Source organism: Trachinotus anak, unplaced genomic scaffold (genome assembly GCF_046630095.1).
Source record: "Trachinotus anak isolate AG129_WGS33_773 ecotype Australia unplaced genomic scaffold, CSIRO_AGI_Tana_v1 ptg000001l, whole genome shotgun sequence".
NCBI classification, from domain to species: Eukaryota; Metazoa; Chordata; class Actinopteri; order Carangiformes; family Carangidae; genus Trachinotus; species Trachinotus anak.
This window is the reverse complement of record NW_027273852.1, coordinates 2,785,051-2,845,998: the sequence shown is the minus strand read 5'-3', so window position 1 is coordinate 2,845,998 and position 60,948 is coordinate 2,785,051. Positions and strand designations below refer to the sequence as shown.

General features: G+C 42.1%; 4 protein-coding genes across 6 annotated transcripts; 3 read left to right on the top strand and 1 right to left on the bottom strand.

Moving 5' to 3' along the window:
- Positions 1 to 2,664: 2,664 nt before the first annotated feature.
- LOC139629892 (motor neuron and pancreas homeobox protein 1-like) lies at positions 2,665 to 6,510 on the top strand. The gene is made up of 3 exons (XM_071492881.1): positions 2,665 to 3,468; positions 4,511 to 4,671; positions 5,222 to 6,510. Exons 1-3 carry the CDS (start codon positions 3,000 to 3,002, stop codon positions 5,558 to 5,560), a joined length of 969 nt encoding a protein of 322 aa, XP_071348982.1. The 5' UTR covers positions 2,665 to 2,999; the 3' UTR covers positions 5,561 to 6,510.
- A 247-nt stretch (positions 6,511 to 6,757) lies between these two features.
- Positions 6,758 to 19,970, top strand: cfap65 (cilia and flagella associated protein 65). Of its 3 annotated transcripts, none has more exons than XM_071492579.1 (35): positions 6,758 to 6,912; positions 7,182 to 7,264; positions 7,900 to 8,087; positions 8,244 to 8,346; positions 8,597 to 8,763; positions 8,848 to 9,056; positions 9,980 to 10,113; positions 10,197 to 10,422; positions 10,584 to 10,852; positions 10,944 to 11,138; positions 11,272 to 11,504; positions 11,621 to 11,780; positions 12,015 to 12,137; positions 12,372 to 12,623; positions 12,715 to 12,854; positions 13,000 to 13,084; positions 13,192 to 13,338; positions 13,506 to 13,671; positions 13,893 to 14,021; positions 14,136 to 14,349; positions 14,473 to 14,601; positions 14,840 to 14,930; positions 15,056 to 15,141; positions 15,347 to 15,413; positions 15,635 to 15,745; positions 16,035 to 16,226; positions 16,556 to 16,714; positions 16,939 to 17,082; positions 17,342 to 17,458; positions 17,598 to 17,732; positions 17,812 to 17,862; positions 18,026 to 18,246; positions 18,366 to 18,497; positions 18,705 to 19,097; positions 19,235 to 19,970. In XM_071492579.1, exons 2-35 carry the CDS (start codon positions 7,184 to 7,186, stop codon positions 19,296 to 19,298), a joined length of 5,313 nt encoding a protein of 1,770 aa, XP_071348680.1. In that variant the 5' UTR covers positions 6,758 to 6,912; positions 7,182 to 7,183; the 3' UTR covers positions 19,299 to 19,970. The 3 variants fall into 3 exon arrangements, with proteins under 3 accessions (XP_071348680.1, XP_071348758.1, XP_071348603.1); XM_071492657.1 differs by having other exon boundaries at positions 6,775 to 7,086; positions 19,241 to 19,970; XM_071492502.1 differs by having other exon boundaries at positions 6,775 to 7,086.
- LOC139629841 (FAST kinase domain-containing protein 3, mitochondrial-like) lies at positions 19,959 to 25,147 on the bottom strand. The gene is made up of 11 exons (XM_071492751.1): positions 25,037 to 25,147; positions 24,693 to 24,748; positions 23,838 to 24,662; positions 23,401 to 23,551; positions 23,118 to 23,305; positions 22,571 to 22,739; positions 22,328 to 22,413; positions 22,036 to 22,207; positions 21,475 to 21,544; positions 21,237 to 21,351; positions 19,959 to 20,920 (listed from the first exon to the last, which is right to left on the bottom strand). The coding sequence occupies exons 1-11, from the start codon at positions 25,125 to 25,127 to the stop codon at positions 20,822 to 20,824; spliced, it is 2,022 nt and encodes a 673-aa protein (XP_071348852.1). The 5' UTR covers positions 25,128 to 25,147; the 3' UTR covers positions 19,959 to 20,821.
- Positions 25,148 to 35,151: 10,004 nt separating this feature from the next.
- wnt6b (wingless-type MMTV integration site family, member 6b) lies at positions 35,152 to 57,280 on the top strand. The gene is made up of 4 exons (XM_071492415.1): positions 35,152 to 35,891; positions 45,769 to 45,989; positions 52,652 to 52,956; positions 54,183 to 57,280. Exons 1-4 carry the CDS (start codon positions 35,812 to 35,814, stop codon positions 54,642 to 54,644), a joined length of 1,068 nt encoding a protein of 355 aa, XP_071348516.1. The 5' UTR covers positions 35,152 to 35,811; the 3' UTR covers positions 54,645 to 57,280.
- The last annotated feature ends 3,668 nt before the right edge of the window (positions 57,281 to 60,948 follow it).

Sequence of the window (60,948 nt, the reverse complement as noted above, 5' to 3'; positions counted from 1 at the left end):
CTTAAAGATAGCCATTTTACAGAGGTTCTAAAGTGATATTTTTGGCAAAATAATGAGCCTAAATAGTCACAAAATGAAGACAGCACAGTCTTTCTGTCTGTCACACAGTTTACTGGTGAGGGAAGTGAGAGTTTCTCACCTGGGTGGGTGAGATTTAGTCTCATGTATTAATCTAGAAACATACTTTTCTGACGCTGAAGGCTGTGACTCCTGACCTGCTGAAGACAGAGGCCTTAGTCTTCAAATGTCATTGATCAACAGTGTCTTGATGTTTTCATCCGACAAGACAGAGATAGTTCAACCTCATCCTTGCACCAAAGTATATTACAGTACAAAGTATCAAGTTAAGACTGCTATCTGTTTGTGAATAGATAAATGCTGTGTATGGCATATATGAACACAAAGACTCTTTTGTTAAGGGTTGTTAGTCTGGCAATCTGACCATAAATCATAATTACATTATAACACCAAACACAATATCTCTCAGTGGTGTGAAATTTCAGACGCGGTGTGCTTTGTCTTTATCTACAGGACCTTATCTCGAATGATGTGATATTTGTGCACAGATACAGTATCATTGTCAAGACCTATTATAAAAACTTTATTAAACAGTGTGATATATCGTTTCTCTCCCTTATCTAAAGGAGAACAGATCACAGCGTATTAATTATTTAACAGGCGTCATTTACAACCATTTTTTTTTTTTTTTTTTTACTATGACCTGTCTGATGAGGGTAATGGGAAACAGTGTCCTAATCGCCAACAAATACAGCATTTATTTTGTCATAAATAATGCCCTGTACAACTTAATAACCTTTGATCCGTAATTGAATCACTTCCTCCTGCTAAAAGACTAACAGAAAACAGATAAAAATGCTGTGCTATATGTGTGTAGAACTTGATTTGTGGATTTTATAGCTCAAACATGTCTTTCAACATACAATCAAACAACACAGCAAAAAAATACTGTGCTGTTTTCTGCACAAGTTTAGTTTGCAGTGCATTCCTTCCGTTTCTAAATAGTTCATTTATCACATTGTGCACATTTCATATTATCATAGATCTAAACAATTTGTCAGCAAAAGCATGACAACATTAAAAGAAGCCGTGAAGCATCCAGAGCACGGCTTTCTTCTAAAAGTATGGGTCATTGTGAGTCATAGTAATGATCGATGATGTAACTTGTAAATTAGTAACCTGCGTCTCCTGTGAGATGACTTCAAACAAAGACCAACAAAGCCTCTTACATTTGTGGGCGTATGGTGGTGAATGTGGAATGACACATTATCAGCATTTGTTTCAGTTCCTAAATTCATTAGACCAAGTCCTGTCTACAACTGCAGCTCATGCTACAACAACTGTGTCGTAACAGGAACAAATTACTGTTCTATGAGCTGGAGACCGTTAATGACTTAAAAAGAAACCTACTGTCTGAAACCCCTCATATCATGATACTCAGATAATCATTTACCTAGATGATCACACACACATGCCTACACACCGACATGAACCCATAAGTCGTTTCGTTTATATGTTGGGTAGTTCAGCAGGTGTTGGTCTGTTTGTCTTTGAAGTGAGAGCGGTTTGTTTTCCCAGGCCTGACTGTCTCTTATCAGTCCTGTATAAACCGGCAGGAAATCACCAAACTGTGGTAGACGCCTACGTAAGCACAGTTCGCAGGCTTTAAGTGAAACTGAGGAGATCCACCTGACACATTTATGTTCTCTACCTGAACTCAACCATACAGGCTCCTCCAGTGAATGGTGCCATCCCTGCACGCCGGACGGTTCTCGTCTGCGGTTCCCTGATGGTGGAACCAACTAGCCAACTGAATGCTAGCAGAGCAGAGGTGTCCATCTCTATCTTCAAGTATCACTTGACGACTCTTCTCTTCTGAAAGCATCTCCTCTCCTAACACCTCTAATATGTCAAACCAGCACTTACTGAGCACTTTTGGTGTTGTCCCTCAATTGCAAGTCTTTAGATAATAGTGTCTGCCACATCAGTGAATGCAATGTAATGTTGTGAGCTATATACCCATCTCTGACTAGTAAGAAAACTTGATTGTTGATACACTCCTACAGGGTTTTGTGTCACCCAGTCACACTTTGTCTGTGTGGCTCTGGTCTGCGAGGAGAGAAAATGAGTTTGCTTTCTGCCAGTTTACAGCTCCTTTATCTGCTCCATGATGTGGTGATGACCGATAATCATAGCAGCAGCCGCTGATAAGAAGTGTTGGGTTTCTGTCAGCCTTAGCAGGCAATAAAATCTAATGAAGATTTAGTTGTAAAATGATGAATTTTATCATTGTCTCTACAGTGACACGAAGGTAATTTACCCAATATAGTTATAAAGTGATACAATGTGTGAGTGCAGGACAGTGTGAGAAAGCTACACCTTAAACACACCTGAGACCAACTGATAAAGAGGTAACAGACAGAACAGAAAGAAAGACATAAAAAGAAAGAACCACACATTGTCCATAAAGCAATGAAACTTCAGCAGCTGTTGTCTATATTTTGAATCTCATGTAGGATTGTAACAGGAGTACAATGCTCATTTAAATATTTGTTGTTTAAAAATGATATTATTGTAGCATTTGGTTGGTAGTGCATGAATGTCTAGCCTACAAGTGACCCTTTAGAGGAGAAGAGTGCACCCTGCCCCTGCGCTGCGGGGCTCTGGCCAATCACAGCGGAGCAGACTCTGTGGCTGCACTGAGTGCGGGTGGTTTCTCAGCGCGCTGGAGGAGTGTGTGAAGTGTTTTTTATGCGCATGGCATGAGTGGAGTGGGTCAGAAAGACAACATCTCTTCAGGGAAGAGGAGTGACAATAGAGCAGTTTCTGCAAACTTTCAAAGCCTAGGCTGCGCAGCGTGCTCAGGGATTAGACAGCAGTTTAAAGTAGGAGTTGACCTCTCACATTGAGTCTATATTGAAGACAAGGTCAGTTTGACGTTGATTAAAACCAGCTGCTCTCTGGAGACACTTCTGAACAGAATGACTGCCGCCATGGAGAAATCCAAAAACTTTCGCATCGATGCGCTGCTGGCACAGGACGCGGAGCAGAGGACGGACCGGGATGGTGTGTCCCCCGGGTTATATTACAGCAGGAGCCCCGGCGACAGTCCGGTGTCAAACAGCGGCTCTGAGACGCCCTCCCCTCATCCAAACCCAGCAACCTCCTCTCCAGCCCCGCCAGGAGTCCTTCCCAAACCCCAGCTCCTCAACTTATCCCAGTCAGAACTCACTGCTCTACACCATGGGGGTCTCATCCGAATGTACCCGGGCTCGATGTACCCTCTCGGGGCCCTTGGAGGCCATCACCCCGCCTTTATATACCCCGGTTTTACGCAGCTGGTCCAGCCATACCCGGAGCAGCTTAAGGGGGCCACCATGACCGGGACTCTGCCCCTGGAGCCTTGGATCAGAGCCGGGTTGATGTTACCGAGATTTGGAGAATATGGAGGTGAGAAACTTTCCCCCATGTAATAATAAACTTTGTGGATCAAGGATTATACAGCCTTGTTGAAATGACACGAATCTTTTAAAGGTCATTGCCTGTTCATTTGTAGGTTATGCATCTATTTCAAATATAAAATTAAATGTAATTAATTAATATAACTCATGTAGCTTCCACAGCTAATAGTACATATCAACATAATGTAGGCTACTTTGTTTATTTTTGCTGAAGCCATTTTTCATCCAATTTAACAAAAGCGATTCAAAAAATAGGCTACATGTTTATTCTTATTGGCAAATTTACACAAAAGTCTTGTAGGTGTAAAGATGTAGAAGCCACAGACCTGATGAAAATCAAATACATTTGTTTCCCTTTAATTTAAATGTTTTCTTTAAATTATGACAAGGGTGACACGTTTTTGTCTAGTTTTTGTGTAAAGGCCACCAGCCAGTTCATGTTTTAGGGTCTCCTAACACCTGTGTGTTGATCTTGGTTTTGACATTGAGATGCTGTCGCTTACTGACAATTGATCTCATAAAAACAAGGCGCAACATTTACGGTAAAGGTAACACCTGAAATAGACCCTCTGCTTAATCAATTGATAACATTTACAGTGTTTTCATTAAGGTAATGGACCTCTGTGATGGTTTATTACCCCTCCAAAGCAATATCCTCTCACCACCACCACCTCAAATCAGGGCAATAAATGTTAACAAACAGAGAGACAGCAAGATACAGACAGGAAGACAGACAGGCAGCTGGCCTGTGCATCCAAACTATGAACTGGAAAGCAAACTGGAAGATTGTGGGATTTTCATTTGAATATTGATTTGAAAATTATCTGTCAAATGATTCTTTCTTTCTTTCTTTCACTCATAGGGTGCTGTACACAGCCTTATAGGTCCACTATACTGAACTGGGCATTGTGTTCTCATAGAAAAACATGAAATAAATGATCAAATGTAGACAATGCACAGACAAACGCACAGAATAACCCCTCTCTCTGCTGCTCTTTCTCTCTGCCTCTCTCTATTCGTGCTCCTCTCAGCTCCAGCCCAGGCAGGTTTGCTGGGGAAGTGTCGGAGGCCCAGGACAGCTTTCACCAGTCAGCAGCTGCTGGAATTAGAAAACCAGTTCAAGCTCAGCAAGTACCTGTCCAGGCCTAAACGCTTTGAGGTGGCCACTTCACTCATGCTAACCGAGACTCAGGTGAGTGGGCAATCACCTGCCAAGGATTAAAAAGAAAAACATTGTTTTTCGTCCATCTCAATATATTAGTTGTTATTTTTTAAAACACCACGTCTTTTCTTTCCAGCTAAGACTCCATCAGTTGGCACCTCTATAAAGGCTTGTTGTCTCTCTCTTAAAATTAATATTAGAGGGAACAACTAGCAATGCAAACATGGTAACATTAAATTATTCACCAGATGACTGTTTTATTACAATACACAGTTAGCTTCCTCTTCAGCCATTTTCCTTAAAAAGGCAGTTGAAAAAACAATATTTTATCATGTATATGGGCACAAGGTTAAAGTGATGAAACTGTCTACATGTTTTATATGATTCTGGTGAAACAACTGTTTGCGGTAATAGACCTAAAGTAGTTGGTATCTACAATGAGTATCTGCTCATTTTATTCTCCATTAACAAAAGTGCCCTCCGAGGGTATATTTAAGTTTCCTGACCACTATTCTCATTCAGGACAGGGTAACGGTGTCCTCCTTTTTTGACATTTTTCTCTGCGGTTTTCTTTCACCAGGTAAAGATTTGGTTCCAGAACAGACGTATGAAGTGGAAGAGAAGTCGCAAAGCTAAGGAACAAGCAGCCCTGACTTCCCCACTAACCGATACAGAAAGAAATGGGATGGACATGCAAAGTGCCAAGCCTATGGGTGACTCACACAGCTCAAGCCTAGAGGATGAAGAGGAGCTAGAAGGAGAGGATGAAGATGAAAAAGAGGAGGCACTGAGGGCAGGTTCTTTAGGCTCTATAGGCATCGTGAAGCATGCTGTAGGAGGAACAGGGAACTACAGCTTTTATTTAGAGGAGGAGCTGGAGGAGGGAGGCCCAAGAACGAGAAGCGGGGTTTTTCCATAGTTTCAAAATTCAGCATGCTTTATGTCTTTTTATGTTTATTACTCTTGAGAAGACAACACACAAGTGCCATATCTGTATTCAGAGCTGCAAAAATAGCAAAAAGGGATGCTGACATCTGCACATTGGGCTGGATATGAAAACAGATTACACTAAACCAGGATGATGCCATCTTTGTGTAGCCTAACTGGACGTCATGATGGTAATAATTTAAAGGCCAGCAATCTATCTGAGTTGTAACTTCATAATTAACAAATAATTCTGTTTATAAAGGGAATTTTTTGCGCATGAATTACTTGTGTTTGAAACAGTACAAACAGATTGAAATTGCAATAAACTAACTAATAATCCTTTAATATTTGAAAGCAGGTGGGGTGTTGTGGGGGGGTGGGCGAGGGCTATAGCACTTTCATGGTAGGTGGTGGATGAAAAGACAGAAAATTTCACTCAGAGATGTTGTAAGGACTGTCAGTGTTACATTCTTATCTGTGCTTCTCAGTCTGTTACAAATATTAGACAAATATTCAACTAATATAGGAAACTTTTAATTTTTGAGAAGACATGGAATTACATTCACCCAACTAAAGTTATGGGGCATTATAATGGTGTGACAAGAAAAATGCTACTCAGGTTATTGTAGTTTTTTGACTATATGGTCATAAATTTTTTGTTTTATAATATTCAGCTCTTTTTTTTTTGTATTATCTTTGTAAAACTGCATGTGATATTTAGTTAAAGCCACACAAAAATAAATGGCTGCATGTACTGTTTAGTATTCAAAGTTTACTGTTGATATGGCCATTTCCCTGTATTTTGTAATCTATTCTCAGGTTAAGCATGGTGTTGTCAATATAATTTAAAATCATAGAATTTAATATATTTCACCCCAGGTGCAACACTGGCTGTTTTCTGGAGGGGACTGTTTAGAAAATAAAAATGAATTCATGAGTGTGTGTTGTCTCAAAAAAACTGTGAAGGTGAGTGACAGTGTGTCAATTTACAATTAAATTGATAGTTAAGTTTTGGTTGTCACTTGCTGTTTTGTCGGGAGACTTTTGGAGTAGTAGTAGTAGAGTGAAATATTTGTACATGCTGTTTAGCTTTGGCAATAACTCACATTATAGCAGGCTACACAATACGACTTCTCTAGTTTTCACACGCTACCAGTTCGCGAATTACAAATGTCCCTTCTTGGCTGCTGTATTTACTATAGCGACACAAACAATTGCTTGTTGCCGTGGAAACGCGCTGGACAACCAACTTCTGCGACCTCGTCTTGTGACTGCTGCTTACTGACATGGGATAAATAGCGGGAACCTAGTTGGCAAGCTTTATTATTTGACGTTTGAAAGAAGGTAAGGACTCAGTTAAGGTAAGGTTAGCCGCTGGCCGTTATTAGTTTGACAGTAATTAGTCTGTTTAGCTGTCAGCTTCCTGTTAGCCGGAACAGCTATGGTCAAAACACTCCCTCAGCTTGGTCTTAGATGCAGCTAACCACCAACGCCATCTGTTTTGAGTGATTGTAACAGGTGTGTAAATTGTGCAAATTTACAAAACCTCAGCAAAACCATTGTTCCATATTTTGTGTTTTGTAGATGTATAAATGCCTCATCTCTTTTCCCAGTCATGTTAGCTCAGGTTCGAGGTCCCCAACCTATGGGTTCAGGAGCACCATGGCAGCCCCCCACCGCTGGAGAGGAGATCAAAGTAATTATTAACTAGAAAGGACTTGGCATCATTAATAACCTAATGGCCCACTTGGAAGAGATATTTATAAACGTTTTACTGAATCTCTGTGTTAAATTTAATCAGTTTACATCCATCCTGAATGAGCAACGGTCCATGAGTCACAGCTGTCTATTATTTATCATTAAGCTGTCACCAACCTTTCTCTCCATTTATGTCTTCCTATGAGAAAGACAAATAGGTGCACTACTATTATAGAGACAATTTTAGAGAGAATGGACCATACAAGTCTGTAATACAATTGATCACTGTTAATATTTGTCTTTTTATGTCCCTACAGTGTCTAAACTGCACTGTAATAAAACAGACCTTATCTGTTCATTTGTGCATCAGTTGTTCTAACGTAATGGCACATATGCACAAAAAATTAATGTATGAGTGATCTCATCCATTCTTACTGGTCAGTCCCACAGTATAATGTTTACACAAAACCTCCAATTCAGAATAACAGAGCTCAGTGCCTGTAAAGAATGTGGTCTTTTTTTGAAATAGCTATTGGTATGTGGCTGTTCCAGCTAAAGGTTCAATTAATTGTTCTTAAAGTCATTTATCTGTCTTTTTCCAAAACTCATCTTCTGCATTGCCCCACCTGACAGGATCCAGGGAATCACCACAGGCAACAGGGAGGGGAGCACCAACGACATGCATCTAGCAAAAACAGCTGCTTCTTAGGGTTGGAAACGAGGCCAGAGGTGGTCTGGGAGGACTGGGACCTTGGAAAAGAGTTCACCAAATCATTAGTGTTAAAGAACATTCATAACAAACTGCAGAAGCTACACTTGAGGTCTTTCAAACTTACAAAGATTCACCTGTTGATACATATATAAGCCTTTCACAAACGAAGATGTTAAATGTTATTATTTACTGCCAAGCTATGGTATAGACCAGAAATTTTATGTAGATTCACAGGCTAACATTTTCCCCCTTTGTCCCCTCACAGGCCTCCAGTGTCCAAGTTTTTCACCACCATAATTCCCCAGATAATTGTTCTCAGCCCAGGAACTTCGTTCTCCATCCCAATCACCTTTAGACCACTACAGAGGGTAACACATACTAAACTTAACAGCACTTAATCTTACATATACTCTGAAAGTGATTTGCTGCAGGGCTTTTAAATGTGAGGAAACCTATTTTGCATTCTTAAATTCCAGACCTCATAAATAGGACTAACCTTAATTATTGCTGACAAATAAGTGTTTAGTATCACCATCAGGGATGCTACATGATCCATCTTGCCTGTTTCCTGTCTTTTCTCTGTGTATTGGTTTGTGTCTATCTGACTGCATGGGACAGTGTGAGTATGAGGACACCATTGAGTTTCAAGGTAAAGAGGGCAGCTTCCAAGTACGACTCCATGCCATCATTCCCTGTCATGCCCTGGAGGTGCCGGACTCTGTGTTACTGCCAATCTGTGCTGTTCAACACTCCTCACATACTACTTTCCGGCTCAAAAATGCAAGGTACATCACTCTTGCTCATCAATCCTTCTCCCCCACTCTTCTTTTTCTGTCTTACCCTCTTTCCTCATACTCTTCTTCCCACAGTAAACTCCAGACATGCTTCCAGTGGGTGTGTGCAGTGCCATTCCAGCTGAGCCCTGAGCAAGGCCTGTTGAGGCCCAGCGAGGAGTGTCACATCACGGTGGTCTTCCGGCCTCAAGAGGCGATGGTGTACCAGCAACAGGCCTACTGCAGGTTTGGAGAAGAAGGAGAGATGGCAGAGAGCTGCTGCACTGTTCTGCTGCAGGCACTAGGTACTACCAGCAGCTGAGACAGGACAAGATGACTTTAATAGATCCAGAGATTTTGGCTACAGTGTATGTGGTTAAATGGATTTAAAAGGTTACCAATTAAACTTACCAGCTTTGAAAACAGAGGCAGGTGTGTAAATCATTAACACAGATCGTATGACAACTACCTAAACAATTACTATTGGGAACACAAGTGATGCAAATGTAAATGGATATACTTTGTCCATGACCAAAATCTATGAATAAAACAATAATGCAACTTGCTCTCAAATTGTTGGGCTACTTCCACTCTACGTACGTTTCGTTTCAAAACACATCTATTTTGCTACGTTTTCGTCTCCCGTCCACACTACTGGGAGCCCCGAAAAAACAGAGCATTTTGGATTTGGCCTTGTTGTTGTCTGGACGGGCAAAAACGGACACCTTCGGAAACGAGTCACACCCGGTCGCTCCCTGATTGGGTCTTATCAGCCTTGTCTACCAGTTCTGAATGCAACGTGAGTTACGAATTACAAGTATTACTGACCCATTGTCTCTGCTAGCAGCTGTTGTGCAGTTAAATTCTGCATGTTAACGCTACAGCTGCCTTTGCTCTACTCGTTTGTAGTATTTTCTGCAACTAATCAGCTGAGTACAACTCAGAGTAGACAATCTGCTTCCTGTTTACACCGGCTCGCGTATGCCCGCTGTACCTGAATGGTTGAGTATGTATGCGTTTTCAGGTATTTGTAAGGACGCAGAAAGATTTAAGGCCCTGATTTTACCCAACTGTTTTCTGGTTCTGAATGTGTATAAATATGCAAATTTGAGTAAAGATACATATTCCATATTTGTTTTATTTGTAGCTACATCTTGATATGCTGACAATGTGGCTATGTAACATGGAATGAACCACATGCCTCTTGTCTTGTCTCTTTTTTTTTTAGCCAAATACCCATGTCTTCTGCTGAGAAATCCAGCTAAGGAGGAAAATGAAAAGGAGGGTCCAGCGCTACACTTTGGTCCTGTGGCAGTTGGCAAAAGTTTGCAGAAACATTTTGATATCGTCAACCCTTCTCCTGTGAGTAATACACAGAGATGCACCGATACGTGTGTACACTCTCAATGACCTTCCCTCTCAGTTTCTTTTACTCTCTCCTTCAGGTAACCGCATCTTTCTCTTTGCCACAACTGTCCGGTGGGGTGCCTTTGTTTGGGTCAGAGTTCAGCTGTGATGTCACCAGGGGTAAGGTGGTGCCTGGTGGATCATTTCGAGTTACAGTCACCTATTCTCCTGTTCTGGTGGATACTGTTTCTGTTGAGTACTTATCTCTAAAATGCAGAGGGGCAGTTAACGAAACGGTACTTAAACTCACTGGAAGCTGTATAGGTAAGTGACCCACAGAAAAGCACATGCATACAAAACCTAAAAAATGTACCACACAAACATATTCTTCAGCATTTCAAAAAATAAAACAGGAAGGCTATCTTTAACTAAGAATATAGAATTAGATAAACAGGTATAGAAAATAACTATTTTTTTGTTACTAGGTCCCAAAGCTTCCTTGTCATCCTCTGTGGTGGACTTTGGCTGCGTTACGGAAGGAGAAGCAGTCATACAGACAGTGGAGCTGGTTAATTCTTCTCCTGTTGAGACCATCTACCAATGGGATCTTGACTTTAATGTGCACAGTGTGTTCACTATCCAGCCAGCAAGTGGCACTGTACGCCCACATAGCCATACCACCCTGAAGGCAGTCTACAGACCCACACGGCCCATTGCACACCACAGGAGGGTGGCATGCCTCATACTGCACAGGGTAGGAGCCAATACACTGATGTATGCAAACTTACAACACAGACTCAAAACTAATTAAAACTATCTACCTCTCTACTTAATCTCCCTTGTAGGACCCTCTGTTCCTTGACCTGATTGGTACCTGTCACTCAGAGCTCCAGCAACCAGCCATACTGAAACCTGAACACTTAGTTTTGTACAAGCTTCACTGGTACCGCAGACAGGACCCACCAGACACTCTCAGTGCCATGCAGCAAGATCAGAATATACACTTGGATCAGCAGCTGCTGCACTCTGCCTTGGTGGAGGTAAATTGCCACAGAGAGATGTACAGATTTGTCTATTTTAAATATCTTGAAGGAACAGATATCACTAGGAGAGGGTTCAATACAGGTTTAGTATTTTCTCTGACCCAGACTCTTTCTCTGTGTCATTTTCTAGCAGTCAAATCATAGAGTGGACAGTGCTACTGTTGTGCCGAGAACTCCCATGGAGGAATATTTCCAGATTTGCTTGGGGTGCATGGATCCCCTCTTTTCCAGTTCTTCATCCTCTTCACATGTATCTGTGGTGCCAAATGAGCTGCTGTTTAATCACAAAATGCCCTCCTCCTTGTCTTCTTCATCCACTTCCTCATCTGTCTCCATCATCAACCACACTAGAGGGAAACTCAGGTACCACTGCCTGCCTTGGATTGTGGCTTCTCACTGTAGCATTACCAGCATACATTTTTCTTCTCTATGAAGTGGATTATGTGTTTTTGTTTCTGTTGCATGTGATTCTCTTCCAGCCTGGTTTGGACTGTTGCTCAAGACTCTCCGTTTACTGTCTCTCCCTCATCATGTGACCTGGCTCCACTGAAGTCCACCTCATTCAGAGTGACCTATGACCCCAAAGAGCACAACACTTTGCACGGAGCACAACTTGAGTGCTTTGCATACTATAAAATGGTATTGTAGGATTTTCCCCCTTCTACAGTAAGAAGTCCATCACAATAAGCAATGGCACTTGTCTTTTTTGAGTTCCTATGTCAAAAGTGTGTTCTTTAAAGTTTCTCTAATTTCCCTCTTAGTTTTCTGCCCCTTGTGAGTTCTGAAACAGCTCTGAAATCCAAAAAGGAGTTTTTATGCAACACATTTTGCTTATGTCCTACCCTCCTTGCCCCCCCTCCCTGGATGCTGCAGGATCACATTGGTGAGCGACTGCTGTGTCCACCCTGGTGTGTGACGGTCAGAGTTATTGGCCACTCCTTTCAGCCTGGCAAAGAGCACTTCATCCCGTGCTGCTCTCTGAAGCCCCCTCAAGTGGTGAGATACAAGCACGAGAAAGCACACATTCTCTCTTTCTGTCTATTTTTCTAAGTTAGTTTGTACTTAATCTCCAGTTTTTCCATTTCCACCATAATGAGCAAAAAATTAAGATGGTATTAAAGCTGATATTGACATTTTCTAATTAATACCTTTGTATGAAATCAGTATAAAGGCCATTGTATCACTTAAGACAAAGATACTATGGTAACTATAATATCTTGTCCTTTATAGGTGTTTCCAGCCCTGAGTGCTCTGTCCTATCAGACAGTGCTCCTCGAGAATGGTGGAGACTTGCCTCTTACTTTCTGTCTGGACCACAGCTCAAACCCTGCCCTGACAGAATCAGTGTCTGTAATTCCTAACTGTGGTCTGATCCAGCCTGGACATCACCAAATCCTCACCCTCAGAGCAACTCCCACAGAAGACAGTCCTAAGCAGGGGTTCAGCTTACAGCTGCAGCTCAATGCAACTAAACACACAAAGGTACTGTGTACACTGAGACTCATACTGTGATAGAGAGTCACACTGTTCTTACAGGTTTTTCTGTCTGTGTATCTCTGTCCGTCTACTTTAGCAACTGACAGTTGTGAGTGTGGTGGAAAAGCCATGTGTGTCTCTGGAAGGAGATGGCAGTTTATATTTCCAGCCAACAGCTCTGGGTTCAAAGACACAACGCTCCTACCACATCAGGAATGTCAGCTGTTTACCTCTACGGTTGGTTGGCTGAGTTGTTATCCTAGTGTTGTTATTGTAGTCCTGTATTTCTGACATTTTTCACTGTATTGTTTGTTGTCTGGACTTATCCCAGCATCATTAAACGTGTCTACAGCTGGATCTCTGTGATTGTCCTTCATGATAGGTTCCAATGGAGCATTCCGGAGCCAGACCAGGACCTTATCTTTGTTGAACCAGATGCTGGTGAACTGCATCCCAATGAGAGCTCAGTGAGAGATTGAAAGAATCACACATACACTGCATTTATGGAGAAAATACTTTACAACTTATTTTAAAAAATGTACTGAGCAATTAACTTTATTAATTTTTATTACAGGTTCAGACATGGTCCTTCACTCCGCTGGCAGAAAAAACATACACACTCAAACCTACTCTCACCTTCTGGCCAGTCCAGACTGATGGATGTCAAAAGTCACACCTCACCCTTAAAGTGGTGGGAATAGGCTCCAAAGGCTTCATAGAGGTAGTACTGTCATTGTGTTTGTGTGATTCTATGTGTGTGTATGTAATGTAATTGCATGCCAATTTTCTAGAAAATTCAAATGACTTTTGTACTCACTTTTGGAATAAATGAATTCATCTTGAAGTGAACCGAGTCAATAAGTGTGTGCATGTTTGTTTCCTCCCCAGGCAGAAAAAGCAGTCCTGGATTTAGAGGAGACTCTAGTTGGAAGTTACCGGTCAATTGAAATTCCTCTGGTGAACAACAGCCCCTGTTCTGTGTCTTTTCATCTCTCTGTACAGCAGATACTCCTGGATGAGGAACTTCTTTATGACCCTGAGACTGAGCCAAGTGGTATACTTTTTTGTTTTATGTATGCATGGATGTAATATTCATCAGTTCTCTCTGAAAGAGTTTTTGATTTTACCGAGTACCTCTGTTAGCAAGAGAAGCTAGGATCATTGTAGAGCCTGTCTTTCATGTAGGTGTAAAAAAAGACTTGACCACTACTAAGACAAATATAGTTAAACCGGTGTTGTACACTAAATACAGTATGTCCTGCTTGGCCCTTTTAGCTCTACAGCTTGACTGTGAGAGGGGAACCATTACCTCACACTCCACAATGCTGCTCCAATCTACTGTCAGACCATACAGACGAGCCCAGTACTTGTGGAAAATCAGCTATCAGACACTGAATACTAGTGGTAGATATAAAACACACAAATAAACCCTACAAACCTGAATATATTCTACATTTGTTTTCCATAATTCCTAATACTTACTGTTGCCACCCTTTCTGTATCCGTCTCCCTCCCCAGGGTTTGTGTCATCTTCTCCTCAGGCAGTGTGTGAAGTGCGAGCTAAGGGTGTGTTCCCCACCCTACAGGTGACTGATGTGTGCAGTGGTGGCAGTGTGGCTGGACTCAGCAAGGTGCATCTATGGAAACTTTTGTCATTGGACAGACTCAACAAGCACCTGCTGTCCAACCCTTCTTCTGCAGAACTCACCTATGAAACCCCCACTAGGCACAGGTTAGAATATAGAACCAGTTAAACAATCAAGACTTCAGTCTTTAAGTAGAAAAGGCATCTTGTATTGAGAATATTGTCAGGCCATAGTGTATGCATGACTTCGTCTTCTCTTCTTATTCCTAGTCTGCGCAGTTGTCCTTCCATCTTCACCAAAACCATTTTGGATTTCAACTTTAGTGCTGCTCCCTTGAACTCAGACCCCTCAACTTTTGTGCTGATGTTTCACAACCCTGGTCCCATCCCTGTTGATTGGTAAGCAAAAAGAGAATACTGTCGTCCAAAATATAAGATTCTTTCTATATTTGTCAAAAATAGCTTAATTTATGTATATTGTGCTGTATAACAGACCAGATTACCATATACAGTGCATAACTTCACAAGTTTTGCTCTGAAGTACAGTTTTCTAGAGCCAAATTTAATAAACTTTGTACTAATCTTTGGTCCACTGACTGGGTGAGCTACAAATTTTTTGTTTGCTCTTCAATATTAGGTCATTCTTGTTTCCAGAGGACCAACAGATAGAGTTGGAGTACTGGGCAGAGACGGGAGAGTTCAGCAGCACTGAGCTGTACCAGATGAAGGTCAGGCATGCTTATCTAAAAACATAAAGAAAGTTTATGAATATTCAATATTACTATGTGATTAAAATTCACTGGGATTTCAGAGTACAAAGATACAGACACAAATCACTTCATCTCATTGACAGGTTCAAGACAACCAACTGTTCAGCATATCTCCTCGTGCTGGAACTTTGCACCCAGGCCAGCAGAGGGCAGTACACTTCAGCTACAGGTCGGCACAAAACACAGCTCAGACTGATGTTCAAGTCGCAGAATTTGGTGATATTGTCTACCGCAGTTAAGCTTGACTGTATTTATTAAATTATCATGACTCTGACAATGATTAAAATTAGTCTTTTTTAGCAGAATGGAGCTCTCCTAGGCATCAGATAACTAATCATGTGATCCGAAAATAATCCAAATTTCTTCCTCCACAGCCATGACTTTGCTGGGACAGATCGGTTTCCTGTTGTGTTCAAACTCTCCTACGGCAGAGAGATCCTGGTGAGGCACAGCTCCAGATGAATGTACATAAGACTTATATTATTATTTGCTAAAATTAACAGTTATGTCTCTTCTGTTTCACAATTGGTATTGCTGTTCCTTTTATCTGCTGTAGAGCTCATGGAAAGTAGTGACTTAGTGTATAACAAAGAAAGGTGAACTTTCATAGCTGTTGGATTTCCCATTAACTTCTTGTCCTTGTGATGTATTTCTGTGCACAGCTTTACTTCCAGGGGTTGACAGTGGAGCGTGACAGACCATATCTCCACTTTGCCTCCGATCGACATGTCTTCACCTCTGTAACTATCGGGGACTGCAGTCCTCCAAGACAGGTGTGTTTTTAATTTCTGATATATTAGGCCTATTTCTGTGGCCTGTCAACTGTGAGCTATAAAAATTAATATTTTATTTCATAATTTAAATCATATTCAGTTGAACACCTTCCATGGGTTTCTCTCTACTTACTTACAGCTCAATACATTTGTTTTGGTAGTCTAATGCTTGTTAGACTGAAGTGTGTTCCCCTCTCTCTCCAAACCATTAACACTTAGCTTACGCTAAGCTTCTGTTAAAGTCTAGAGCAAGTGACTCTGCATTTGTATATCTTTGTTTGTGCTGCAGTTGTATGAACTACACAATGCTGGTGCAGTGCCAGTCCATTATGAAGTGGACAGAGCTGTGTTGTCACAGCTTCAGATGGACAACTTTAACCATCCAGTGCTCTGCTGCCTCAGTCCAGAAGGAGAAGTCCCTCCCGGGAAGACGGCCATGCTGGAATGGATCTTTTCTCCAGTGGAGGCTAAGATGTACCATGTATGGATTGAGCCATACTGTGTCTTCTACTGTCTTCTTACCACTGTCCCTTCAGAACCTTATTACTGTGCAGCTGGTTTGTCCAGGTTTTACTGTAGGCCATGTTTCACCAAGTGTTTTCTTTTAGCATTGTGGTAATTAAGCATTCATTCATTTAGAAATCAAGTTGAAACAGAAACTCATGAATACTCACTATACACAGATAAACAATTTACATTAATTTATGTCTTCAGAATGATGCCACATACCATAGCATTTGTCCCATTAACTACTAAGCACACACTGTCACTGCATGTTCAGTCTCTGTTTCTGATTTTGTGTATCACTAGATGGATATTCCTATCCACGTCCAGGATGGGGACTCAACACTGGTGACATTTGAGGGATGTGGGTATGATGCTCCAACTCTGGGCTCCTCAAATCCATTTAACTGCAGTGATACTAAGGCACCTGTACCCTGTGTCCAGAGGGTGCCATTCCCAGGACAGGTGAGAGCAGCTATGAACAGAGTTAAATACAAAACACCCACTCTCCTAACAATTTTTAGTTGTTGAACTTCAGCAGATCATTCAAATCACGTTTTAATTTAAATCTGAAGTCAGTCAGATTCTACCGAATATCACCAGTCTGTTCCTTGTAAGTTGTCTTGCCATTGTGCCTGTTATTATTTGAGGCTGTTTGCATTCATCTCAATGTGTGCGTTTGTGTGTAGGTGGTATTTCTGTCCGAGGACAGTGTCTCTCTAGGTGATATCCCAGTGTGCTCACAGTCTTCGAGAATCCTTTTCCTCACCAATGTGTCTCACACAGACACTGTCCACTACACATGGGACCTGCCCCAGCTGAGCAACCTGCAGGTACAGGGAGGGTTCATGAAGCCTGTCCATAATCTTTTATATGTATGTGTAAATTAGACCATTTTGAGGAAGAAACAAGCAGTGCCTCCCTCATTGTCACAGAAAGTCACAGACATGAATCATATATCAATGATTTGATCTTTTCATCCTTTTTTTCTTTGGTAGCTAGAAAAGTGTGCAGCGTGACTTATCTATCCAGAATTTGAGGTAAAGCTTAACATAACATGCTGATGAGGTTTGAGTGTGCATTTTATGTCAGGTGGTGCAGATCTGTCCAGAGCAAGGCAGTCTGTGTCCAGGGGAGAGTGGTCTTTGTGTCCTTACCTTCACTTCTACTGACTACCCCGCCATTTATCATCTGGATCTCATCTGTCAGGTACCACAGCAGTACTGGTGTTTTGTTTTCATTTGAGCCTGGTGAATTGAAGTCCAGTATTCAGCGATCTTTTAGCCCTGCTTGGGATAGTATAGTTCTCTATGATAACTATTGCATTCTCTCTTTCTTTTTTATTCAGGTTATTCAGGAAGCGGCACTGACTCGGTATCATGATGCTTTGCATCGCTGGGAGCAAGAGAGAGAGAGACAGCAAGATGAATTCACTATCACGGACAAGACCCTTTCAGAAATCCAACAAGATCTTTTAGATCAGGTCCTTCCTCAAATTGTCATATTTTTGAAAAATGATGTAACATTCTTCTTCACCATATTCACACTTCGTCTTGTTACAGGAACCTGGAGCAGCTCCAGTAAGAAAAGGGCCACCACTCAGGAAATATAAGGTGGTTTTTATTTGCTGCAATTATAGGCCCTGTCTGGTGTATGAATATTATAATAATCAAATTTGTTTATAAAAACGCAGAAAAAAAAGTGAAACTTTGAGAGTTTATACATCTCATCTTCATTTGAACTGCACTTCTATGTCTCATTTTCTCTCCCCTCCAGACTCTTCCTCCTATCCGTGCCAGTAGTAGCTGTAAAACGGTGGGCTCTATATGTACTAAACTAACAAAAGCTGAGCGGCGGGCACGGCGAGAAACAGTAAAAGTACAGAGGCAGCCTGAACCACCCCAACCTGCTCTGTTTCATCTGGAGGTTACAGCACACTCCCACGGGCTTCTGGAGTACCTGACACACTTTCCTGACCAGTTCAATAAGTTTTATAGGTAGAGCCCTGTCCAGTACACACTTATCACTGAGGAAAATCCTGAATTTATAAATACAAAACTTTACATAAGAGTGTTATTATGAATGTTAATAAATGGTGTTTTCATTTCTTCCTCAGGTGCCTCAAGTCAGTCACGTTTCAGAAGCCTGAAACCACGTCTTCAAGCACATCCCTCTCTGTCCATCTACCACCACCAACACACGGCCCTGAGAAAGACGTTCTCACGCACATACTCGACTCTCTGCTATGGTAACACTTAAACACCCAGATACATAACGACAACACTCACATGCAGACATCCACCCTGACATATTCACTTAAATAAGCTTGGTTGTTTGATATTAGATGAAATTTTTCATCAGTTCAACAGTGACTGGATTTACAGTTAGGTTAGGTTCATTGTGGCAAGAAATGATGTATGTGTGTGTGTTTGTTATCTTCCTCCTCCTTTTCCAGGAACATACTTGATGATTCAGCCTTCGTCCAGTCTCTGATTACTTTGGCCTCCAAGCCCATCACCTACCAGCCAACAGAAACGTGTCCCTCTCACTGCCCCCCTGTCTGTCCCACATCGTCTTCCCTCCCTGAACCTCAGCCTCAGGTTCTTTTGAGTGGGGCAAAAGCTGAACTGAATGAAGAGCACAACACAGTGGACAGGGAGGGGACGGCAGGATGTCTGGGAAACACACCCCAAACACAGAACACGCTGCACACTGAATGTGTGCCTGATGACATGAGTGAAGCTGTTTTGCTGAACACCCTACAGAACCTGATGATGGAAGCTGTCAGTGGAGAGCTTGTCCTTACAGCGCACCCACGCACTGTTATCTTGCCACCTGTTTCTACCAGGTGAGGACTGACACATTGTATACACACATACAGACACTTACAGTAACTCTGGTAGTGTTACTTCCTTCCTATTTTTGTTGTGTGAATCAGAAATCAAATATTATACAGAATGATTGACATGTTGTGTATTTCATCAGGACCAGGAGGAAGCCCAGAGCCATGGCTGAGGAGAAATACAAAAAGGATACAGTGTGGACTTAATTTAAAGCCTCGCCATCCACCCAACATCTCCCTCCATTGTTTTCACTGAAATCAGTGGACTTCCTCTCCAATTCAGGTTGCTCTGACTCATGGCTGTAGCTCTTCTTGTGCCATCCATCATTTTCTTCCATTTATACAGCTTTATTCATGTGTCTTTCCCTCTTAGCTCCATGTCTCTGCACTTGCTATGCTTCATCTTACTTTCTTGTGCTGAAAAGTCTGCTGACTTCTCACAGACTCCTCCATAATTATTTCATAAATGAGGTTGCAGTTGTATTAAGTCATTACCAAAGGTTTGAGCATTGAAGTGATTCTAACTCTGACACTTTTCTATTAGCATCTACAATCGTCATCATCTGATCTGATCATCTGATCGTTTTTTTTTTTGTACGTGTGGCATTCTGCATGACTGTCGAAAACTGACAGGATAAAGAATTTTGTTTGGCTGAGGATTCAATAGAACATCACCATATTTAAATGTGTCTTTGTATGACTTCATTCACCAGCAGTGCTGCAAACAACTACTTTCAGACCCTGTAGCCCTCAAGCAATGTGGCTAATGGTATAATAATAGGGGAAACTTTTCATACTCTGTTAAATGTAAATCCATTCAATATTTTTTCACTCTTTGAAATGAATTATTGCACAACCAGTCCAGAAGATGATATGAGGCAATTTATGGTTTATCTTCAAATAAAAGCATATTCCATGTCACACACCTGTACATCTCATGCACATTTACTTTTGAATTTGAACATCTTGTCAAGTAAATTGGGTCACACTAGTTTTTTCTACTCCTAAGAAAATCAGGTGCAAACAGTACAACAAGGCCAAGGACAAAGGCTGAAGCAACAACACAATATTTACATAACTTGTATTCAAGTTAACATAAATAGTCACTATAATGTCCATTTAACAGCATAATAAATTAACAGGAAATAGGTATAGGCCAGAGCTATTTTTCAAAAGTTTGCTTCCTGAAATCAGTGTTAATTATAGCCATAGAAATAAAGCAACATTAAGGTAATAAGGTGCAAATACAAGATGTGTAGTCAGTCTTATGGTCAGGGATGTAGTATTCCAGCTCTTTATGTTTATGTCTTTAGCAGCTGGATTGTGATTTTAGTCATGTTCCTTTTTCCTAATCTTAAAGGAACATTTCATATATCCAGTCTCTCCTTTCACTTCATAGACAACTATCAGATGCCTTGTTGCTAAAAAAATATCCTTGTGAAACTATTTGTTAATATTTTTTACTTTGATGGCTCAAAACAAGGCAGGTTGTTTCATAAAATGACAATAAAACTAAAAGGCCCAAAAAAAGTAGTATCCTCTCTTTAGAATATGTGTGAGCTGAAGATGAATAGCACAGTTCACCGTTTCATGCTCTTCTTCATAGTTTTCCATCCAGTTCATTGTGAGGATGGTTGATTTGTACAGTAACATATGGATCAACCATTAAAAGTCTTTTTCTTTGAGGAACCTCTGGTCGAACTTGAACTGAACTTGTGAGGTGACTGAGATCAGTGTTGGAACTTGAAGATGGTGGGAAAGATCTTGTTGTGAAGATACTGGACCTGTTCCTTTTGAGTTCTCAGCTTCTCAAATTCAAAGTAAGGGATCTGTAAGAGAAGAGAGAGGTAGAGACAATGGATTTGTTTCTCTTTTTTTTATACAGATATTTTTGTCCTTGGATATAATGCTTTGAAGGTAAGAAAGTAAAAAACAATGTAAAAATATTATTACAGTAGAGCGATTAAAAGAATGATAACACCTCTACTAATGTAACTGCAGGTAAGGTGAAACATGCTGGATAACTAGTAAACGTCACAGTCTACCAAGAAAAACCTGCAAAATAGCAGCTGAAAAAAGTTGTAACGCTTCGCAGCAATGATCTGGTTTGACAATGAAGAACCCGACGACCTCTGACAGGCATACCTGCACCACCTCATAGCCCATCCTGCGGAGGTGTCGCCTCTTTGTGGCTTCCTTCCCCAGCAGGTGTTGTGTGTTATTGCAGAAACGGATTTCACCATCTAAACACAACGCCATCCTGGACATGGACGTGGAACAATTTCAATCATCAGTTAATCAGTCAGTTGGTTCAGAACATCAGTGGTTGATATAATTGTGTGCCGAAGAAAATCTACTGTGACTGCACCAGGCAGCCTCTTACCTCCTGTATGTGTGTTCCCACTGAGAAAGAGGCAGAACATACCCCTCCTCATCCAAGCATATCTCCACATCTGGACAGGAGAGTCAAAACAAAACAAAACCGTATCTGTGAGAACAGTAACTCACGTAGCCACGAGCTTCATGAGCCACTTGATTGATTTGATTTGAATTTTTGAAGGGATATGCCATAAAATGTTCCAGTAATATGTGTCCTGTATCTCAGCAGGCTAAACATGTAACTACTTGCTCCTTTTGGGGACATTAGATTGTTTATATATATATATATATATATATATATATATACACATACATACATACATATATACGTATATATACATATATACATATATATATACATATATATATATATACATATATATATACACATATACACATATATATATATATACATACATATATACATATATACACATATATACATACATATATACATATATACACATATATACATACATATATATATATATACACACACACACACACACACACACACACACACACACACACACACATTTATATGACACATATCCTTGCAGCGTACCTATAGTGTATCCACTGGGAGTAAAGACTTTGGTAGAGTAAAACTTTCCCCCCAGCAGCTGTGTAAGCGGCCCTTTGACATGTCTGTACAGGAGACTGTCCATAGGTGTCTCAATGGCCTGGTCCACAGAAGAGAACTTCTTCACATGGAGGAAGGGAGGCAGTCTGGGGCCCTGGTGAAGGAGGCATTGAGCAGAACTCATTATTGTTACCGCTTCTCTATCTCAATCCTTTTTCTGTGAGCAAAATGAAAAGTCATTGCTTCACTGTGAATAAGCAGGATAAAAACTCACCCGGTAATATTTACACTCTAATGAGGTGGAGAGATGGAGCTGTGTCAGTTGTCCCAGTGAATTCTTGTCCAGTGGCTCTCCTTGTGCTGTGGGACAAACGTGGATGGTTCACTCAGATATTACATAACCTATTACATCCACACCACATACGCTGGCTAGCTAGACATCCACCTGCTGTAAATCAGCAGCTTTGGAAGCTTGTTTCTTTGACAAACAGCAAAACAGCCCTGCACTAATACCTACCCTGCAGCCTCTGGAGGAAGTACGGACTGAAGACTTTGGACATGTAGTTGATCGGAAAGCGCTCCAGGTGGATGCAGGCGTGCAGCACCTCTATCAGGGAGCGAGGCTGGAACTGGGAAAACCTCGTTGATAAAATGCTCTCGAGCTTCTTAAACATCTGGCTGGAGCACTGAGGAGGAGAGAGGAGGTTTATTAGGACATACTGTTTTTTTTATGTCATGTTGTTTTTGCTAGTAATTTCAAACTGTGCTATTGGAGCTTTTCCTTTAGGAGAGAATATGATTTTTTGGGGCAGGTTATGATAAAAGGTAGTAAAAATAATGAATAAATTAACAGTTCACTGAACTATCCTGTTGACATGTTAACTCAAGATAAGATATTGATTGTCCTCACAATAATCACATAAACTTAATATATTGTTAAATACTAATTTAGACATGATAGATTGATAAGAACCTACTTTTGTTCTAGAGATGCCTGCATGCGTGCAAGTTAGTTACAGACTCATTGCATTTCATTGTCTTTTCATGCAGAGTGTGTAGAGTACCTGTGGCAGGTAGTTGAGTCTCCCCATGGCAACAATCTGCTTGGCTATCTGAAGGGTGGTGTGCCTCTCAGCATGGCACACAAAGTTCTCAGCCACAGCCTCAAAGATCGGCTCGGAGCGGCACCTCATCAGCAGACAGTACTCCATGACGGTACTGGTCAGCTCTGGATCACACTCTCCCAGCCTCCCTGACGAGCACAGCACAGAAATTCATAATTCATTTTTTTTCCCTATTCTTATCATTTTTTTCATGGCACACACATATTTATTACTAAAGCAGTACCTGGCAGGTGTTTCTCCATAGCAGCCAGGAGCTCTTCATGATGCTGCCCCAGCATCATCAGTGCAGAGAGCACCATCACTACTTCACTGTCGCTGAACGCTTTAAAGACCCGTGATGCCCTCTGACTCAGCCTCAGCACCAGGGAAATGGCCTGTGAAACATAATAATAGCATCAGTGTCATGTCCTCTCGTAACCGTTTGCATAGAAAGATAGATCTAATATATTTGGCTTTTAAATGTGTAAAGCAGATTGTAAATAAACCAGTTACTGGGTTGCACTTCCAGAGCATGAGTCAACACTTGTAGTGTCCCCAAAGGACAAAAATAACAGAGTCTGAGGATATTAGAAGGATGTTTCCATGTTGAAAAATGTGCAAGTAGATGCTGATTTCACATTACAAATCAAAGAGAAACTGAGAAGTGGCTGCTGCTCCTACCTGTCTCTGCTGGAGCTTCAGCAGGGACTGAAGAATGGAGCTGACTTGACTGGCTTTCAGTCGGTGGACCAGCCTCTGAGTGTGTCTGTGCAAAGTGGACAGCATGAGTGCCTGCTGCTGGTTGGCAGGGTCGTAACACAGAGCCAGCAGGGAGTACACTCTGACAGCCTCGCTGGGAGAGACAACATCCTCTTTTACAGCAGCACCTATGGAGTCCAGGACCTCTGCCACCACCGCTGACTGGCGGCCTTCCAGGGCATGCACCACCTCACCCAGGTGGCAGAGCTGCGCCACACTGATGTCCCTGTTGGAGAGGAGCTCCAGGCACTCTTTCATCAGTGTGAGGACCAGAGGGCTGCGGCCTTCCAAGCCAAATTCAACACATGCTCCAAGTAAGGTGGCCAGTCCCTCTGCCCTGTCACTGCTGGGGAAGTCTGCCAGCCTGGAGCACAGCTCAGGAATCACATCCCCTTCAAACAGAGAGCGGATATTGACAAGTGCAGCCGCTTTGCCCTGCGGTTTGGTGTAGGGGCTGTACGGAGACAGGTGTGGATCCGATCCTGGCGCACGCCTGACAGCCTGGCGCACAGTCAGTTCATCGCCCCTTTTCTCAGGCAGGGCCACCGGGGTGGGGAGGGGCACCGGGGTGGGGAGGGGCACCGCGCTCACCTGCTGGGCCACTGCTGTGTTGACGTGCGTGCTGTGGAAAGCACGCACACCCGCTCCGCGCGGCTGGTGCGCAACGACAGCCGTGCTCACCAAACCCACGGGCGCGCACCGTCCCGCTGAAAGGCAGCGGACCACAGCCCGGTGCACAGGCACACACGCCGGGGTGGACTGACACGCCGCTGCGACAGAGGAGATGCAGGCGATGGACTTCATTGTTGCCTCGGTGATGTAACGGCCCCTTCCTGTCTCATAACACAGCGGAGACAAGACAAGTCTCCGTCAGTATGTTATAAGACTTTTTCACATGTTGTTATCTTAGGTCAACATACAAGTTTAAAGGAGGGTGGGAGGGGGGGGAAAAAAAACTATAGGAAACTTTACAACATTTGCAAGGAAAAACAGACATAAAAGAAAAACTCTCTGCCGTCAACTTTAAGACTGAAATAACGGGATCAAACTTTTGACCATGAATGAAACTTAGGTTAAATCTCTGCGAGCATTAAACGGAGCCCGGCTGCGGGTCGACTTACCTTCAAGGAGACAGTGGCGTGGATGTGAGCGGCTGCAACATGTTACGGAAGTCGCCCTCAGTGTTTGGTAAGAGCTTGTGTAAGTTCCCATGTGTTTACATGTGCTGCCGCCCTGCGGTCGCAGCGCCCACTGCAGCCTGGCCGCAGGTTATGTAGCCGCTCACCTCTCCTGCGTTTTGATTGGCCGAGCGCAGGAGAGGGGGTTCAATCCAGATGTGGCCACATGTGATCTTGTCATAAGGCTGCCATCCTCATTAAGCTGCGGTAAATCAATAATGCCATTAAATAAATGAGTCTGTAAAATGTTGTAATTGTTGGATTTTTTAAATATATTTTATTGATGGAATTATAAGGTCTATATTTTATATTTAATTTTATATTCTTTTGTACAAATGCCCAAAATGCCTTTTACCATCCTTCTCCATACAGACAGGAGTCCTATCATTCTGTTGCCCACATAGAATACATTTAAACATTGATTTAAAAGTAGTCACAATTAAACATACACAGTCTAAGAATATCAGTCTTTAAAACATTCATCATCAATGAGACACAGAGCCAGGCAGGTGTCATGAGTGTGTTTTTCTTATTTCTTCTTCTTCTTCTTTTTCTTCTTCTTAACTCCCTTTAATGACAGATTCATGTTTAACATTATGTGTTAATTAATATTCACAAGTTAAGTAATATGAGGGCCGAGACTAATTATTGCCGAAAATCAAAAAAGTTGTTTTTTCTGAAACTGAAACTCTGAAAATAAAAAATAAAAAAAATTACACAACTGAAGTTAAACTGTCTGAGAAGCCTGAGAATTGTGTTGACATGACATTATGACATTACATTTGTTTAGGGTGAAGTCACTTGGCTTTGTGTTATTTGCCATAACCTATAAATTGCAACTTCACAGCAACTAGTGACTTCAGCTTCACTCTATATGGAGCTGTGGTGACAGTGCTTAGCTTTGAACTCTTGCCACAAGATGGTGCTATACACAAAGAAACTGACCTGCCTCACAGCTCATGTTGCCTTCAGTCACAGCTGAGCTGAATTTCATGCTATGAGAGGTAATGTTACAGTAACAGCAGAGAAACAGCATTAATCATGTATCTCAGACAGTGTCAGACTGACAGTAATACAAATAACACAAAAAAATCACAGATTTTTATCCAATGATGACGTAGAACTGTGTCTAAAATAGGTTCAAATGCAGAGCTTGCTTCTGTTTTCTTCTTCTCCTTGTGTTAATTATCTAGCTTGTATGGAATCAAGGTCACAGATCATTTATGTTAATTTAAGCTCCTGTAAAAATGTTCTTGAAATTTTCTGATTTTGGAGTTTGAGAGGGTTAATACTAGAGTTTGCATCTTCTAAAAAAGCTTTGCATCTGTTCTGAGTGCCCTGTGTGTGTGTGTGTGTGTGTGTGTGTGTGGCTGGTGAGACACAGTATGAAGGTTGATCCAAAAGTTATCTCTCTCTATCTCTGAGACCATCTGTCCCACTGTGTGTGTGTGTGTGTGTGTGTGTGTGTGTGTTGCCCATCTGGCTGGTCCCATCTATCTCTCTGCAAACAAGCGGCAACACCACAAGCCCTCTGGACATGAGTTGGACAGAGAAGAAAGAGTAAAAATACCCAGGGCTTTCAAATGGTGAGCGGGGCAGACTAGATAAGATCTGTTATAATAAAGTTACTGTTCTGCTGGTAATGCTGATGAATCACACTGAATACTCACTCTGACTAAATGGAAATATTTACATTTGTGTTGGTGTAGTAAATCTTTTAATAAGCAGCTTGACTCCTTCAACCAAAAATATGTGTTTACAATGGAATACAAATGCTGGATTTAAATCAACCCGTTTTATCATCTCGAATGATAATCGTAAAATAAGTCGTACTAATCACCTCCTGTACTTCAGGACAGCGTACAGCTTTTGAATTTGCATTAAACAATTGATGTAAAAAAAAAAAAAAAAAAAAAAAAACCCATAAAGACAGAGAACTTTGTGTGCTAGTCACAGAAACTGGCAAACATGTTGGAAACTTACAAAATGTTATTAACACAATGGAAACACATGCCAGTACACACATCGATCTATGTACCCACAAACACACAGTGTGTGGGAATAACATCACACCAGGCTTTGGCCAAATCTAATCTAATAATCAAAAGTCCAGCGGTGATGTTATCATTAGTCACAAATGGATGTGACGCATTTGGAGAACACGTCTGCTCTGTCCCAGTCTAGCCAAACCTATTGCTGCCATTGCATTAAAGATCGCACAGTCCAAGTGGTTAACTTCACTGGATAATTAGGAAAGTCTGGGAGTCTGGTTAGTTTTTTTTGTACTTGAAACTTGACAGAAGATGTTAAATTGCTTATCTAGCACTGCTTAAGGACCATGCTAATCTTCAGTTCAGATGTTAAAAAGATCAAAACATCTCATCAATAAAGGACATGGTGTTTTCCCTCAGTGCTCTCCACAGCTCTGCTTTTGTTTAAAAGGGCTTTTTAGGTGCTGAGGGGTCGATGTCATAACCTGTAAAAACACTGAGGTAACAGTGTTACAGGCTGTTACACTGGGGTAACAGCCTGGGTGCCACCTTAAACAGCTGTTCTCATTATTTGTCCCCTTCAAATTAAAGGACATAGTCTTAAGCATACACCAGGTGGGCAGTATTAAGTATTCAGATCCTTTACTCATGTAAATGTGGCAATACCACAATTTAAAGTACTCCACAACTGTATCAAAATTAAAAGTACAGGTTATGCAGCTGAATGGCCACTGTCAGTGTTAATCTACTGACTGTATACTGCGTAATTTGATGACTGATTATTGCTGCAACATGTAAACAGCGTTTTAACGTTGTAGCTCATTGAAAGGGAGATAATTTTATTGCTTTTTTTAAATAGGTGTGTTGGTAGTTAAATCTGACAGGTGCATCACATTTGATGAAGTTTTGATTGTAGATCTTGTGCGTGACCTTGAGGTCGAACAAATGTGTTGAAGGCATTTTCTTCCTCATAAAACATACGCAGAGTTGATTTTCTGAAGCTTTTGAAACCTGCATTTTTTATATCCACGTTTTACTCCTTTACTGGTGCGTTTTCTGCCGTTGGTTACCTCAGCCTGAATCTTTCGGCAGAAAAGAACAGGGTCCCACTCTTGAAAACATCACTTATAGCTACTAGTGGTCAAAAGCTCTGCAGGGTACCTTTGTAATAAGTATCTATCACAAAAGCAGAGGAGTAGAAAGTGAAACACTGGCCTCTGAAATTAAGTGGTATAAAATTATACAGTAATGTAAAATTGAACTTGTAATCAAATTGTCCATTTCTTATTTAAATGTATTGCATTACATTTCACCACTGCTGCTGGGTAAAATTCAATCAGAGCTATCGGATGCAAAGAGAGCACAAGCACTTTTATGCAGCTAGAATTTAACTTGTAAATTCATCTTGTGAACCAAGAATGTAAAAGTGTTTCCAGTCTTGTGTTTTGAATTTGGCCCTCTCCCCACAGTTCTGCCTTTAAAGCAGTGAAATAATCCACTAAAAAGAGGTCACAAAAATCCATTTATAAAAGCAGTCACATAAAGACTCACCAAAAGTTGAGGGCAAAAACTTGAGGACTATACACAGGCACCGTGCACTTAAGTGCTTTCTTCTCTACTCTCTGTGTGTGTACAAATATGGCACTGCAGGAGGAGATTCTTGAACAATTCAAATTCCTCTGGCAGTTCGAGTGATATAAGTTAGACCTTTCAGAGAAAGTACCTGCTTCATTGGAACCTTCCAGTTTAACTCCTTATCATCTGCTCTCTGCAGAGGTACCATTTATTCTCCCAGATAACTGGTCATCTGGTCCACCCCAAGTGTCTGCAGATTGTTATGCTCCAAATATGTGTTCAATTATGATAGGGTCACTGAGTCGAAACCGGGCCAACCCAATGAGAGAGAAAAAGCAGGATATATCCGAGTCACACCAAATTATGTAGCTTATGTTGACAGATCGCAGCCATTTTCAGTGAGAAGCAGTTGCCTGGAACAGGGTTTACTTTCATTACTTGCTGTAACAAGACCATAATTTTGCATAACTTCAGTTCCTTCCTCTCTGAAAACAGACTTTCTGCTTCTGGACATGTAAAATCATGTGGCTGCGAGAGGTATCAATATTTCATACTACAACCTCTCTCACACTTTAAGCGTGTGTGTGAGCGTGCGTGCGTGTGTTTATGTGTGTGTGTGTGTGTGTGTGTGTGTGCCAGTTATGAAGGAATTTTATGAACATGCCTTTCTCCTGGGGATTCCAGGGATGACTGTGGTTTGTTTTAAAAAGGTTAGGGCCATCATGTGTTTCTGATTTAGATCTAATTCGAGTTGTCATATAAAATATTAGCTCCAATGGGACTTCTAATCATTTTTGATCATAATCGCCTGGGAATGTGTTTTGTGGCCTTTGCAGTGTGGGCGAGACATTTTTCTATGGAAACAAAAGGGTGCACGTGTGGCACAGAGAATAGGAAAAAAAAAAAAAAGGGGAAGAGAAAGAGGGTGAAAGAGAATCACATCCAGAGATAGGTGGTGCATTCTGGCAGACAGTAGGAATCCATTTCACGCCCAGATGAAAGCAGTGTGAGAAGGGGAATGTGTGTGCAGCGTGTGTATGATGGGTGTGGCGGGACAGGGGTTAGGCCTGTTAGCTTTTCCTGGGTGGAGGAGGGAGGGAGAAAACACTTCATAACCCGGACCAATGCTCTTTCAGTTCAATCAATGACAGACCCAAGGGGAAACCACAAGTTATTGCAACCAATTGTTTATTTAGTTTTTTTTTTTTCTGTACAGATAAGCCTGCTCATATGAGATTTTCCAATACAGTATGACACACTTTACAGAACAATACAGTTGTCCAATATAGTACATAACGGAATCCACTGTGACATAAAGTTATTAAGACTCATCTACCGGGGACCATGAATTTCTGTACCAAAGATCATATCAATCATCCAACAGTGGTCAAAATGTCTCGCTAAAAGCCCAAAAACGTAAACCCCATTGCGGCTAAGTCAGTAGGATTCATCCTCTGGGGACCATGAATGCCTCTGCAACCGTTCACAGCAATCCATTCATTAGTTCATAATTAAGATATTTCAGTCTGGGACAAAGCAGTGGACTGACTGACTGACTGACTGACTGAATGACTGACTGACTGACTGACTGACTGACTTTTGACTGACTAGCAGCTAGCATGCCTAGAAATGCTCACCACTGCTTGTGTTCTTGAATGTAACATCCGGGTCATTCTTGACTCTCATGCTATGAAAGTCAGCTTTAAAACAAACAGACCTATATTGTCCTGAAACAGGAACAGGTGTGATTGTGTGAAATTATCTCAGTGTGAACCAGTGCGAAATGAAATGTGTTTGAACCGAACATGCCCGTGTACAAAGTACTGGAGTTTAAGGACGCCAAAGGAAACATGAGGATTATATTAGAAAGGTCTGACACATGGGGCATGGGCCCTGAGATCAAGTCCAACTTTTGTCATGTCATGAACAAATCCCTGTTTCACCCCTACCATTCTCCTCTCCCTCAGCTACAAAATATCTCGTAGAGCAAAACTCACATTATAAGTTAAATGTAATGACTGAAAAATGCACCGCTGGCGGCTCCGAGTGAAGCTCCTGTATCTATCAGGGCGTTCTCCTGCACAACTCTGATCTAAGTCCCTACAGATGTCTTATATATGCTGGAAGGACACGTCACATATCTCCACTTGGAGCTACGTGATTAAGATGAAACAGCCGGGGCATAAACAGCTACATGAACTCCAGTTAATTACAAAGCTGTTTAAGGTCAACATGGAATCATCATCATGGGAACTAGGGGGGTGAGGGAGGATGGAGAGACTATGGTAAGACTAGAAAACCATGGTTCCAGCTCCTGTGTCGGCGAGTGTCTGTCCTGCTGAAGCGTCTTTGGGGCAGGACACTGAATCTCCAGCAGTGTTGTTCTGAAGCAAACAGGCAGAAACAGGACAGTAAACCACTTAGAGGACCACACTGATGGCTTTTGCCCATTAGCCTCAAATCACGTACGCTTTTCTGCCAAGAAATGCTTAACGTTTTTGTACTGATTTAGCACTGAGCAGTCAGTCACCTGGTTTTAACTTAGTTTAGCACAGAAACTGAAATGAAAACTGGCATGAAATTGGTCACCATTCCACTGAAGCACAGCTGCAGAATATCAACCTTTTTTATCCAACATCTATACGTGTGTTGTTTGTCTCAATAAAGATAGCTTTCTGCTGTCAGGGGTACAGTGCATACATTATACAGTATCAGTGTATTACACCACTGAAGGTCAGTGCCGCTCAGTGACTCTGGTCAGGACCGTGGTGACGTAGTATGGAGCTGCACGCAGACAAGAATCTGAACAATACACATAATGTACAATATGTATCTACTGTATGTGGGCTGATGGCCATCTGGTTAGGGGCTGTGCAGTGTCTCCTCCCAGCAGGCAACTAAAGCTGTGAGCCAAGACCCCAGGCCCAACACCCTGCCGGACTTTGAAATCAGATCTTTATTGTCCATAAAGCCTCAGCCAAGTATGAAGAATCAGCCCTCCCTAACAAAACACACTCATCCAGCAGAGAGAGGGACAAGACGAGAGAGAAATTGGGGGAGAGTGAGACACAGATACAGAAAAAAGGGAAAGACGCTGGGGAAGAATGGAGAAAAAGAGGCGAAGGTGGTTGAAAGATAGCTGCAGAGAGAGAGAGAGAGAGAGACCAGCCTGTACATAGTGTAATGTTTATGCTCACAACTATGCTGCAGTTATTTATAGGTTACCGAGATAACTCAATTTTCATAACTTTCTAATTTTGTTGCGGTTGGTGCCAGTGCACATATCAACGCAACACTCTGTACAGAGTTCAGCTTTGTTTTTGATCACTTGACATGCAAGGGAGAGAAACAGGTCGTTTATATATGTGGATAGGAAATGCATTTTTGGTGTGGTAAAATACATTCATCCTATCATTATTTCTGTAAAGGAGTCAGGACACACCTGGAGGAGTATATGACTTCTGAAGAGTTTAGAGAACAATAGGGTGGATTCAGAGAGGACTGATCACAAGATAACCAGAGGCTGATTCTCTACGTCCGAGAAAGGTTATGTTTACTCTGAAGGAGGACCGTCTCAGAAAGCTGAAGCTGTGCAAATACATTGAATCAAATTATCATCATCTCATTAAAAACCCTGATTTGCAGCACTGCTTTCCATATATAGAGACGGCACGGATGTGCAGTGACACTGTCGCCTCACAGTGAGAAGGTTCTGGGTTCGGACCCGGGGCCTGTGGCCTTTCTGTGTGGGTCCCCTCCCCTCTGGGTACTCTGGCTTCCTCCCACAATCCAGAGACATGCACATTAGGTTAACTGGTGATTCTAATTTGTCTGTAGATGTGAATGTGAGCATTTCTGGTAGTTTGTCTCTCTATGTCAGCCCTGTGATAGACTGGCGACCTGTCCAGGGTGTTCCCCTGTACCCAGTGATAACTCTCTATCACATCTTTTCATCTAAGGGTTAGCATACTAACCAGCTTGTGCTGACCCTCATCAGCCTGTCTCATCACTTTCCCATAGTGACTCGCTGTAGCCTCCGATCTCTCCTGAAGATGTAGCGCTGCTCAGAGGGCAGATTATAGCCTCTTGTATTATAGAGACAACTATGGCTAAAGCTCTTGTCAGGCCACAATCACCACCACCTACAAGAAATCACGTTCAGCAGCAGAGAAAACTTACACATAGCCCTTTTGAATATAAGGTCTTTCCTGATGTCTTCCTCACGTGCTCCTCAGTAAGTATCCACATACTGTACCATATTGTAGAGTGTTATCTGCATTTCTGAGCATAATATGGAATCACATTGACATCCCGTCCTCACAAACATTACTATTCATATTGCAATAAGGAGATTTCATTGGCTCAAACACTAATCATATCAAATGCCAAAGTAATATCAATTTATTGTGTATTCATATCCATCCAAGGTGTGAAACTAACACCCAGTGACTTACAACAAAAGGGTCAAAAAGAATGAGGGTGGGGGCAAGAATCTAATTTTGAGCACAGAGAGCAAAGACCAGTTGCTCCAAGTAGGACAAGGTATAGCATCATAAATATGCAACTGATTTAGCTCATTATCCAGTAGCTCCTGTTCACCTGATTGGCTGACAGCGGGACCCTTCATCCTATCTCCAGTTTAAAGAGGAATTACCCTTTATTTAACAACTGTAAAGGAACGGCTATAATCATTGTCATGTTGGGTCACAGGCAATGTGGATGAATTGATGCGTTTATATCTCTCTTACCAGCCATCCGCACTGAAATGCCAGAAATTACAATACAAAACTGATAAATCTTGTCTTCTTTGACCTTATGACGAACCTACTTGAATTGAACTGAAATATGATATGTCAGTGGCGACAACTGTATTGTGTTATCAGCAAGCACAAAATAAAACTGTTAAAGAGGAAGCTGAAGAAGTCAGAAAGTGAATTTAATAACATTGCTGGCAACTTGACAACCTGTAAATCTAGCTCAGCGATTTTGTTTGAGGGATGTGTTCGGATATGAGGCCAAAACTGAGACAAATATACATTTTCAAATGTATCTGCATCAGCGCAGACATATATATAGTCTGGGCTGATTTTAAACTCAGTGGGATAACGTGAGCTTGTGCAGAGATCTGACATCTAAGACCAAGCCAGGTTATCAAGAAATCAACATTTGATGAAAGACAAGAAATGTGCTCACTTGTTGAATTATGATATAAGAAAATGTGTCTACCTGTAATTCACAAGTAGACATGTGTCTCTGGATAGCACATGATTGCCCCTTTCCAGCTGACTTTTCATGTCAGTTCACATTTTCAGCTGTATTAGCACACTATGATACTTTGACCAGTAGCAGGCATGAAATTAAATGTGATGATTCACCTCAAGTAAACTTCAAGCCTGAACACGTTGTTGTTCACGCTGAAGGAAAATGAATGAAGATCATGTTTGATAGAGAGTTGGGGAAAATGCATCAAAAGTTCTATAATACCAACAGCTGCAGTGTAGAGTATACATGATTTAAATGGACCAAAACAAATAAACACTCAGGTGTGTTTTCAGTGGATTTGTTTCAAGCGGTTTCAACCTTTTCACAAGGCACCGAGACACAAAACTGCTTCAGTAGATGAAAACAAATGAAACCTGCCACAAAGGGTCAGATTGACTATGGGCAAAAACTACACACCGAGTAAAATATGAGTAAAGGTTTTCTTTGTCGGCCTTAAGTTTAGGGGATACAGTCTGAGTTGGCTTGTTGGAGGCTTGTTATTGGTGAGACTTGAAGCCACAGCTCTGGTTTGTGCATTAGTAAAGGGAACTGGGGCCCTCATCAAAGACAGTGGTACTTGACTGGGTGAGTTCGCCTTGTGTTACACTCGTGATTGATTGCATCACTGCAGTGGAACGAAGTCGGGTGTCAGGGCTTTTATGGGCGACTACAGTACAGTGGTGTTGAATTTCAATGGATATGCCCTTGGCCAGGCAGGTGATAATACACCCCGTCCCTACACACACACACACACACACACACACACGTTCGCATAACATTACTGCTTTCTCCTGGGGGGCAACTGTTAAACTCTAGCCACTTGTGTGTACAAAAAGGTTGATGTGAATGGACAGTTGTCTCATTGTGACAATGTGTATAAACGGTAGATTATAAACATCCAGATGGTTTGTCAGACTGTGCCAGTCTCTTGGCACCGTCATCAGAAAGGTGCTCACCTGTACTGACATCTGAATCCATGAGCCTTTATTTTGGATTCATCATAAACATACTGTATGGCAGGTCTCTCTCTCTCTCTCTCTCTCTGTGTGTGTGTGTGTGTGTGAGTGTGTTTACCCCCTTTCTGCTCTGAGCCGGGTCCTCCTAAAACTAATTGCAGTTTCTTTCTCTCTCCCTCTCTGAGTGACAGCGAGGATTTCGCTGCGCCCGGAGCGACGTCACACTGAGGTGGAAGAAGACGAGCGCATTTTTCCTTCCTTTCCCATCCAAAGAAAACACATCGACAGACCTGTGGCACACAGACGCCTCTACCTGCAGCCGGTGCGCACCGAAAAAAAAAAGCACTGCCCCACCGAGTTCATCAGTGCGTCAGTTCAGAGCGCGTAGAGAACTGGCAACATCCAGCAGCACCGAAAGCACCAAGCTCTCTTTTATTGGACTGGGAGGCAGCAGCGCTCCTGTCCTTCGTCTTTAATCGAATTTCATCGTTAAAAAAAAAAAAAAGAAAAAAAAAAAGGAGCAGAGACTCCGAGCGTCCTCACAACCAGAGCTGTTCCGTGCGCTGTTTGGCTCTCGGAGACCGAGGACTTCACCGCTTCGTCGCCTCTCTTTCCTCCTCTGACCGCGGCGAGAGCATGTAATGAGCAGAACGACGATGAAGAGGTTAACCACACCTTTGAGAGCGGACGTCTCTTCAGTAGCCTCTTGACCAGCTTCGCTGCGCATTAAGATGCGCCGGACAGAAGAGGAGCTGGATGATGAACCTTTTGCGCTCTCGTTGACAGAAGAGTTTCCAGTGAGATTTTGCTGAGTCGCGCTCCAGAAAACGGGGACCTCCTATGCATTTCAGAAATAATCCAACTCGGTGTCGGCTGAGCTGAGTCAGTGTGAACTTTGCTGGGGGAAACTCCTTGAGGATTTGTGGCGTTCAACATGACGGTTCGTCTATCACGGATCCAGCTGGCCCTGTTCTTTATCCTGCTCTGTCCGGTCAATATCATCGGACTCTGGTGGTAAGTGTTGTGCATTTACCACGTGTTTTTATGTCTCTCGGTCTCCTGTCAACCTGAGATTCACATGATCTCCCCCGACGAAGTTTTATTTGGTTTCTGCGCACAAACATGGGGCGTAATCATGTTTTCTATAATTATCCACAGCACCATCACTCAGCATTAGCTAACCGGCTTTTCACCTAAATACCCACACAGCTTCAGATTGTTCCCGGGATATCCTGAGAGTCGGGTCCAAAGACAACTTTGACCATCTTAACTGAGCGAATGTGCAACTAAGGCTTCAACAGCAGGATGTGAAAGGAGAGCTGCCGGAGAAGTCCCACACACAAGTGCCTGCTGCTTAGATGTAGCCTAAAAAAATAATATATGTATGAAAATATATTTACAAGAAATTCCAACAGCTATTGACATTTTTCTTTTTATGTTTTTTTTCTAATACTAAATTACATTTAAAATCATTCCAAAACCTTTATGTGCTCCTTCATTCTGACCTAGAATTAATTCTTAATCAATAAGCAATGAATTGCCTGAAAACTGAATACCATGGAAAAAAGTATGTCTTGATTAGACTGAGTAATGTGGGCTCCTACTTCATTAAGCTGCATCTGTTTGAGGGGGTAAGGTGTTCAGAGGGTAACAGGCTGAAGTAGGACAGAGCAACAGGGAGGTGAGAGAGGTGTCTGCAGTTCACTGCCTGCAGTAATACACAGAGGAGAGGGAGCATGGTGGAGGTGGTGTTGTTGGTGTGTGTGAGTGTGTGTGTGTGTGTGTGTGTGTGTGTGTGTGGGGGGGGGGGGGGGGGGGGGGTTAGGAATGTCAGGTGGCCCTCTAGGCACAGTGGATATGTCATCATAAAACAATCCATATAGGCTCAGCTCTGCAAGTTGTGTGACAGTTGGACAGACAGACAGACAGACAGACAGACAGACAACCCCCCCCTGCAGATCTGCTGATAACATGTGGGTCTCTGTCTGTCTGTCTGTAGTGCTTTTGTTGTTTTGTGTGTTGTGTTTCATTAGACAACATCCAATGTTTCTGTCTTCATCTCTCTCTCTCACTCTCTCTCTCCCTCACACACACACACACACACACACTTCTGCAAAGTAGCAGTGTTTGAATGTGAAGCTTTGTGTTTTTTTTTTTTTTTCTTTCCAGCAAATCCTCCCACTGTTCATTCACAGCCCAGTCAAGGTCAATGTGGGATGTAGTGTCACAGAGGCTGTGTAAGTGGACTGTATGTCCTTGTATGACTGGTTGATGGACCCGCAGCTTTAGAGGATGCGTCTCCACATCTGTTACGATGTGGACAGGGACAGACAGCCCAGTTACTCTGCTGGTTAAACCTCTTGTTCTGATCCCCTCTGCTCTCCATCATCAGATCTTCACAGTGTCCTCATTAACCCACACTCAGAATCTGTTCTTTTTACATATTGCTCTGTACACAGTGTCAGTCAACTGAGCAAGTGTGATACAGTGTTTAGCTCTTGACTCAGAAATGCTATACCTGCTGACCAGACAAAGAGAAACTCATATGTTACAGCACGGATGAAATCACAATCTTGAAAATTTGAAGTTGTTGAGAAAGTCAACATAAACACTGGTTAATGACAATAAGTGTACTGTGTGATCATGTATATTGACATTTAAAAAAAGGAGAAAGATTATATTAGTGGTCCTCTTAACTTTACTGCAACACAATTCCCAGACATTGTCTGTTATGTCATCATTTTACAAAACTTGTTTTTCCTGTCCACACAAAAATGCAAGGCTGTTGTTTTCAGATTTATCCACTCTGCAGAGTGTTTTTGAGAAGCTCCAGTATGTGGTATGAAGAATGCTGGAATAGTGTGGGTGATGAGCCAAAATGGAGAGAAGAAGATGGATTGCGGTATGTAGGTGTCCCAGTATGGACATACTAAATCAGATTAACCAGAGGGTGCTGATCTGTCACTGAGCTGTGCTTTGACCCAGCTGTGGAGGGAAAGAGGGAAAAACAATGTCCCTGGAGGGATCGGTAATTTATTACACCGCCTTCAAACACTTGGTTTACTTGGGCTAAATCTCATACAACCCTGTCATGGAATAAACCACTTCAAATTATAATTTAAGAAATTTTGTTTAAGATTTTAGAAATGTTATATACTAAATATGATATAAATCTTGATGGATCACTGTGCCATTATTAGCATTTGTGTCACATAAGCACAGTTCCTAATCGGTGGTGCAGTCAAATGAAAAAGGGAAAAGAACGAGGAATAAAATAAGTGATAAACGTTTGCCACGCACGCACTTTATTCGTAGAAAGAGCTGAACTTGTTAAGATCTGCCTAAATAATTCTGTTTCTGTAATGTTTATGTCACCGTCCTATTGGCAGCACATTCTACAGGACTCGGGACATTTATTCTGAATAAAGTTGTGCTGGATTAAGAGCATCAACACTAAGAAATCACCTACTTCCCTTTTATCCCCAATGACATACGTTGTCATCTTCTTCCACTCACTCACTTGTTCGTTGGCTCGCTTATTCACTCACTCACACAGACACGCGATACGCACGTATACATACACAGACTCACGTACACGCAAACACACATTCTCATGCACACACAGTGCCCAACTGTGGTGCAGCTCGGGTGAAGCCACACCTGTGGGTCGCTCCCTAGTCTGCCAGGACAATGATGCTCTCTGTTGAAAGCTGCTGGACATACCAGCGTACATCTCTCCTTCTCAGTCTCATGCTCGCTCCTCTTGAACGTCTCTATCTCTGTCTGTCTTTAGTCCTACTTGTCTTTTGAAGGAAAATACCTGTCATATAGATAGGTTGTCGCTGAAGGAAGAGAGAGAGAGCTGCACTGAGAGACGGACAGTGGGAGAGATGAAATGCTGGGAGATAGATAGCTGTCCTTTCAGAGCCTCTGCTGATTAGAGCGCTCTAATCACTTGGCCTGAGAGCAGAGAGCACAGCTCCGAGACTCAGAGGAGTGAGGAATGCCTTTGCTCTCTTATACTGGTTTTGACTGTCGTGCTTAGCAGGGCCAACTTTGCTCTGTGTGTTTGTGTGTGTGTCTGTCATAGCCCCACTTTGGCGGACAGCCTGCCTGGAACGTGCCATAGGCCCACAGGTGCACACACACACACACACACACACACACACACACTGGGTTTGTGTGTGTGTGTGTGTGTGTGTTGAAGTTCTGCCCTTTGTCTGTTTATGTGTATGTCAGTACAAATACATCTTGAACCAGTGGATCCTGGTTAATCTGTTTAACATGCACTCAGAGATGTAAAAAAGCACTCATTCAGTCATACAGTTATGGGAACATATTTGTACACACACACACACACACACAGACACACAAACTGTATAGTCAGAACTGCCATCATCACCAGAGGAGAGTTTCATTGGAACAGATCTTATCTTGTCCACTCCACTCCTAGTCTGAAAAGCTAGATGTCTAATCAGGACCAGGGAGATGGGTACAGATAAAGATTAAATGACGATGTGGGTTTGGCATCAGGTAGAGAACTGAATTAAACGTGTTTATGTGTGTATGTGGGTAAGTGTGTGTCTGCAGCTGTGTGCAAGCATGCATTTCTGTAGACATTCGTATTCGTACAAAGTATTCCAGTGCCAGGAATACATACAGGGCAGAGAACAAAATAGTCCAAGAAATGTTGAAATGTCTCTGTAACTGGAGAAGGAGTTGGCAGAAAACGTAACATTGCAGGCTAACGGAGTTTTAACGTTACCTTTTAATGTTACAGGTCTGATTGCCTTGCAGAGTTCTGCATAGAGTAGGAGTTGCTGTTGTTGTACTAACTGCAATGGTGAGCGAGGAAGATTTCCCATCAAATAACAGGACAGATTTTGTCATTCTAAAGGCCCCTTTGTGGCCGCTGACATTTTGTTGTAAAATGACTAAAATGGCCCTGACACTGTAAATGTCCTGGTATTGGCACAATAACGCTCCTTGTGTTGAGCTAAATGAGGTGGTATCTCCTTCACTGGTTTAATTAAACACACTATAATACCACTGTACACGGTGCTTGCTTGTAAATTTATGTTAAAATAATATAATAAAGCAAATTCTTAAAAGAAAAGAGTGATAGTGTGGGGGCCGCTCTTTGCTTGCTATAACTTACAATAACAGAGCTATTCTGAGGTGAATTTACTAATCTACTTAGTTTCATGTATGATGCCAAATACTCCTCTCAGTCACAGCAGCCTTCATAATAAAAAGAAAGATGGAAAAAAAGATGGACGGAGCTTCTGTGACATCACCCATGGTTTCTGAAGAGCAGCTCTAAATCTTAGAGTTGGCTGCTTCGCCATCGCCATCTTGGCAGCACCCACTCTGCCTAACTCCTGGCTAATCCCAAAATGGGCGAAAAGTGTTGTAGCCAAGGTGTGGAGCCAAGGCTTCTGTGCATGCCGGCGTAATAACTTTGGCAAGCAGCTAATTCGTTCACTGGCTAATTAGCTAGATAACAGGATAAGATAACAAGCCATGTGTGGTGAGCATACACTCGAATACACCTGCTAACATATAAATAAAATAATACTGGAATTTCACTCACCTCAAAATACAGGAGCACACACTCTCGCATTCTGTGAGACAACAGAGGAAAAACTGTTTTTTGTACCAGGCTGTAAACATGTTTATTTTACATGGTTGCTAGCTGTTCTTTGGTTGCTAGCTGTAGCTGTACTTTCCATGCTACAGAGGCTATCTAGTGCTTAGCTCCACAGACCACAGAGTACATCCCCGCACTTTAAAACCTCCTTGTCATCTGTATGTCTGTTCTTTGACAGTTTTCATCTTTTGGCTGTCTGGCCCGTTGGGTGTGTCGCTGCTGTTACAACAGAACAAACTTTGGATGTTTTTCTTGTGTGAAATTGGTTTAGTAGTGTTGGTTTCCTGCTGGTCACACTTTATTGCTACTGTTTAAATTGGGTGCATTACAAATTATGTGTTGAAGCTTTTTATTGCAACAAATTTAATTGTTCTCAACCACTTGGTTTACACAACAAAAACAACATGGCATGTTTGAATATGATCAACATGTCCCAGACTGCAGGCTCAGGATAACTGAAATGTTGATGGTACTGAGACCCTCTCACACTGTCCAGGCGCTGGGGAGGTGCTAGATTTGTTCCCATCTATCTTCAAAATTAGTTTGGGACAGCAGACAAATTTTACATGTGTTTTGATTTCCATCCCCGATTTCTTTATCACGTTGCTTATCTCTTTGTATCTCATTATGTCTCCTCCTTATCTCACATTTAACCCCCCCCCTCCAACATTTTTTCCCATCTCTCCCTATCTGTCTCTATTTGGTCCTTTTTCTTTTTCCTTTTCATATTCACTCTGGCGTCTTAGTCTAGCGCTTGTCGTGACTGTCTTCATCTCCAGCATACTTGAGGGATTAAGGAGGGATGAAATTCACTCATTCGTGGGTGGAGTGAAAAAAAAAAAGAAGGGCCCCGTACAGCACTTCATCTATGGTGCCGTGAGATCCTTTATGAAACCCGAGGTCGCTCTGAGCACCGATGTTTAATCTCTTTCTGACCCACCTCTGGGCCCAGAAAACACCGAATAAGGCGTGTATTTCTAATATCTGCACCCCCGACCCCCACCCCCCCCACCCCCATTTTTCAGCTACAGTGCATTATGAAAAAAACTCCAAACCTTTTTTCTTTAAACAAATGTAAAAATATATCATTGATAAGACCTTCTTTGCATTTCTCAAGCAACACAGGCAACCACGAGGTAAAGCTTTAGTTCTGAATTGGACCCGCTAATAACTTGTTGCAGGTGGTAACGGCATTGATAGATGTGCTATCAGCGCTTTTGATTTGGTTATTTTTGTTACTTCATCTTGTTTTATCTCTCTCTGTTGGACCCTGTCTCTGTTTTGAGACTTTATCATCATGAAGAACTTCTCATCCGAGACAGTGTTTCCTTAAAGCCCTTGATAGTATCACTGGCTGCACATCCTTGTTGTTGTGTTGCGTTATCTGTTATCTGTTCAGAAGCTGCACCATAAATGACAGCCAGGGGAACAGTGGAAGTTTGCATGGGAAGGATCTGATTACTGTCTGACTTTGAAGTTCCCTCTCACAAGTGTATGAGCTTTTATCTGTGAGCCGCTCTGCACTGTAGCAAATGCACCTGCTTGGATAAAAGTGCATGTGTGTGTACATGCAAAATGGTGTGTGCAAACTGAATGTACTGTATGTGCAAAGTATTATGCAATAATTTCAGCCATCAGAGGGTCTGTATATGGATCTGTACATGGTGCGGTAGAGACAGAACACTCATTCAAGTAGTTTTACCTGCACTGAGGCTGCAGAAGATGACAGAGCAGGAGACAAGCAAGATATTTCCTGCAGGTTTTGAGCTCAGGCCAACACTTGTGTACAGTTAACAGCATTTTTGCTGTTTCAAATAAGAATAGAAAGAGAAAAGACAAGATGACACAAAGCAAGTCACGTTACTGGAGATCTTAATCAGTGGAATATTGTGTCAACTGATGCTAAATGAAAAACAGAAGTAAAAAAGTAGACAACACTGCATGTGATATGCATGGATATTCTGATGTCTTCAGTAATGTTCAGTGTTCCTAGGTCAGATCAGTCATTTTCATGACATTACAAATCATTATTTAACACTTTCCCTGAGCTTGTCTTTACTCCTGCACTGTTATACTCTACTCTCACAGGGATGCACACTTTAATGTTTCACTCTCCAAACAAGGGCAAGAATGCTGGGCACCTACAGTCATCCCATTATCCAATTAATGCACCCCATTTTTGGGTATGTCTCCAGCGATGTGCTTTTCCACCTGAATTCACTTCCCTTCTAGATTCATTCCCACAATCCCATTCTCCTTGTCGTGCCCCGTTTCTAAACTTTTATCTGAGACAGTCCAACGCAGATTATCGGAACAGCCGTCAGCTAACATTAAGCAATGATTCGGACTCAGAGTGTGAGCTGAGGTAAAGAGGAAAATGATGTGCCGCTCCCCTTTTTAACTGTGGCTGTTTTCAGGGAAATCAAACGTAACTGAGATGACAGAGAAGAGGATCAGAAGAAACCTAAAAGCGTTTACTTAAGACCAATGATAAGCAAATCCTGCAACATTTTACAAATGAGTTTGTGTGGTTTTGTGTAGTGCAAAAGAGAGTAAGTGGGGAGAAATATGATAAAGAAAGAACCACAGTTCACTACAAAGTGCATCAGTATACCAAAAAATGCTGTTTTACAAATACTGTTATTAATATTGCATCTACTCCTCCACCAGATGCAGTCTTTCTGTATCTCTTTCACCAGTCGACCTTGCAGTATTTTATTTTGCGCTAAAAAAAGAGTGTAAGGAAGGTTTCTTCACTCTGTCGACACCGTCTAACTGTCTGTCTCTCACTTCCAGACTCTTTCTCTCCCTGACAGAGATACAGGACTCAGAACAAAACTCCATCCAGTACATTCACTAGTTTTACAACTCTACACCTCCCATTATAAAAACCAGGCTGGCTTTTGTGAGCTGCTGACAGAGCTGGCTTCCCAGAGCTGCCCCTGGCACACACACACACACACACACACACACACACACACACACACAAGTACACTCACAGACACACACATAGGCACAAACAAGCCAATTCTCTTTCTCACATCCCCAAAAAATTGAACATACAACATAGAAATACAAATACTATTTATCATACACACACACGCACACACACACAAACACACACACACACACACACTTCCTGGTGGCAGTGGGTGGATAATAAGCAGTTGTTGAGTGGGAGTGTGTGTTGCTAAGTATTGTATGTGTACCTGCTAATTAACACATGTAGACTGTCTGTATGATTTCATTATCCGTGTCACTACCACACACATACAAGCTTAAAGAAAGACAAACACACACACACACACACACACACTCACTCACACACAACACCTGTATTGAAAATACTGCATTGTTTCCATAGCGATATTGTCACTACAATCTCAATAATCATAGAAGGAATGCAACAGTGGGTGTCCCTGGAGTGTGGATACACATGTGTGCCTGTGCAGCAGACAGTGCACACATGCTCTGATGCATGCACTTGTCCATGTGAGCTTATGTGCAAGTGCATTTATTATTTTTTTTACTATAATTTGCAGGTTGTCACATTATTTGCCAAATATGATGAATGGTTATGCAGGATCACTCCTCCTTATCTCCAGACAAGTTGAATCATTAGAATAGATTACAAGGAAACCATGACTGTGATGTGTGCTGTCTGCCATGCTCATGTATGTAAGTGGTAACAGTAGGTGTTTGCCTCTGGATCTTACCTTCCACGCTGTTATTGGCTAAGAGTCTGACACAAGATGGCCTATGAATGATGTTTTTGTTCAATCACGTGTTGACAGGTTAGTCTGTCATATAAATGGCATTATCAGAACAAATATAGATCGGTTTGAAAAACTTCAAAAAGGGAGGGAGTGTATGAGGATGACAGTGCATGCAAGTGTGTGTGTGTGTGTGTGTGTGTGTGTGTGTGTGTGTGTGTGTGTGTGCGTGTGTGTGCGTGCAAATGTCTTGCTCAGTATCAGACTGCCAGGGAAGGCGATGGGCAAGAGTGTTTGTTCTGCTTCTTAAAACAAACTCTCGAAGCAGATGAATGATATCAGGCGGTGCGATTAACAGGCACAAGGCTGACTGAAAACCTATGAGGTAGTCCTTTGCTCTTTCCCGCTCTCTGTGTCATGTAAACCCCTCTGTCTCCTATTTCATGGGAAAAGTTACAGATCGGTTATGGACTAAAAGTCCCTGAATCTCAACTGATGTGACGGAGTAAATGGAGTAAAAGAAAGGGAGGGTGAGAAACGGAGTTGAACGTTAACAACGTAGAGGGAATGAGCGGCTGATAGCTGAGGCAAGAAGCAGAGGAAAAGAATGGAAACACAGTCGTCTTATAAAGCCACTTTGCTGTTATTGCACTGAAGTGGCCACAGAGGTTGGCATTGCTTCAAAGTGGTAGAGCCAAGCCCCTCTTTCCCATTAAGAGTTAGAATAAACTATTTATCTTTATTATATACACTCATCTGTCAAAGCCATTGAGGAGGTCCATAGTCTGCATTCATCAAATACAAGATATGTGTATACACTGTATATTTTAATGTTTTAAATATTTGAACTACATGAGACAGGCTTGATTTATCTTGTTACACATTTAAATTTGTGTTTTTTCTTCCCCTCTGTAATATAATATGTAGACTTTTCATTTAGATGGTTTTAATCTGGGAATGTGTGGTTTAAGCACTGAAGCCCTTAAATGCTGCAGAAATCTCCCGAGAAGCTGTATCATCTGGAAATCTAGAAAGTCTGCCTTCTGGTTCACCAAAATCTACTTAGCATTAAGATCAACTGTAAACGGCCTGTCTGTCAAGAGACTTCCAACTGTGCGACTTCCAACTCTGTGAGGACCACACACTTCTTCCAACTGTAGTCCAATAGCAAAATACAGACTGTGAACGTGACGTCAGAAGATGTCTCTGGGAAACTCTGTGCTCTCTTGTCTCCCATGTGCCTATTCAAGAGGCACATTGTCGCCACGGCTGAGATGTGGTGGGCAGAGTTGGCAGGCGGAGCAGCCGCAGAAAAAAAACTTAGTTTGCATTTGGCTTGTGGCTGCTGATGAGTGCAGCCACATTGTTTACTGTGTGATTCACATTGTTTACTGTGTGATTCACTTCAACTTCAACAGGTGTTTCTCGACAAAAAAAAAAAAAAAAAAAAGAGCATGGTTAACTGTCTATTGTTGCAATGTCACTCCGAGGCTGTCCTCTGCTCTAACGCTGTTTAAAACCTTTGTAGGGCGGTGGGCAGTCCGCTGGTGATGGACCCCAACAGCATCTGCAGGAAGGCGAAGCGTCTGGCAGGGAAGCAGGCCGAGCTGTGCCAGACTCAGCCAGAGATCGTCAGTGAGGTGGCCAAAGGAGCCAGGCTGGGAGTCAGGGAGTGCCAATACCAGTTCAGGTACCGCCGGTGGAACTGCACCAGCCACAACAAGTACTTTGGCAAAATACTGCAGCAAGGTGAGTAAGGGAGGGATGGATGTGTGCAGCTCTGCTCATATGATAGCAACCCTTTACGTCCTCCTTCTTCCTATCCTCTGTCTAGTTTGGTGTGCTTTTTATATCCACTTAATCAATAGTTCCACATTTTGGAAAATGCACTTATTTACCTCTTGCAGAAAATCAAATAAGAATATTAATACCACTGAGTATGAGGTTGGAGCCAGTGCCATTGGAAACTGGGAAACAGTTAGTCACCAAAGCTCACAAATAAACGTTATATCTTATTTGTTTAGTTTGTACAAAAGTAGAAGAAGAAATGTGATCATTTGTGGTATTAGAGGGTTTTATGTGCGGGTTTGTTTCTTGGACATGGGCAGTGACTTCCTGAGGTCGCTGCAATACATATTCACGGCTGTGATATTATGTGTTATGTCCTGGCACTGTAGCCAGATATTAGACAAGCGGAGTGGTACTGACCTTCTCATTTAGACTTCTCACAGCAAGAAAGAAAATAAGTGCATATTTTACACAGGTACGAACTGACTGCAGTGTTAGCTGTGAACAAGTTCATCGAACAAATCATAGCAGTTGTTTGGATTAGGTCAGGGACTTGTTCAAAAGTAAAAACACAAACAAAACGTGATGGTCTTTTCTCTGTCCACCAGTGCTTCCAAAAGCTTTTCATAGGATTTTGACTTCTTGCATTAAAAAAAAAAAAAACACTTTAAAAACATTGTCATGCCCCATTTTTCAACTGTGAGTGCTTTAGGATCTGAACCCATGACCTCATGACCGCAGCCGGCGGCCTTACGTCAGCTTGAGGTCAGATCCCTGTCTGATGGCAGCACAACAGACAAGGGCAGCTGTTGTATTTCAGACCAGACGTATTCACACTTGACTGACTCTCCTCCTCATCAGATCGGGCATGCTTGAAGTGATCAGCTAAGATTGCATGTTCTCCTAACATCTCTCTGAAGATCTCTTGACATCTTCCTCCAGCTCTTTGAAGTCTGTAATATAACTGATGTTGGGTCAGGGCTGGGTCTTTTGCAATTACTGTCTTGGTTTTACCCTCATATGATTAGATTCATAGAGAGATGCCTGTCTCTTCTGTGACTGGTGATACAGAGAACCTTTATCTGTGCGTTTAGTCAACAAACAGGCAATAACTAATATTAATACAACAAAAATGTGTCAGACGTGGTATTAAACCCGTTTTGGGTCTCATTGCTAGAAGATGAGTTGAAGTTGAAGTTTGTGCTCTCACAAAAAGTGGTACATGGCTTTTTGATTTAATTAATTTTCCATGCTGTAACACAACAGTGCAGACTGAATCGTAATATCGACAGGATTTTTACAACTCGTGATTAATTCTGGGCCAAACAGTACATTAAAATTTCCAGTTCCCCAAAGGAAGAACAATACTATCGACAGTCAGTATGTTTGACTGTTACAAAAACTCTTTATGCTTTGAAAGCCTCCTCTCCACAAAAGGTACAATGGCAATCTGACAATATCCTGAACCATACAGTTCAATAACAGCAGGCCATGTTGGAGAGCATCAGCTCCCCATGTGTGCGTAATTTGGCTTCACACCATCAGAAAAGTCGACATTATTTGTCAGTACCTCATGTTGCTGAAACAGACTTGTTAGCGAGCACATTGTTTTGTCTCTTATCTGGTTTGAATTTACAACACTACCGGTGTTGCCAGTGCCTCTGACAGATGAGTAAAGAAAGGAGAAAAAAGAAAGAGGACAGAAAGATAAATTGAGAAAGAAAGAAAGACAGAGGAAGAGAGAGAGAGAGAGAGAGGAGGCAAGAATCTACGAGTAGGAGACAGACTAGCAATTAATCATAAATTCCTGCCTGTCTATAAGAGAGGCCAAAGTGCTCCTCTGTTTTGAAGTCTTTGTCCTCAATTACCTGGATCTGCTCTTAATGGCTGTTTATCATGAACTAGTACCAGTAAATGTCAAAATAAAAGTGCCTTTCTATGTAATGCACTCTCTCTCTAAGTGGTTTACTTAACCTCATTGACCTCTGTTTAGAGTTTTATGTGATAGGGTTATACACTGACACACACCTCCTAACTGTACAGCGAAAACAAAGCCATGGGGTGTTTGGGTCTGGAGCACAACCAACCTGGCTCAACCATCGTTTTTTTTCTGTCTCCACTCTACAAAAACATCTCCAGGCTATCGTCAGCCATTATTCAAACATAAACCGTGCTGCTGCACTTGTGTTATGTGGTGTGTTTGTTAGCTAACCTTCCTCAGAGATGGGATTTGCTCTGTGGCGTGGGTGCTGCATGTCAACGTGTGTGTCTGACTGAGAAAGACAGACTGTAACTTGTCAGTGGAGTAAGACGATAATTTGATAACTGTGTGTGTGTGTGTGTGTGTGTGTGTGTGTGTATGTGTGGCTGTATCTTTCATGGAATGAATCACATTCCTTACAATGTTTTAGATGATGAACATCATAATGATTACATTAATTAAATAACACACACATATTCATGTGGCATGGTGCCACATGAATATGTGTGTGTGCTTACTGATTGTTTTGACTGAAGACTGAAAGTGTGTGGTGTGGAAATATTTGTGTGTGCACGTGCGTGTGCATGTTTGTATAATAGGGGTTTTAGGTGATTTCACAACATTACTGAAACCCTGCCATTTCACACGTTTATTGCCAAAAGTGTGAATGAATGAACATGTCGACACAAGGAGGACGACTTATTTCTGCGTCACAACCAGAATGTTCTCTTCTCTGGACATGAACCTTTGACGTGCAGTCAGCTCCAAACCAAGGCTGAATTTCTGGTTTCTCATCATTAAATGGTAGTTATTATCCTCTTTTCCTTGATCTCTGCTGTGTTTAAATAACACACAGACCCTGGAGCTGTCATTATAGGCAGTGCAAGCCAGCCAGCATGCCATGATACTGGCAGTCACATAAGGGATGCTGCGGCTGTTCTTTGAACGTCCCCGATAGGTTGTGTGTATGAATGTGTGTGTGGAATAAACAAGGGCTCTTGCTCTGGGCTGTACAATGCTTGCACATTAATTAAACCAGTCATCAATCGTGTCAAACTTTTCAGAATTTTTCTCATTAATGATCTTCACAGGTCGTCACACAGGTACAGAGACATGTACACACATGTTTATACTTACTTGCACACTTTGTGTTTTCTTCTGGCCTATTTACCTGGTATTTATTCAAACAAGTACTGTGTTTGTCAGACAGCAGTGATCAAACCCGACCTGATAATGAAAACAACTTCAAGGTTTGGCAAAATGTGATTTTGTACAAACCTGGCAAGTACACTGAGAGTGTCATACAATGGGCCTAAATAAATAAAACAATTAATGTCAGGCTCCTGTGGGTTGGTTTCCACACCTGTGCATCACTCTTTGTATGGTCTAGTTTGTTGTCGTCTCATTTTTGACCAGTTGCTTCAATCAGAAATGGATTTAACAAATATAAACACTTATATATCAGGGAGGCCCCCCCCATCTCAATGCGAGATGTAGAGTCTAAAATCCTGGACCCGATCCAAAACAGACCAGTTGAAAAAAGACCAAAAGCCAATGTGCATTCAAAAAAAACAAAAAAAAAAAAAACAGATGTGATTCCAATCAGGCCTGAGTCATTCAAAAGCATAAAACAAAATCAAAAACATTCAAAATAAAGTTAAATAAAGACCTGAATCAGCACTAGTTTTCAGTAAAAAAAATTTTTTAATTGTCTCCTGTGGTGATGATGCACTGCTTGATCAGTTCAAATCCAAACACATGCAGGAAACATTATTTGGTGAGTCAGAAAGTGTGAATTCAAATGTTTGTATTCTGCAGCTTTCTGATAGATTGATTCCCTGTCTGTGGTGAACCCGGCCTCTCATCAATGTGAGCTAGTCTAAGCTCCACCCCCCCTGTGGCCCCTATATCTGAAGACAGATATATCGTATTTATAGTGTTCTTTTGATACACTGGAGATGATATTAGTAGGTCCCTATCTGTCCTCTAATTTAGCCACTTATATATGACTTCCTGGCAGACGCTGCAGGAAGTATTGGAGCCTTTCACAGTTCACAGTGCAGACAAACAGTGTGAAAACAAAAGCACTGTATGTTTCAATGTTTTTACCAGTTGCTGTAAGTGTCACCAAATCCACCAAAGCAGATGATCCACAGAATTAACACTTGATTTTAAGAGGGCATGTATGTATTTTTTATCCTCTGCTTATGTGGACTGTGAGGTCATTGTCTCAGATTGAAGGTATCAGACCTCCCTGGTATCTTGGTCTAAAGTCAGGGTATTGAAAGAATATGTGTTAATTCTTGCAGAAGGGACCTCTGGAATTAGAAGCAGACATTAACAGGCCCAGACACCCGCCGTGGCAGATAATTTGTTTGGAATTCATGTCTCCGAGGAAAATATGAAACAGGGTGCCTCAAATCACCAGATTTTTTGATAGCTTCTTTTACGCATAACAATACCCTTCTCTCTGTTTTCCCTCTGTCTCCTTTAACCCTGTGCTCTGTTGTTTTTGTTACCTGTTGTTTGACTTCTCTCTTTGTCCAATTTTGGTGGGATCATGTTTTGCTCCAAGTCACTGACACCTTTTGGAACCATTTTTTTTTTTTTACCAGGAAAAAATAAAACAAAAAGTTTAGTAATAAATAGGACAAATTCTTCTTTTTTGCATATATCAAAATGACATTTGTCTGATGTGGATTTCCTGTTCTGCAGTGTTTCACCAGTGCATCTGAGGACATCTGGACAGGCTCCCAGCTTGTTTGGATACAGCGTGTGTTACTATCACCATACTGTTCTAATAATGAGTTGTGCGCTGATGTTTTACACACATGTCTCGAAATAAACCCAGGGATGTTTTGAAGATGACACATCTTGATTTGAGACTGTCGCTGCCCCTGAAAATCTGAGCCCTTTTCTGCTGAGCAGCAGGAACAGTAAGGTGTGGTCTGTCTGAGCTGTAACAAGGGCATGCAGCGTACACACACACACACACACACACACACACACACATACACACACAATCACACCCAATCAAATATAAGCCATGAGATAAAAAAAAAAAACATTAGACAAACTGACTATTTGTGAAATGTCATAAATGCTTAAAATCTACATAAAACAGCACTTTTCTCACACACAAACACATTGACACGCGCGCACACAAACTTATACAAATTTGCTTGCATTAGAGACGTCTCTGGGTGTTGGGGTGTACAGCTGGTATTGATATCACGGCGTGCTGGGGTGTGCAGGTTTCGTCGCACGCCATCCATTCTGTGTGTGTGTGTGTGTGTGTTACCATTCCTAATGAATCCCATTCACTGAATCATGCGATATGGAGTTGGCAGTGTTGATGGTGGTGACTGCACGCTCACCGCCTTCCAGCTTTTAGAAATAAAAGTCCTCTGCTCAGTCTCCACACACATACAATGGCTGAACAAGTGGCTATTCTTCTTCTTCTCGTCCTCTCTAACACATTAATGTTACGTCTTTATGACATAAATCTCTAAACAGGTCACATACAGTGCATGTCGCCCTTTTTAATTTCCTAAAACAGCTGGCCACTGTAGTTTTTAGCAAACGTTACTCAAACAGGAATAATGCTTTTGTTGCGGACTATTTTCAGCAGCGGATTAATACACATTTTTGTGCACTAGTGAGTGGCAGCAGGACACTGTATGCAAGATTGACTCAAAACAGTGCCCATGTTCATGACTCAGTGATTCAGCCACAGCAATTGTCTTTAATAGTTTTGGACAAAAAGTTTTTGGAGCTCTTCGGCGCAGAGGAACAAATGTCAGGCTTTGTATACACAGACAATACAGATTCTCAGCTTCTTTCATAGCCTCTCTTTTCCTGTGGAGTGAATGACAATAGCTGCAATGATAACTGAAGATAAAGACGTGTCGAGCCGAGGGTGAGAACGATGCTGAAGCCGCTGGCGAGGAGAGATGATCAATTTGCAGTTGTGGTTGGGCATGCCTTTAGCCAGGAGTGTTAAGCTCTACGCCTGAAATAAACCAGCAGCTGTGGGGTGCATGAGTGCACGGCTGCGTGTATGTGTCTGCATGTGGGAGAGAAAGGAATAGCCACCCTCTCAGCACTACAAATCCAGTGACGCTTGAGATTTCTTTTATCCTGTTCCATGTAGCTGAGATACTGACTGACTGGGGGACGGGATGGAGGGACAGATGTCTGGATGGATGAATTGATGGATGGAAACTAGCTCCTTTGTGCTTGTAGAGCTCTCTGTTTTTCCTAGTTGTTATCCTGCGATTGATTGTGCAGGACATGTGGATGATCAAACACAAAGACCTCCATGTGTCAATGAATAAATCAACAGGTGTCTTAATGTGAATTGTAGGTATTTACCATGTAAATGTGCTGTCACTGTAGCATAGTGAAAATGCTGAACCCTGTGTAAAATTTGAAAAAGCACATTCTCCAAAATGTTGACTTTTGAAAGCTTGAAAGTTCAAATTTTTGGTTTTAAATTTAGATTGTGAATAATTCCCTTAAATACATACATTTCTCTTTCATTAGATATCAGAATATCACTTGAACAACTATTTTGGTGAGTGTGTGCAAACCCAACTTCAGAAAACTAAAGCTTCTCTTTTGCTTGTCTCTTTCACCGTAGATATCCGGGAGACAGCATTTGTTTATGCCATCACTGCAGCCGGAGTGACCCACGCTGTGACCCAGGCCTGCAGTATGGGAGACCTGCTGCAGTGTGGCTGCGAGGCCACCAGGAACAGAGCGCCTCCGAGGCCTCCTTCGTCCTCCTCCTCTGGGGATGGAGTCAAGTGGGAGTGGGGCGGCTGCGGAGACGATGTGGAGTTCGGTTATGAAAAGTCAAAACAGTTTATGGATGCCAAGAGGAGAAGAGGCAAGAGCGACATCAGGACGCTCATTGACCTGCACAACAATGAGGCTGGGCGGCTGGTAAGAAGCAGTTTGAGAATGAATGTCAGAGTATGTCTGGGCAGTTTTAAGTGGGTAGAGTTAAGAATAAATTGACCACAACATTAATGCACTTTATAAAAAAAAACACTATTGCTATTACCACTACTACTACAACTACTACTGTGCTTAACACGGGTCTGATGTCTGTCTACTCTGAAATATTCTTCATTCCACGAACATGCTTAAGAGAAAGACATCGCCCCCGGCCATATATGTGTAGTGCCGTAAGCCGATATTCTGACAAGAATCAGGTTTCTGAAACACAAAAACAAGAACGTGCCACACATTTTGTTCTCAAGCCTCCGAGGCAGGTAGCGTCTAACATTTCCACAGCCCCCGTTCAAGTTTAAAGTTCCTCTTTGTTGCTCGTATGGGCACAGAGTGAATTATGGCCACAGCAAATCAACGTGCTACCGAAAGAACAACTGGCAACTTTCCAGATGAGTTAATTATGTTCATTTATAGTGTAGCGCGGAAAAATCTCCAAGATGACATTTACTTTGAGCTGTCAGTGTTTTGTTGATCTCGGTTTGTTACACCCACCTGCAGAAATGTTGACACATGCACAAGCGAAACACAGAGTTATAAAGTTCACTGTAGCTGGGGTCAAAGAGAGGAGAGGAGGATTTTGGGATATAGTCCATGCATGCATGTGCACATGTATACACATTTTGCAAGTATGTATGTGTGTGTGTCTGTGTGTGTGTCTGTGTGGGCAGGTGTGTGTGTGGGTATGTGATGGGTTAATTATGTGCAGTATAAGTGAATGATCTGTTGTCAAGGCTTGTTAGATGTAGGAAGGCCCGAGGCAACACGGAGCGAGAGGGGGGTTGTGGAGTTAAATTCCTTCTGAATAGCGTCTGCTTTTATCTTACCTATCTATCAGTGTGTGTCTGAGTGTGTGTATGTACGTGTGTGTGTGTGTGTGTGTGTGTGTGAGATCCCGTGGCTTTGTCTTTGATATATCATGAAAACACAATAATAAATTATTTCTTAAGAGAACTTGTCACTTGTCAGAAGCAGCTCTACTTCACTTCAGGGTACAAGCCTAACACAGTCTTTACCTCCTTTTTTCTGTTTGACCAACCTTCTCTTTCTCTGTTTTTTTTTTTTTTTTTCACATGTTTGCCTTCCTTCACTTCTCTCCTCTCTCCCACCATGCAAACCCCTAAACCCACGCTCTCCTCCACACTCTCCCCTCCCAGGCAGTGAAGCTCTACATGCGGACAGAGTGCAAATGCCACGGACTGTCGGGCTCGTGCACCTTGCGCACTTGCTGGAAAAAGATGCCTCATTTCCGCGAGGTAGGCGACCGTCTGCTGGAGCGCTTCAATGGCGCCTCCAAGGTGATGGGCGGCAACGACGGCAAGACCCTGATCCCCGTGGGGCAGAACATAAAGCCACCAGATAAGCAGGACCTGATCTACTCAGACGAGTCGCCCGATTTCTGCCTCGCAAATCGGAAGACGGGTTCACTGGGAACACGGGGCCGCATGTGCAACAGCACAGCCATGGACATCAGTGGCTGTGACCTGCTGTGCTGCGAGCGCGGCTACCGGGAGGAAACAGTGGTGTTCGAGGAGAACTGTCTGTGTCGCTTCCACTGGTGTTGTGTGGTCCAGTGCAAGAAGTGCTTGGTCCGAAAAGAGCTTAGCCTCTGTCACTGATGAACTGATGAACTGAGAGGAGTCAATGCGACATGGTTGATTATAATTACGTCTGTTACTTTTTGAGGTGTTTGCTTTAGTTAGGTTAGTGTGACAGAAGGAAAGGGTTTGGACTTTCTTGGTGATCCTTCTGTTCCCATTTTTGCACCAGTTACAATCAGACAATGCACCCTCCCTAAAAAAAAAAAAAAAAAATCTCATTTCAAATAGTGATTGACTTCCAGAAAGATGTGAGGTGCTGGCTGAAAGGTTGAAAGGTACAGACAGTAAACACATGGAACAATCACATGGAACCAATGGAAAAAGGGGACTTTCTTTTCTGAGCTACCTATTTTTCATTTCTTGTTTATGAAAAAGGACCAAAGAATGTGAAAATGTGTGTTTTCCATCGAAATGAACATGGAGGACCTGAGCTTAGAAGACACAGACATGACCACCTAACTCAGTTTCTTAGTGGCCACCAGTTCAACAGCAGAGCTCGGTGTGGATCTTAAACCAAAGAGTTTTAGGCATCAACATGTATCGATGTACCTGATTTGATTATGCATATTCCCTCATTATATGAACCAGCCACAGTAACGATTATGAAAACCCCCTAGGTCTCTGAAGAGTCTGGTATTAAGAGTCCTTCAGAGGCTGCTATCTATCTGCAGTATGCTGTAGCATCGCAGAAAAACGATGGGTCATGAAATTCTGATTGTTACCCCAAACAAATACCTGTACCTGAATCTTTATTTCTTGATCAGAGCATCTTTATATTGCAACAGTCCCTCAGTTACAGTCACTGTAGCCTAACCTTGTCATGGAACACGCACACCATATACAAAAAGATGCTGGTCTTGACTTTATTTTCTGCTACTGCATCACAAATTTACCAAAAAGGGAAATGGCATCACATTATCGTATTTGAAGAATGCTGTCAACACCATGTTTTGCTGGTGTGGACCTGGCCTGCCAGCAAATACTGTTATTTATATAAAGATATGATAACAAGACTACTCACTTCCATCTCTCTCAGAAGCACTTTGGATGCGACGGTTGCCGTGGTCTTCCTCAATATTTTGGCAATAAAACCTTTTAGGGGTCGGCTGTTTCCCTGTTAACCAAAAGAGAAACCTTTATTTACATGACATTGTTTGGTATCAAGAAAATGTATATGATATATTGTTTTTATCTGTTATGATATACAGGGCAAATGTAATAATGCACTTTGGATGTTAGCTTTCATTTGATACTGTATGTGTGTGTGTGTGTGTGTGTGTGTGTGTGTGTGTGTGAGAGAGAGAGAGAGAGAGAGAGAAAGAGAAAGTACGTGTGACTACATGTTTGTGCAGGTTGGCCAGTTTTCACCGTATCCATCGGCGGACAGTAGCTCCGATGCATCTTTAAGTTGCTGCCTGATGTTAAACTGTGTTCTGTTGGTTATTAAAAGCACACAGCTCTTTGACTCTCTGTCTCTGTGTGAGGCAGACAAGATCTTTTATTTGTTGTTCCGTTTCAGGGGAAGTGTGTTTCCCATAAACCTATCATGTCATCTCATTTACACTTAAGTTTTATTACCAGACAATGTACAGTGGGCATACTAAACTATAACACTACATTGCTTCAACTTGCTGTTTGCATTTGAGTGCGTGTTCAGGTGGGATGGTATTTTACCCTTGAGGACTCAGAATCATCTCGTTTTGGTCTTGTATGTCATGACTCAGATCTGCCGTGATGTTCCCACAGTAACTTTATTATTAGGTTTTTGCAAGGCCAAAATTAAGTGACCACCTTTATCACTTCCCACTGATTATTCTGTTACAAAAGTCCATTTTGTTATCCAGCTGTTATTGTTAGCAATCACCGTCATCTTAACAGTTGCTGTACATTCATCCACTTTAATTATTTTATTATTGACACATTAATCTTCACCCACATTTTAAGACAAATGCCCACATCGTTTTTGCATGAAAAATGCCTTGAAGGTTGATTTGTCACAGTTCAGTCATGCAGTTGAACAGCACAGCAATAAAATCAAATATACCAGTCACACACACTGATGAATAGGTTACGTTTGAGGCGTGGCTTGAGCATTATCAAATTTTTTGTTCTGGCAAAACAGTAAACCTGGGTACAAGGTCATTTCCATGGCTTGTCACTGCAACTTTCATCCTAATCACGCAAGGCCCAGGGTGATGCTATCATTCATAATCCTGAGCGGTTGTGTTGCTTTAACCTCTGCAGCAGAATAGTCACTCAAGACAAAGTCAAATTAACAACACCAAGAGCTTTTGTGTGCTGCTTTTTCTCATCGGTCAAGTGATGTGAACCTCAAACCATTTCAATATCTGCTTGTGTTAAATTAAACACATTCCAAGTGCTTCCAGTTTTTGAACATTATTCCAACAAGGTTTGGTCATAAAGGCATTTTTAACAGTCAAGTGACGATTTAAACAAAAAACAATGACGCCTACGTAATTCAGCACATTTTGTGAAACAAACGTGTCAGAATTCATCCACTGTCATTTATTTAAGTGCAGTTTTTCATATCTTGCTTTAGATTTCATTCTGCTCTCCATTGTTGTACTCTACAGAAATCAATTCATATCTGGATGTTACACTGCAGTTTCATTAAACATAAATGTTGAAAGTGACGACTGTTTGTGACTCACATTCAAAACACCACTCAAACAAAAAGCAAAACATTCATGTTTTTTTATTTAATCTTATTTTCCACGTGCAGTATCTGACCTTTAATTTACACACACGAGGTGATGAGATGTTCCTTTTGATAATTCAGTACCTCTGCATTTTGCAGTGAATTTGGACAAAGTCATTATTTGAACCATGTTGACATCTTCAGGTGTGCAAATAATTTACTGATTTTAACAATCAAGGTCCCCCATGCCAGAAAATCACAGGAAAATCAGCACCCAGTGTTACTTCAGACACTGAATGTGGCATTGAATGAGCCAAATCCTGGCAAAAAAAAAATTATAAAAAATTCACATCAACATAAATACCTGCAAGGAGGAGCAGCAAAACACAGAGATTTCAACCTGTTGAAACATATACTTTAAACATTTATAGACTAATTCAATTATAACATCTTATATCACTTCTTCCTCCTGCAGTCCTTCCAGAAATTGTGTGAGTGTCACACACTTTGTTTTAACACAGGCACAGGGTCGAGTTGGGTTTTGACTTCAGGGATGATTTGCATCAAACTGGATCCTCTCTTCACCTCTGCCTTGATTAGATTCAACAAAAAGAGCTGTTGCTTTGAGGTATTTATGCTGCAGAAATGAAAAGACGAAGAGGGGGAAAAAAAAGAAAAGCTGGCCTGTATTAGTTTGAGCTGTACAAGTTGACACAAGTTCTTATTTTCCAGGAATTTGTTGCACAGTGGTGTGTAGCAGTCGGGCCAGCAGTGTTTGAGACATGGAGAGGTAGGCCCAATAGGAGGAAAATGCCATGGGGCACTTGTCTCCTCCTGTCTCCCCTTGCTCCTCTCTCCTCTCCTCTCCTCTCCTCTTCCCTCCTCTCCTCTCCTCTCCTCTCCTCTCCTCTCCCCTCCTCTCTTTCCTTTAAGCTGTGCAGGCATTCACTGCTGCATGGGCAAAGCCAGAGAAAATAGACAAGTGAGCAGATAGATTTATTGTAGCATTGGTATAAATAGAGCTGCCTGTCGACATCTGTGTGCATGTGGCTGCATGTGTCTGTCTTTGTCAGTCAGTGTTAGTGTGTGTGTGTGTGTGTGTCCATGGGAGTGCATGGCCAGGTTAGGATGGGTGTAATTTTCCATGTGTCCCTCTCAGAAAGAAATAGTGCCTGAGGAATGCAACATCGTCCCCACTAGAGATGAGTTTTGGCTCCACCTACGTTGACTGTTAAGTGCTTACACACACAAACGCAGCCTCACACAAAGCGTTAATGAAGGGTTGCCACTGTAAATGGCTCTACAGTGTTGCGGTGCAGACTGTCATTTCCGTAGATCAGTCAGATAAGTAGAGTTCTGCCACCTCTTATCTCCCACGGTGGAGTCTTGGTGGTCCTCTGTTTCGATTTGCCATGCGTTTACAGTATGTGTGCGTACACTTGCAGGAAAACAGCAGGAGATTATATAAAAATGAGAAATGAGTGGACCAGTACGGGGAAATGAGCGACAAGGGAGCACAAATTAATGATGGAGGAAAAAAGGAAAGGAGGGAGAGGCTGGGAGGAAGATAACGAGAGAGAAAGAGACACAGAAAGAGAACTTCGAGGTAACCCGACACTATAATGCTCTTCCATTTGTGTGAACTCTCCTCCAATCCGCTATCAATCTCACAGTGAGATGTTGCTTACACGAAGGGCACATCCAGAGATCGGCTCTGTGTGGGGTTTCATCTGATACCAACGACTGTAATTATAGGAGTGGGGGAGAGAGAGAGAAAGAACGAGAGAAACATGTTTAATACAAACCGTGAAATGAGGCAATCTCACTTCTTTTACACGTGAAATATGCACTAAAAGTATAATTTATCATGCTCCTCGAGATAGAGACATGCACATCCTCAGATTTGTGCATGAACACGCGCACACAACCTCACCTCTGGCTCAGGGTGTTTGGAAGAGACAGTGATCTTTAAGAGTTAATGCAGGCCCTGGAGGTGATGGCTCAGCTGCTGCCTAAGTTCCACAGCCCACCCAACTAGGCTGCTGCTGCTGCTGCTGCTGCTGGGAGATTTAATAGTCCATTCTGTGCACATCAGCGCACCTCTGCCCTATTAGGTACGGCTTGCCTCAGGCCCCTTCAGTAACATTTACTGTACAACAAAACACATCGGGGTATTTGACTTATCTTGCACAAGGCTGTTCCTGAACATGAGGCGAGTCAAGTGCTAAGCCTGATAAATTGCAGCGAAGATAAAGTCCTGCTAGAGTAGTTTATTATATTATAAAATGTATTTTGGCAAAATTACCCACCTCCTTGAGGGATATACTGTATGAGAAAATACGAGCGCTGTTCTTGAGGAACCTGTCATCATTGCAACATCCTGAAACAACACTTGCTGCCTTGAGAAACACTCATTGACCCACATTATTGTTGTGGGTGGATAAACATTGAGATGACCTCGCAATGAATCCTATCTCTGTCCGAATCGCTCTCTCTTCATCTCACACACACACACACACAGTTCTTACTTAAGATTTTGTCATTTATCAAACTCCGGACCCCCCCCTCCCCACGCCCACACACACACACACACACACACACACACACACACACACACACACCCCACCATCTTCTCTGTTATCTTGGGTTGTGAAAACAGAGCTGCCAGAGGTTGGTGGGAGACGGAGGGGGCCTGCTGTCTATTGTGGCTGCTTTGGCTCGGTATCTGTTCCTGTGTGAAGACAGGGCAGGTCTCGCTCTCTTTTTAGGACAGAGACAATAAACAAGGTTGTTTGTACAACAAGAGTCATGGAATGCCTTGATGGGAAGCAGACAACCAGCCCGCTGAAGCGCATGCACATGTGCGCTGGCAACATGTGATCGGTTTATAAGGCACCTTCTCTCATTCGCTTGTTTCTCTAAGAGGAGGATGAGAGAGCAACAACGTCCCAGCGCCCGACACAAACCTCCACCTCAGCTTCGAGCAGCTGCAGCTCTGTTTAAAAGGCCCCGATCACAGAGAGCGGCCTTTCATTTTGGTGTTTCAACACAAGATGGCGCCCTTGGAGCAGAAAGCTGATTTACTGTAACGCTACACCTCCATCCTACTAACACTGAGAGGACTGATGGCAAAGATAACAATGACAATAAAAAGAGTATTAAATATCCTCTAAAGTGAATTAAACTAAACTGAAATAAACTAAAATTAAGTCAAACATAGCATGTATGAAATATTGAAAATAATGGATTAAAAGGAAACATGGCAGAAACACATGACTTGCCCTTAAAGGCATTTTAACTGAAGCTTCCCTTCATTTGGCTTGTCTTCAGTCACCTCAGATTTTCAGCCAGTGCAACCATATGTACAATATTTAGATAGTGTTTGCTCGTGTGAGAGTGTGTGCATGTGCTTGCACGCTCTTTCGTGTGTGTCAGACAGAGAAAGGCAGATACTTATTGACATTTTTAGCGAAGTAACCCATATAATTGTCCAACTGTTGTTTATACGGTAATTTGGCTCTGAAGCTACGATAAGGCTTTGTAAACACATTCTTGGATCGGCTGCGCCTGCTACCTCGCATACTACCCGCGTTGAATTCCACACAAGCACACACACAAAAACATGTATCTCAGAAGCCCGCTCCCACACTCAGACACACAGAC

Bases quoted from the DNA above. Each gene is read 5' to 3' on its own strand.
- LOC139629892 (XM_071492881.1), top strand. From the start codon at position 3,000: ATGACTGCCGCCATGGAGAAATCCAAAAACTTTCGCATCGATGCGCTG. The intron at 3,469-4,510 runs GTGAGAAACTTT...TGCTCCTCTCAG, and splicing joins GAGATTTGGAGAATATGGAG to CTCCAGCCCAGGCAGGTTTG. The intron at 4,672-5,221 runs GTGAGTGGGCAA...TTCTTTCACCAG, and splicing joins TCATGCTAACCGAGACTCAG to GTAAAGATTTGGTTCCAGAA.
- cfap65 (XM_071492579.1), top strand. From the start codon at position 7,184: ATGTTAGCTCAGGTTCGAGGTCCCCAACCTATGGGTTCAGGAGCACCA. The intron at 10,423-10,583 runs GTAAGTGACCCA...TTTTGTTACTAG, and splicing joins ACTCACTGGAAGCTGTATAG to GTCCCAAAGCTTCCTTGTCA. The intron at 14,931-15,055 runs GTCAGGCATGCT...TCTCATTGACAG, and splicing joins CTGAGCTGTACCAGATGAAG to GTTCAAGACAACCAACTGTT.
- LOC139629841 (XM_071492751.1), bottom strand. From the start codon at position 25,127: ATGGGAACTTACACAAGCTCTTACCAAACACTGAGGGCGACTTCCGTA. The intron at 24,749-25,036 runs GTAAGTCGACCC...GTTATGAGACAG, and splicing joins ACGCCACTGTCTCCTTGAAG to GAAGGGGCCGTTACATCACC. The intron at 21,352-21,474 runs GTAAGAGGCTGC...GTCCATGTCCAG, and splicing joins TGGGAACACACATACAGGAG to GATGGCGTTGTGTTTAGATG.
- wnt6b (XM_071492415.1), top strand. From the start codon at position 35,812: ATGACGGTTCGTCTATCACGGATCCAGCTGGCCCTGTTCTTTATCCTG. The intron at 35,892-45,768 runs GTAAGTGTTGTG...AAACCTTTGTAG, and splicing joins AATATCATCGGACTCTGGTG to GGCGGTGGGCAGTCCGCTGG. The intron at 45,990-52,651 runs GTGAGTAAGGGA...CTTTCACCGTAG, and splicing joins TGGCAAAATACTGCAGCAAG to ATATCCGGGAGACAGCATTT.